Source organism: Hyla sarda, chromosome 6 (genome assembly GCF_029499605.1).
Source record: "Hyla sarda isolate aHylSar1 chromosome 6, aHylSar1.hap1, whole genome shotgun sequence".
Taxonomy (NCBI): domain Eukaryota; kingdom Metazoa; phylum Chordata; class Amphibia; order Anura; family Hylidae; genus Hyla; species Hyla sarda.
This window is the reverse complement of record NC_079194.1, coordinates 51,763,268-51,814,997: the sequence shown is the minus strand read 5'-3', so window position 1 is coordinate 51,814,997 and position 51,730 is coordinate 51,763,268. Positions and strand designations below refer to the sequence as shown.

The 51,730-nt window shown below is 42.9% G+C and overlaps 1 protein-coding gene and 1 pseudogene across 5 annotated transcripts; one reads left to right on the top strand and one right to left on the bottom strand.

Moving 5' to 3' along the window:
- Positions 1 to 884: 884 nt before the first annotated feature.
- On the top strand, positions 885 to 41,077 carry LOC130275572 (uncharacterized). Of its 5 annotated transcripts, none has more exons than XM_056523694.1 (2): positions 885 to 1,227; positions 38,881 to 41,077. In XM_056523694.1, the coding sequence occupies exon 2, from the start codon at positions 39,054 to 39,056 to the stop codon at positions 39,837 to 39,839; it is 786 nt and encodes a 261-aa protein (XP_056379669.1). In that variant the 5' UTR covers positions 885 to 1,227; positions 38,881 to 39,053; the 3' UTR covers positions 39,840 to 41,077. The 5 variants fall into 5 exon arrangements, with proteins under 5 accessions (XP_056379669.1, XP_056379673.1, XP_056379672.1 ...); XM_056523698.1 differs by lacking the exon at positions 885 to 1,227 and adding an exon at positions 1,281 to 1,321; XM_056523697.1 differs by lacking the exon at positions 885 to 1,227 and adding an exon at positions 17,359 to 17,609.
- Positions 41,078 to 43,765: 2,688 nt separating this feature from the next.
- Positions 43,766 to 43,935, bottom strand: LOC130278194 (U2 spliceosomal RNA; annotated as a pseudogene).
- Positions 43,936 to 51,730: the final 7,795 nt, after the last annotated feature.

The window sequence follows — 51,730 nt, the reverse complement described above, 5'->3', positions numbered from 1 at the left end:
GAATGGGAAAGCGGCTGCTAATTACACAAGGAACACTATATTAAAAGTTTTATTTAGTGTTACTTGCTCTTTAAACTAACCTACTGGATAACCCACTGTATTTCTGGCTCTCCCATAAAGATGCATAAAGAGGGTGTGCCAGCCACTGGTCCGTGCGGTGGTTGACACATCTCTGCTCCATGCACTTGGAGAGCCGGAACACCGGGCAGGAGATCGTGGGGGTCCCAGCAGTTGGACCTCCTGCAATCAGACACTTAACCCCTATACTGAGGATAAATTCCCTATCATAGCACATAGCATATGGACTGGAGTCGGTATGGATCCGAGCACAGAGGAGGTGAACTGGTTCACTGGAATTGTATATATGAACCCCTTGATTGTCATTGCCTGTGACTACATGATGGTGAAAGATGACACTTGAACCAATTGGGTCACGGGCAACGAGGCATAACTTGTAGCTTCTGGGCCCCACAACAAAATCTGCAACAGGGCCCCATGTGCCAATTATAATACTGGTCTCTTATGGGGCAGTTGTGCTTTGGGGCCTCCTTAGGCACTAGGGCCCTGATACGACTGCTACCTCTGCACCCTCCATAGTTATGTTCCTGGTCGCAGGTTTCCCGATGACTTAATTGGACACCGGGGAAATACTCTGCAGTCAACCCTAGGGACCTAGAAAGACCAGAGCTGTGTGTTCAGTCACCTGCTGCTAGGACAGCGAGCGCAGCCCTGACAGAAGCTGGTATCCAAGTGATGTATTAGGGTAGAGCAGTATATAATACATTATAAACATAAGATGTAGAAAGCTTTGGTGTTTAGAATGACCCCTGCACTGCTGTTTTGCAGAGATGTAGTACCATGGCTGGGCTGCACCTTCCTGCTCCCCTGATTCTGCAGCACAACACTTTCCCAGGACTGCACGCAGGGCCGCCATCCTGACTGCAGTGTAATGTGGGCTGCGTGTGAGGAGGAGGTGCGGAGGCCGCAGATGCAGCAGAACAGGCAGAAGAGAAGGAGTCTGCACTGTTTCCTTGTGAGAACCTGCTCCTGTTCTGAAGACCTGTAGACAATGGCATCAGGAGCCGCTCTCGTAGAGAAACTGTGTGTGCAGAGTCCACAGCATTTCTTCTACTGCCTGTAGCCAGCAGAGTCCATGGGAGCAGCAGCAGAGTCCCCCTCCTTACTGTGCAGCACTGACTCCCTCCCTGCTCCAGTCCTCCAGGCACAGTAAGTACTATGGGGAGAGCACTACACCAGACATCACCGATCCCTCAATGGGCAGCATTCTAGAATACCCACCTCCATCATCTCCTGTGCGGATGTGAGTGTCAGACTGTACACCATACTGCACCCCCAGCTAGGGTTGCCACCTTTCTTGCAAACAAATACCGACCATGCTAATTTGCATAATGAATTATATATACGTGACATCAAAGGATACACATATGTGGGGGGAAATGTCCTATTTTGACCCCTATAACTTTTTTATTTCTGCTTATACAGGCCTGTATGAGGGCTCATTTTTTGCATCCCGATCTGTAGTTTTTAACAGCACCATCTTTGTTTTGATGTGACTTTTTGATCGCTTTTTTTAAATTAAATTTGCGAGTTGCAGTTAGTTACTTACTAGAACTCCCAGCATGCCCGGATACAGCCTGTGGCTCAGCAGCTGCTCCAGACAAAAACTAGAAACTCCCAGCATGTTGGACTATATAGTAGTATATAGTATAGGTCAGTGTTTCCCAACCCGGGGTGCCTCCAGCTGTTGCAAAACTACAACTCCCAGCATGTTGGACTATATGGTAGTATATAGTATGGGTCAGTGTTTCCCAACCAGGGGTACCTCCAGCTGTTCCAAAACTACAACTCCCAGCATGTTGGACTATATAGTAGTATATAGTATGGGTCAGTGTTTCCCAACCAGGTGTGCCTCCAGCTGTTGCAAAACTACAACTCCCAGCATGTTGGACTATATAGTAGTATATAGTATGGGTCAGTGTTTCCCAACCAGGTGTGCCTCCAGCTGTTGCAAAACTACAACTCCCAGCATGTTGGACTATATAGTAGTATATAGTATGGGTCAGTGTTTCCCAACCAGGGGTGCCTCCAGCTGTTGCAAAGCTACAACTCCCAGCATGTTGGAATATATAGTAGTATATAGTATGGGTCAGTGTTTCCCAACCAGGTGTGCCTCCAGCTATTGCAAAACTACAACTTCCAGCATGTTGGACTATATAGTAGTATATAGCATGGGTCAGTGTTTCCCAACCAGGTATGCCTCCAGCTGTTGCAAAACCACAACTCCCAGCATGTTGGACTATATAGTAGTATATAGTAAGGGTCAGTGTTTCCCAACCAGATGTGCCTCCAGCTGTTGCAAAACTACAACTCCCAGGATGCTGGACTATATAGTAGTATATAGTATGGGTCAGTGTTTCCCAACCAGGTGTGCCTCCAGCTGTTGCAAAACTACAACTCCCAGCATGTTGGACTATATAGTAGTATATAGTATGGGTCAGTGTTTCCCAACCAGGGGTGCCTCCAGCTGTTGCAAAGCTACAACTCCCAGCATGTTGGAATATATAGTAGTATATAGTATGGGTCAGTGTTTCCCAACCAGGTGTGCCTCCAGCTATTGCAAAATTACAACTTCCAGCATGTTGGACTATATAGTAGTATATAGCATGGGTCAGTGTTTCCCAACCAGGTATGCCTCCAGCTGTTGCAAAACCACAACTCCCAGCATGTTGGACTATATAGTAGTATATAGTAAGGGTCAGTGTTTCCCAACCAGATGTGCCTCCAGCTGTTGCAAAACTACAACTCCCAGGATGCTGGACTATATAGTAGTATATAGTATGGGTCAGTGTTTCCCAACCAGGTGTGCCTCCAGCTGTTGCAAAACTACAACTCCCAGCATGTTGGACTATATAGTAGTATATAGTATGGGTCAGTGTTTCCCAACCAGGCGTGCCTCCAGCTGTTGCCAAACTACAACTCCCAGCATGTTGGACTATATAGTAGCATATAGTATGGGTCAGTGTTTCCCAACCAGATGTGCCTCCAGCTGTTGCAAAACTACAACTCCCAACATGTTGGACTAAATAGTAGTATATAGTATGGGTCAGTGTTTCCCAACCAGGTGTGCCTCCAGCTGTTGCAAAACTACAACTCCCAGCATGTTGGACTATATAGTAGTATATAGTATGGGTCAATGTTTCCCAACCAGGTGTGCCTCCAGCTGTTGCAAAACTACAACTCCCAGCATGTTGGACTATATAGTAGTAAATAGCGTGGGTCAGTGTTTCCCAGCCCGGGGTGCCTCCAGCTGTTGCAAAACTGCAACACTCAGCATGTTGGACTATATAGAAGTAAATAGTATAGGTCAGTATTTCCCGACCCGGGGTGCCTCCAGCTGTTGCAAAACTACAACTCCCGGCATGTTGGACTGTATAGTAATATATAGTATGGGTCAGTGTTTCCCAACCAGGTGTGCCTCCAGCTGTTGCAAAACTACAACTCCCAGCATGTTGGACTATATAGTAGTATATAGTGTGGGTCAGTGTTTCCCAGCCCGGGGTGCCTCCAGCTGTTGCAAAACTACAACTCCCAGCATGTTGGACTATATAGAAGTATATAGTATAGGTCAGTGTTTCCCGACCCGGGGTGCCTCCAGCTGTTGCAAAACTACAACTCCCAGCATACCCGGACAGCCGTTGGCTGTCCGGGCATGCTGGGGGTTGTAGTTTTACAACAGCTGGAGGTGCTCTGGTTGAAAAACACTAATATAAGTTATGGTGCAACATTCCGGGAGTTGGAGGATTGGTTGGATAAATATCAGCCATTGCATTGGCTGTATTTTTAATATAAAAATACTGGCAGGCTGGCCAGGTGACAACCCTACCTACAGAACTAGGTAGTGGGCATATTATTCCCTATATTCTGTATATACCCATCTCCAATAACACAAGTGCATAGTAAGTTCTATCTGTTTGTCTATCTCTCCCATGTCTGTCTCATTATCTACCCTATGTCTGTCTCTTATCTGCCTAGGAATATGATGTGTAGTCGGGGAACAACTGTAAACTTTTCTCAACTCCTGAAGCAGATCAATACAATGCAGATACTTTGGGATGTTGCTTGGATTTGGTACAGATCTTTATAATACAATGTTGGTTTTAGGAGAAGCAGAATTTGCCCACTAGTCACTGTTGATTTAGTATTGTGCATTGTTTGCAGACTACGCTTTTAGAAGATTTCTTTGGTCATTTTTCACTTGGACTTGTACTTTTGTCTATTGCAGATGTTGTAACTTTCTTGTGATGCACTTGCCTATGTCCTAATTTATTGAGTTTAGCAACAAGGATCTAGTATTTTGCAATGGAGCCCTTGAATAGCTTCTCTCCCATGCTACCCCTTGTTTTTGTGTTTCTTTCTGTAGAGTTGTGGTATCCTTGCAGCGGAAATTACTAGGCAGGTTTGAATGGATTTAAAGGGGTACATCTTATCCTGTTTCCAAAGGATAGGGGATAAGATGTCTGATCGCAGGGGACATGCCACTGGGGACCCCCGCGATCTCCGTGCTGCACCCGGTGTTTGTTTAGAGCTTCAGGTGCTCGTGACGTCATGGCCGCGCCCCGCTCGTAACATCATGGCCGCGCCCCCTCAATGCAAGTCTATGGGAGGGGGCGTGATGGCCGTCACACCTCCTCCCATAGACTTGCATTGAGGGGACATGGCCGTGATGTCACGAGCGGGGCGTGACTGTGACGTCACGATCCTCTGCCCCGCATCGCCAGTCATCCGGCATGAAGCGAACTTTGGTCCGTGCACCGGATATCTTGGGTGCTGCAGCCAAGATTGCAGGGGTCCCCAGCGTCGGGACCCCGCGATCAGACATCTTATCCCCTATCCTCAATGCAAGTCTATGGGAGTGGACGTGGCGGCCGCCACCCCCCTCCCGTAGACTTGCATTGAGGGGCGGTGGGGCTTGAGTTCACCACCCCCGCACACCACATAGAGTTCAGAACTAAATGTTCCGAACACTGGCCAGTGGAGTAACCCTTTATTCCCGCAGAATGTAGGCTTTGTTGTGCATGTAGTATACCACCTGAATAATCTGTCACTGGCTACATGTAAATGAATGCAATTCTGAGAGTAATGACAGGCCTAAAAGTGGGATGGTGAGATGGGCGCTGTTACTAGGTGGCTGTCCTATCACTAGAGAAAATATAGTCTGCAGGTCATAGATTACTGCAAACTTTCTTCAGCCGAGCAACAGCTGATGGGTAGAGTAGCAGGCAGCAGTCTCATGAATGAAAGAGACTATAATCAGTAACTGAAGTACGGACTTATTTTTGTATTATCATCTACATATCAGTTGTATATACCTTCTTTTATATTGGACAGTAAAAACTGTTATATCGTGATACAAACTCCAACAGGAAATAGCCAGTTCACCAAAAGATAGCCTCAGCATTATGGTAATCTCACAACATAGCCATTTATCTCCAAGACAAGCGCAGATCATTCCTAAGCATGTCCATTACTGTCTGGCAGGTAGGTACTAAAACCACCTCATAGTCGATAACCCCTTTAAGAATAATCGAAAAGATAAATTTAGCCAAGAGGTCTAAAATGTACTGTACACCATAGTTTGAATCAAGTACCCTTCAATATAGTAACGCATATGGAAGATATATAAATATATAAAAGAAACCATAAACTCCTCGCTATCTGATTTAATACCAGAAATGGTTTCTGCCTGACACTTGGCAAATGCACTTTAGTCAGGTTTTAACAGCCCCAAGTGGTAGTATACTACTATCTCCTATACCAGAACCAGTTTTTGTTTTTTTTAATACTATACAGCGCTAAAATAAGGGAATAAGTCATCAGGACGTAACACAACACCACTTGGAGATTTCACTGCACAAATCTAACATTGGTATGAATGGGTTTTCAGTTGACCCATTCACACTGCAAAATTTCCACCACAGAAATTCAGGATTCCAGACCCGCCAAAAGAATTAACATGTTCATTATTTTGGCGTAATTATGTGAACTGCATTGCGGTCTCCAGACAGAGAATCCGTAGTGTGAAAATACTTTAATATGGAATTAATTTCCTCTATTGCCAAAGAGAGTAAATCTAACCCCAAAATGTTCTTTAACTATATAAATAGTAAAAAGGTTGAAAATAAAAATGTTGGCCCTTTAAAAAATAAAGAGGGAGAAGTTATAGACAAGGATGAGGAAAAATCTAATATACTAAACACATTCTTCTCCACTGTATTCACAAGGAAAATAAAATGCCAGGTAAAATACAGTGAGATAAGGTAAACTCCCCAGTACAGGTCACCTGTCTAACCCAGGAAGAAGTACAGTGCCGCCTGCAAAAAATCAAAATAGAAAAAATCGCCAGGTCCAGATGGCATTCACTCCCGTGTTCTAAGGGAGTTAATTAATGTAATAGACAGACCCCTATTTTTTATATTCAGGGACTCTATAGTAACAGGGACTGTTCCCCAGGACTGTCGCATTGCAAATGTGGTGCCAATATTTAAAAAGGGGTCAAAAGGTGACCCCGGGAATTATAGACCTTTTAGTTTGACCTCTGGTGTGTGTAAATTGTTTGAGGCTTTTCTAAGAGATGCTATTTTGGAGTATCTTGATAAAAATAAATGTATGACTCCATATCAGCATGGCTTTATGAGGGATCGGTCCTGTCAAACTAACCTGATCTGAGGAGGTGAGTTCCAGACTGGACCAGGGGGGATTGCTGGATGTCGTATATCTGGATTTTTCCAAGGCATTTGATGCAATGCCACATAAAAGATTGGTGCATAAAATGAGAAGGATTGAGCTGGAGGAAAATGTGTGTAAGTGGGTGAGTAACTGGCTCAGGGATAGGAAACAGAGGGTGGTTATTAATGGTACTTATTCTGATTGGATGACTGTTACTAGTGGGGTACCAAAGGGGTCAGTTTTGGGTCCTATTCTTTTTAATATATTTATTAATGGCCTTGTAGAGGGGTTGAATAGTAAAGCAGATGACACAAAGCTCAGCAAGGTGGTTATCACAATAGAGGACAGTGCACTGTTACAAATGGATCTGGATAGGTTGGAGGTTTGGGCTGGGAAGTGCCAGATGAGGTTCAACACTTATAAATGTAAGGTAATGCACATGGGGAGGAAAAATCTGGGCTGGGATTATTTATTAACCCCTTAAGGACTCAGGGTTTTTCAGTTTTTGCACTTTTGGTTTTTCCTCCTTACCTTTTAAAAATCATAACCCTTTCAATTTTCCACCTAAAAATCCATATGATGACTTATTTTTTCGTCACCAATTCTACTTTGCAGTGACATTAGTCATTTTACCCAACATTTCACGGCGAAACGGAAAAAAAAATAATTGTGCAAGAAAATCGAAGAAAAAACGCCATTTTGAAACTTTTGGGGGCTTCCGTTTCTATGCAGTGCATATTTTGGTAAAAATTACACCTTATCATTATTCTGTAGGTCCATACGGTTAAAATGATACCCTACTTATATAGGTTTGATTTTGTCGTACTTCTGGAAAAAATCATAACTACATGCAGGAAAATGTATACGTTTAAATGTCATCTTCTGACCCCTATAACTTTTTTATTTTTCCACGTACAGGGCGGTAAGAGGGCTCATTTTTTGCGCCGTGATCTGAAGTTATCGGTACAATTTTTGTTTTGATCGGACTTTTTGATCACTTTTTATTCATTTTTTAATGGTATAAAAAGGTGACCAAAAATACGCTTTTTTGGACTTTGTAGTTGTAGTTTTGCAACAGCTGGCGGGTCCACAGCTGGGAGACCACTGTCTTACATATGTATCCATGTTACAGCAGGGTTATAGAGTTTGGGGTGACCCCACAAAGCTGCTTCACTACAGACTCCCTAAAGTTAAAGGGGCTCCCCCATTACAACACACACGATATATAATGCATTCCTGCAAACAGTGCCCATGCTGCCCCCAGTTCTGCAAAGTAACTCACTGCTCCTTGCACTGGGCACCCCAACCCCAGAGAGAAGTGCCCCCCAGGGTCCAGGCTGTGCCCCCTCCTCACCTGGCACACCTGCCCCTTCTCCCCTGCAGGGGGCTCCTCTCTCTCCCACTCACACACAACTAGTGAAAGTTTTGCTGGTGGCCGAGCATGCTGCCAGTGCCGCCCTCCCCCGGTCTGTAGTGTCACTCACCCCGGAGACTGAGGAATGATGCCCGCCGCTCTGCCCTGCTGTCACCGCCGCCTCCACTTGTGGCTCCTCCGCCGTCCTCCTCCTCCCGGACCCCGGGTCCGTGCAGCTGTAATGCCGGAGAACACACAGGCGTGCCCCCGAGACCTGAGGCTTCCGGGCCGGGCTGGGCGGATCATATACAGGGGGAGAGGGAGAGATCAGCGGCTAAAGGGAGGCACAGGGTATAGGGAGAGCAGGGGGTGCTGGACGGTGTACAGTGTATATAGTACTCGAGGAACAGTATATAGAAGTACATTCTATGTAGCGCAAGCGCAGCACTACGCAAATAGCGTAGGGCTAACGTAGGCAGCGATAGGAGCCTAGCATTAGCCCTACGCTATTTGCGTAGTACTGCGCATACGCAGAATAAATTAACTTTGGGGGAGTAGCCGACTCCGGGCTGGGAGGCCGGCACAGCCCGCAGTGACTCATGGGAGCGATGAGTCACCGGGCGAAGATGGCGGCGGATCAAGAAGAAATACAGGTCGAGCGTCATCAGAACACCCAGCTTCCGGACGGAGAGAAAAGCAAGGAGAAGACCGGGAAGAAGACCATATGGAAAACGTGAGTATATTAAAATGTTATATAACTTTGCCTCATGCTACAATTCCCCTATAAAAGGTTAGCTTCGGACTACTCCTTTAATAAAATGGGAATGGTTGGTGATATTAACTTCCTGTTTGTGACACATTAGTTTATGTGAAGGGGGAACATTTTCAAGATGGGTGGTGACCGTGGCGGCCATTTTGAAGTCGGCCATTTTGAATCCAACTTTTGTTTTTTCAATAGGAAGAGGGTCATGTGACACATCAAACTTATTGGTAATTTCACAAGAAAAACAATGATGTGCTTGGTTTTAACATAGCTTTATTCTTTCATGAGTTATTTACAAGTTTCTTACCACTTATAAAATGTGTTCAATGTGCTGCCCATTGTGTTGGATTGTCAATGCAACCCTCTTCTCCCACTCTTCACACACTGATAGCAACACCGCAGGAGAAATGCTAGCACAGGCTTCCAGTATCCGTAGTTTCAGGTGCTGCAGAATGGGCAAAACAAAAATTGGAACAGGACCCTCAGTTTACGCAGAAGATTTTGTTCAGTGATGAGGCAAACTTGTATGTGAATGGAGAAGTTAACAAACAAAACCACCGCTATTGGTCTGACACCAACCCACATTGGATAGATCCCTCCAAGACTGTTGGAACACAAAAATTTATGGTATGGTGTGGTATATGGGGTACAAAGATAGTGGGGCCATTCTTCATCAATGGAAACCTCAAGGCCACTGGATATGCGAAATTGCTACATGATGATGTGTTTCCCTCTTTATGCACTGAAGCTGGCACGTTCCCTGAGTTTTTCCAGCAAGACGAATGGAAGACTGCGTTTAATACTCGTGATGAACATTTTGAGTATCTTGTGATGCCATTCGGACTCTGTAATGCTCCAGCAATCTTCCAGGAGTTCATCAATTATATCTTTTGTGATCTTCTATACTCCTGTGTTGTTGTCTATTTGGATGACATTCTCATCTACTCGCCCAATGTTCAGACTCATCGCTCTCACCTCCGCCAAGTATTACAATGTCTCCGAGACAATCATCTCTTTGCTAAACTTGAGGAGTGTACTTTTGAAAAAAAAACAGCCTTCCAATTCTGGGGTATATCATTACCAGTCAAGGTCTTCAAATGGACCCTAACAAGTTGTCTGCAGTACTGGACTGGTCTCGACCCTCTGGCTTGAAAGCTATTCAGTGCTTTCTCGGCTTTGCCAATTACTATCGGCAATTTATCCTTCATTACTCCACCTTGGTAGCCCCCATCGTTTCTCTCACCAAGAAGACTGCTAATCCTAAGGTTTGGACTCCAGATGCTGAAGAAGCTTTCAAACAGTTAAAGCCCGCCTTCGCTTCAGCTCTGGTTTTATCTAGACCCGATCCAAGCAAGCGATGGTTCTTCCGTTGGTACCGATGCAATTTTAATGCAAAAGTCCTCTAATGGAAGAATTGTAACCTGCGGTTATTCCTCTAAGACCTTCTCTCCTGCGGAGAAAAATTATACCATTGGAGATTGTGAGCTCTTGGCAATAAAGATGGCTTTTGAAGAATGGCGTGACCTCTTGGAGGGCTCTGTACATCCAGTTACTATATATTTTGATCACAAGAACTTGCTCTATCTTCAGACTGCCCATCATCTCAACCCTAGGCAGGCTCGCTGGTCTCTGTTCTTCTCCCGGTTTGACTTTTTCATCTACTTCCGTCCAGCGGAGAAGAATTTACGAGCTGACACTCTATCCAGATCCTCAGATGTTCAAGACCAGGAAACCCACCCACAACATATTATTCCTCCTGAACATCTCATCTCTGCAGCACCAGCAAGTCTTCAGCATCTGCCCCCTGGAAAGACTTACGTATGTCCCTGTTTTAGACTCCGAGTTTTGAAGTCTCTTCTGGCCGATCATTCCGGAATTCGTAAGTCCTTGCAGCTCATCTCCAGACATTATTGGTGGCCTAGTTTAAAACAGGATGTCTTTGATTTTGTCCGTTCATGTTTGATCTGTGGCCGGAACAAGACCCTCCCGTTCCAAACCTGCAGGTCTTCTACAGCCTTTGCCAGTTCCAGAGCTTCCCTGGACCGATATTGCTATGGACTTTATTACAGACCTTCCCTCTTTTGGAAGCAATACGGTCATCTGGGTTGTCGTAGACTGATTCTCTAAAATGGCTAATTTTGTGCCTCTACCTGGAATACCATCTGCACCACAGCTTGCTAAGTCATATCTTCCGCTTACATGGATAGCCATCTCATATTGTATCCGACCATTGATTTTTCCTCAGTGTATCACCCTCAATCCAATGGACAGGTCGAAAGGGTGAACCAGGTCTTGGGAGACTATCTTTGCTATTTCGTTTCTGCTTGTCAAGACGACTGGGCCGATTTACTTCCTTGGGCAGAGTTTTCTGACAATCATAAAGATTCTGAATCCCCTGGGACTTCACCTTTCTTTGTGGTCTGTGCACTTCATCCTCGTCCTCCACTTCCCTTGTCTTCTTCCTCTGGAGTTCCTATGGTTGATGAACAAGTGCAGAATACTCTGGCAGAAGACTCATCACTCTCTGTTATATGTCATGTCTTGTATGAAGTTTCAAGCAGACAGGAAAAGGCGTTCTCCTCCCGAATTCTCTCCTGGAGACAGAGTCTGGTTGTCATCCAAATATATCTGCTTTAGGGTACACAGTTATTTGGGTCCTTATAAGATCAAGAAACGTCTAAATCCCGTGGCCTATTCTCTCCATCTGCCATCTTCTATCAGGATCCCAAATTCTTTTCATGTCTCCCTCTTGAAACCTGTTATCCATAACCACTTTTCTAAAAAAAGATATTTCTCCTACTCCCATCTCTGGTACATCTGATGTTTATATCGTCAAGGAAATTTTGGACTCCAAGTTTATCAGAGGAAAATGTTTTTTCCTTGTGGATTGGGAAGGATTTTGGCTGGAGGAATGGTCTTGGGAGCCACAGGACAACATCTTAGACCATGACCTCATTCAAAAATTCTTGTCCTCCAAGAAGAGGGGGAGACCGAAAGGGGGGGGGGTACTGTTACGGTGAGCACTCTGGTCTGGCGCTTCGAACGCGAGTGCTCACCTGCCCCCACTAAGGCCCCGTTTCCTGCTGCTGCTGCCGCTGGCAGGGCTGGGATTCACATAGCGGGACACGCCCGCATGCGAATCCCAGCCCGTCACTCACCTCATGCTCCTCCTGCCTCTCTGCTCCGGCGCGCGTGTCCCCGTCCCCTGGGGTGCGTGCACACCGGAGCTTGGAGATTTAAAGGGCCAGTACGCCCAATAATTAAGTAAACACCTGTGGCTCAGTTAGAATTTCCTCCACCTCCTACACTTCCCTGCCAAATCTTCAGTGCCCCTAGCCTGAGATTAAGCGTTCCCAATTGTCTGCTCTCCTTGCCCATGTATTTTGACCCTTCTGCTACATTATGTGACTACGCACCTTTGCCGCCTGCCTTGACCTTCTGCTAAGTCCGACTACGCCTCTGTCTCATCCTTCTGTACCTTGTCTTGCCCACTTACCTGTGTGGTCAAGTCGTATAGGGGTAGCGACCTGGGTGTCATCTTGCCGTAGCAAGCCCATCCTGCCTTGTGGCGGGCTCCGGTGAAGACCAGCGGCACCTTAGACTCTGCTCCCTGATATGGCTCATGTCATCTGCCACACAGGTTAGAGGATCCATATCCAGCAGTGTTACACCATGGGTTATAAACTTCTTGATAATGTTGCGCACTGTGGACAAAGGCAAATCTAGATCTCTGGAGATGGACTTGTAACCTTGAGTTTGTTGATATTTTTCCACAAAGTTGGTTCTCAAGTCCTCAGACACACAATGCAAAGACTAAGTGAACTTCTCTCCTTTTTATCTGCTTTCAGGTGTGATTTTTATATTGCTCACACCGGTTACTTGCCCCAGGTGAGTTTAAAGGAGCATCACATCCTTGAAAAATCTTTTTTTTCCAGAACTTTGAAAGGGTGCCAATAATTTTGTCCAGCCCATTTTTGGAGTTTGGTTTGACATTATGTCCAATTAGCTTTTTTTCCTCCCTTTTTTGGTTTAGTTCCAATATACACAAATGGAATAAACATGTGTATAGCAAAACATGTGTTACTGCGATCCTTTTCTGTGAGAAATACTTCATTTTCTTGAAAAATGTCAAGGGTGCCAACATTTACGGCCTTGGCTGTATACTATTTGCTCACCGTGAGCCTATGTTAGTCTCTAACAACCAATGCAAAGTATTCAAGACAGGGTACATGTATCATAAGCTTGTGACCATATACACTAATATCATAGTACCCAACTCATTGTATGCATAGTATCTTACCCATATTGGATCTGTGCTCTGTCGCCACACTACCCCTACAGCTGTTTCGGCTCCTTCCTCAGGGGGCATAATTACAGAAGTATTACACTTGTCTGAAACCAGCCTTATTCTGTATTTGCTCTTTGTCTGTATATACAGCGGATATTAAGTATTTAACATATCACAATTTTTTTCAATGAATATATTTCCAAAGGTGCAATAAACATAATCCATACATACAAAGAAACCAAAACAAATACACTCAGAAATTAAGTTATGTGTAATAATGTGAAATGACACCGGGAAAAAGTATTTAAAATATGAAGAAATGGAGGTGCCAAAAGGCATGGAAAGCCAAGACTACATCTAAAATCAGTAATTAAGAAAGAAATTAGCCACTTTTCAGTGCAAATTAATATCAGCTCTTTTTGTCCCAACTGATGGCTACAAAAAGGTCTCAGTCAAGGTGTCACTCAAGGCAGAAGTATTGGAGGAAAAAAGCTGCGTTGGCGCTGCCAAGGAAGTAACCCAAGTCTTGGGTATTGATGCAAAATAATTTATTTTTACAACATAAAAAATCTAAGAAAATAATAAATATAAAGCAAGACGCATTTCGGGAGTCACAGCTCCCTTTTTCAATTGCAGGTGGTTGCTGTATGGCAAGGTGACAGGTATACGTGTTTAAATAGATGAAAAAATGGCACCAAAACCAGGTGAGCTGGTGACGTCATGTGGGGTGGATGCCGGGGCCAGGTAGGGGCCGGGCATTAAAGACCTAAATAATAAAACATATTCAAAGAAGGGGCATGAAAACCACATAAAACATGTAAAAAAATCATAGGTATAGTCTTTTACAGGAGTATTTGGAAGTTCAAACTGAACCGCGAGAATTGTCCGTGGTGGCGACCAATCAGGAAGCTGCCGGCGTCCGTGGGACCAATCAGGAGGCAGTAGGAGGAGGCTGTCATCGCTGTGCAGGGTTGCCACTGTGGGGAATGAATGGAGAAGAGCCCCTTGAACCTGATTGGCCATTTGCTGCGAGAGGTGAGGAGGTGGCCAATCAGGAGCGAGCCAGACTATGCTGAGGACAGTTACGATGTCATAGGGGAACATGGGCCGTATGGGGATAAGTCCAAAGAGAGTGGGCGGGGTGCTGATTGGCTGTCCGGGATCTTAGATGAGCCAATCAGAGGGGGGACGTATAAGTCCGGGTTGTCTTTGTCAAAAAAGTTCAAAAACGTCAGCCAATCGCTGTTAGATCCGTCCGGGTGTCACTCAAGACACATCTCATGATGGGTAAAAGCAAAGAGCTGTCTCAACCTAATTGTTACAAAACATAAAGATGGTGTTGGAAAGACAATCATTTCACCATAAGTTTGCCTCAACCAGGTGCTCCTCACAATATTTCTTACAGAGGAGTTTTCCAAGAGCCAAGGACACTTGAATAAAAAGCATAGTGAAGCTTGTATAAAGTTTGCTGCACAACATCTGGAAAAGCCAGTGAAATACTGGAAGAATATAGTGCGGTCAGATAACAGCAAAATGTACCTTTTTGGATGCCGTAATACACCCCATGTCTGGAAGAGAAATGGCCCTGCACATCAACATAAAAACACCATACCAACAGTGAAGATTGGAGGGGGGAAATAATGGTGTGGGGCTAGTTTTCAGCAAATGGTACTGGCAATGGGCAAATGAATGGGCATGTTTACCGAGACATTCTTGACAAAAATCTGCTGTCATCTACCCGGATGGTGAAGACGAAACAAGGGCAGACATTTTAGCAAGATAATGATCCCAAACACACAGCCAAGGAAACTCTCAAATGGTTTCAAAGAAAGAAAATAAAGCTGCTAGAATGGCCCAGCAGATCACCTGACTTAAATCCCATTGGAAATCTAAAGAAAGAACTGAAGATCATGATTCATAGAAGAGGCCCACAGAACCTTTAGGATTTGAACACTGTGTGAAAGAATGAGGCAAAACCCCACCAGAGCAATGTGTGCCACGAGTTTCTCCATACAGGAAGTGTCTTGAAGATGTCATTACAAAGTGACCAATAAAGGCTTTTGTACAAATTATTAAATAAATATCAGTCACTGTGTTCAATACTCTTTCCCTGGGTCATTTCACTTTATTACACAAAACGTTATTCCTGAGCTTATTTGTTTTGGTTGCTTTGTATGTATAGATTACTTGGGTTGTTGTTACCAACATCTAGTGAAAATTCAATGTCAATAGCACCTGAAAATATATGTAGTGAGAAAAATGGTGACGTGTTCAATACTTATTTCGCTCGCTGGATATAGAGCTGGGAGAATCGTGCAGCTTAGTGCTTCACTCCCCATTTTGTTGCAGAAGCCGTTTCAATAGTAAGTCTATGGAGCACATCTGCTACAGCCTCAGCCGCCCACTTCTCCCAGTAAGGTTGTTGCAGGTCCCTATGGGATCCATTATCATGGATTGAGGGAAAACATCTGGGAAAAAATAGGATCCCATGGACATAAACAACCCGCTGCTTTAACCCCTTAAAGGGGTATTCCGGCCCTAAGACATCTTATCCCCTATCCAAAGGATAAGACGTCTGATCACGGGGGTCCCGCCGCTGGAAATCCCCACAATCTCACATGCAGCACCCCCTATCATAAGCCTCACAGAGCGAAGATCGCTCCATGTTTGATGACTTACGATCACGGGGCAGGAGTATCGTGATGTCACAGCTCTACCCCTTGAGATGTCAGGCCACGCCCCCTCAATGCAAGCCTATGATCCTTGCATAGACTTGCGTTGAGGGGGCGGGCCGTGACGTCATATGTGGTATCGCCACATGCGGAAATGTCTGAGCTATAAAAAATATTGTTAATTAAACCGCACGGTCAATGGCATACGCGCAAAAAAAGCGTATTTTTGGTCCCTTTTTATATCATGAAAAGATGAATAAAAAGCGATCAAAAAGTCCGATCAATACAAAAATGATAACGATAAAACTTCAGATCACGGCGCAAAAAATGAGCCCTCATACCGGCCTGTACGTGGAAAAATAAAAAAGTTATAGGGGTCAGAAAATGGCAAGACGTATACATTTTCCTGCATGTAGTTATGATTTTTTTTTTAGAAGTAATACAAAATCAAACCTATATAAGTAGGGTATCATTTTAACCGTATGGACCTACAGAATAAAGAGAAGATCATTTTTACGGAAAATGCACTGCGTAGAAACGGAAGCCCCCCAATTTTTGTCGCACAATGAATTTTTTTACGTTTCGCCGTGGATATTTTGGTATAATATCTAATGTCACTGCAAAGTAGAATTGGTGGCGCGAAAAATAAGCCATAATATGGAATTTTAGGTGCAAAATTGAAAGAGTTATGATTTTTAGAAGGTGATGAGGAAAATAATGAAAATGCTAAATCGGAAAAAGCCTGAGTCATTAAAGGGGTACTCCACCCGGAAGTCCGTGACGTCACGACTCCGCCCCTGTGTGACATCACGCCTCGTCCCCTCAATGCAAGTCTATGGGAGGGGGCGTGACGGCCGTCACGCCCCGTCCCATAGACTTGCATTGAGGGGACGGGGTGTGATGTCACACAGGGGGCGGAGTCGTGACGTCACAGACTTCCGTTCTGGTGGTCGGGACCCAGACCCTCCAGCGTTTCTGGAGCAGAAACAAGTGGGTGCCGCATGCTATATTGCAGCGGGACCCCCGCAATCAGACAACTTATCCCCTATCCTTTGGATAGGGGATAAGATGTCTAGGGGTGGAGTACCCCTTTAATGGGTTAAGGACCAATCCCATTTTGGCTGGCCTTAAAGGGAGTCACCAAATTCATTTTTTTATTATTATATTTGTAATAATATTTTAATTTAAATGTAAATACTATTTGTTATTTAATGTAATAGTTCTCTGTTTATTGTTAATAAATACTTATACTGGGGGCAGCCATATATAACAGCATCTGTGCTTGTATCACTGCACGACGCAGGCACAGATGCTTTACAGCAGACACTACACATAATGTACGAGGACCGTCTGCTGTAAATGCATTGTGAGCGCTTGTGCGCATGATCAAGAGCACAGGCAGGTCACTTACATTCTGAGCAGTAGAGGGAGTCCAGCGCCATATTTATGGAGTCCAGCGCCATATTTATGGAGTCCAGAGTAGGCACGGAGAGTCGCTCCGCCCCTGCAGCTTGAGAACGCTCCTTCATGCAGGCGGGCACTTTGAATATCTCAGCAGTCACTTCACTGGCTCCCGGGACCTGCACCACAGCCGAGCAGAGGATCGTACACGACAGTCAGTCAGTCAGTCAGTGAGAGAGTTGGGGCCGTGGAGCAGTGAACGGCAGAGCGCAGGGGGCAAAGGTCATGGAGGGAGGGAGGACGGCGGACAGGCATAAACTTCTGCTCTGTTGTGTGAGGAGATCGGGCAGGACATGGAGCTCAATCACCCACAGACTGCATGGTGTATGCACAGTATAACATGGGGAAGATAAAGGCTTTTACAGCAGCAGTAGGGCCCCCTGCCTGTCCGTGTGGTAGAAATCCAGACTTTTAACCCCTTAAGGACCAGGGGTTTTTCCGTTTTTGCATTTTCGTTTTTTCCTCCTCGCCTTTAAAAAATCATAACTCTTAATTTTCACCTAATCCATATGATGGCTTATTTTTTACACCACCAATTCTACTTTGTAATGACGTCAGTCATTTTGCCCAAAAATTGACGGCGAAAAGGAAAAAAATAAATAAATGTGAGACAAAAAAAAAAAAAAAAGCCATTTTGTAACTTTTGGGGGCTTCCGTTTCTACACAGTACATTTTTCGGTAAAAATGACACCTGATATTTATTCTGTAGGTCCATAAAATTAAAATGATACCTACTTATATAGGTTTGATTTTGTCGGACTTCTGAAAAAAAAATCATAACTACATGCAGGAAAATGTATATGTGTAAAATTGTCATCTTCTGACCCCTATAACTTTTTTATTTTTCTGCGTATAAGGCGGTATGAGTGCTCATTTTTTGCGCCATGATCTGAAGCTTTTAGCGGTACCATTTTTGCATTGATAGGACTTATTTTGGACTTTGGAATTTTTTTGCGCGTACACCATTGACCGTGAGGTTTAATTAACGATACATTTTTATAGTTCGGACATTTCCGCACACGGCAATACCACATATGTTTATTTTTATGTACACAGTTTTTTTTTTTTTTTTTTTTATGGGTAAAGGGGGGTGATTCAAACTTTTATTAGGGAAGGGGTTAAATGATTTTTATTCACTTTTTTTTCACTTTTTTTTTTCAGTGTTACAGCTCCCATAGGGACCTATAACACTGCACACACTGATCATTGTTATCCCATAGGGACCTATAACACTGCACACACTGATCTTTTACATTGATCACTGATTTCTCATAGGAAACCAGTGATCAATGATTCTGACGCTTGACTGCTCATGTCTGGATCTCAGGCACTGAGCAGTCATTGGGCGATCAGACAGCGAGGAGGCAGGAAGGGATTCTCCAGCTGTTCGGGATGCCGTGATTTTGCTGCGGCTATCCTGAACAGCTCCCTGAGCTAACCGGCAGCTTTCATTTTAGGGTTAATAGCGCGCGGCACCGCGATCAATGCCGCGCGCTATTAGCCACGGGTCACAGCCGTTGTTAGAGGCCGGGCCCGACCCGCTATGATGCGGGGCCACGCCGTGGCCCCGCGTTATAGATCGGGAGTGGACTCGGGACGTACAGGTACGCCATAGGTCCATAACAGGTTAAAGGGAAAGTGACATTTAAAAAAAAAAAAATTATAATAAGTATTATAAAGTTATTATAGTCTATGAAAGTGTCTGATTGCAGGGGTCTGGCCGCTGGGACCACCACACGATCTCCTGTACAGCGCACCGGCTCTACTCGAGTATGGAGGGTGTCCTCACAACACACCATGCATTCTCTATGGGAGTGCAGGTGATACCGGAGCGCTGTACTCGGCTTGTTCACCGTGCTCGAGGAGAGATGGGGTAGGGGGTCCCAGCAGTCAAACCCCCCTCCCTATCACCCTGTTAACGATTCAGGTGCTGTCCCCGCTTTCTCCTCTTCTTCACTCACTATTCTGCCATTACATCATGCCTTATCCTCCAGAGCTGTACTCACTATTCTGCCATTACATCTTGCCTTATCCTCCAGAGCTGCACTCACTATTCTGCCATTACATCATGTTTTATCCTCCAGCACTGCACTCACTATTCTGCCATTACATCATGTCTTATCCTCCAGAGCTGCACTCACTATTCTGCCATTACATCATGTCTTATCCTCCAGAGCTGCACTCACTATTCTGCCATTACATCATGTTTTATCCTCCAGAGCTGCACTCACTATTCTGCCATTACATCATGTCTTATTCTCCAGAGCTGCACTCACTATTCTGCCATTACATCATGCCTTATCCTCCAGAGCTGCACTCACTATTCTGCTGTTACATCTTGCCTTATCCTCCAGAGCTGCACTCACTATTCTGCCGTTACATCATGCCTTATCCTCTAGAGCTGCACTCACTATTCTGCCGTTACATCTTGCCTTATCCTCTAGAGCTGCACTCACTATTCTGCCATTACATCATGCCTTATCCTCCAGAGCTGCACTCACTATTCTGCCATTACATCATGTCTTATCCTCCAGAGCTGCACTCACTATTCTGCCATTACATCATGTCTTATCCTCCAGAGCTGCACTCACTATTCTGCCATTACATCATGTTTTATCCTCCAGAGCTGCACTCACTATTCTGCCATTACATCATGTCTTATTCTCCAGAGCTGCACTCACTATTCTGCCATTACATCATGCCTTATCCTCCAGAGCTGCACTCACTATTCTGCTGTTACATCTTGCCTTATCCTCCAGAGCTGCACTCACTATTCTGCCGTTACATCATGCCTTATCCTCTAGAGCTGCACTCACTATTCTGCCGTTACATCTTGCCTTATCCTCTAGAGCTGCACTCACTATTCTGCCATTACATCATGCCTTATCCTCCAGAGCTGCACTCACTATTCTGCCATTACATCTTGCCTTATCCTCCAGAGCTGCACTCACTATTCTGCCGTTACATCTTGCCTTATCCTCTAGAGCTGCACTCACTATTCTGCCGTTACATCTTGCCTTATCCTCTAGAGCTGCACTCACTATTCTGCCGTTACATCATGCCTTATCCTCTAGAGCTGCACTCACTATTCTGCCGTTACATCTTGCCTTATCCTCTAGAGCTGCACTCACTATTCTGCCGTTACATCATGTCTTATCCTCCAGAGCTGCACTCACTATTCTGCCATTACATCTTGCCTTATCCTCCAGAGCTGCACTCACTATTCTGCCGTTACATCTTGCCTTATCCTCTAGAGCTGCACTCACTATTCTGCCGTTACATCTTGCCTTATCCTCCAGAGCTGCACTCACTATTCTGCCGTTACATCTTGCCTTATCCTCCAGAGCTGCACTCACTATTCTGCCATTACATCATGCCTTATCCTCCAGAGCTGCACTCACTATTCTGCCATTATATCATGCCTTATCCTCCAGAGCTGCACTCACTATTCTGCCATTATATCATGTCTTATCCTCCAGAGCTGCACTCACTATTCTGCCATCTCATCATGTCTTATCCTCCAGAGCTGCACTCGCTATTTTGCTGTCACATTGTTATATCCTTTAGAGCTGCACTCACTATTCTGCCATTACATCACATATTATACTTTAGTCACCTCCAAAGCTGCACTGACCATTCTTCTGTAATGTAACACCTTATCCTCCAGTCACCTCCAAAGCTGCACTCACTATTATGCTATTATGTGTTATCTTCCAGTCACCTCAAAAGCTGCTGTAATATCATGTTTCATCCTCTTGTCACCCCTAAAGCTGCACGCACTATTCTGCTGTAATGCAAAGTCTTATCCTCTGTTGATCTCCAAAACTGCACTCACTATTTTGCTGTTACATGATGTCTTATTCTCCAAAGCTGCACTCACGATTCTGCTAGTACATCGTGTCTTATTTTTAAGTCACCTTTAAAGCTGCACTCACTATTCTTCTGTAATGTAACATCTTATACTCCAGTCACCTCCAAAGCTGCACTATTCTGCTGTTATATAACATTTTATCCTATGATGACATCCAAAGCTGCTGTCACTATTCTTCTGTTGTATCTATAGACATACATGATACTATATACTGAGAGAGTTAGCAGCAGCAGAAGAGAACCGGGGCAATAATCATATGGCGTGAAGGTGAGGAGGGGGGACACTGTGTGGAGTAGTGTTTCCCAACCAGGGTGCCTCCAGATGTTGCAAAACCACAACTCCCAGCATGCCCAGATAGCCTTTTGCTGTCCAGGCATGCTGGGAGTTATAGTTTTGCAGCAGTTGGAGGCACCCTGGTTGGGAAACACAGATATGAAGATATATATTCTCACTAATTTGTAACACAGCTGTGACTTTACAGTAGTAAAGAGTAAAGTGGGTAAGAAACTTCTGGCAGTGACAGCCAGTGAGCAAAGACCTTTGGCAGTCTGTACTTTACCACTCTTCAATCACCAACAAAATGGCTCTGCCTAGTGGAAAAGAAAAACCTACAAAACCCCCTCTCCTTTTGCACACAGTCACAAGAGGAAAGTGTAGACGAGCCAGTTTTGCAGCAAGTCCCTTGCTTTCACCAGATTCTTCATGTTGCATAGTAACATAGTTCATAAGGTTGAAAAAAGACCAGAGTCCATCAAGTTCAACCTATATCCCTAATGAGTCCCTACTGATTTGAGTTGATCCAGAGGAAGGCAAAAACCCTCATACTAGAGGTAAAAATTCCTTCCCAACTCCAAATATGGCATCAGAATAAATCCCTGTATCAACCTTCTGTCCCTATAAATCTAGTATACACAACCAGCAATGTTATTATTCTCCAAAAATGCATCCAAACCCGTTTTGAACTCTATTACATAGTTCACCATGACCACCTCCTCCGGGAGAGAATTCCAGTGTCTCACTGCTCTTACAGTAAAGAACCCCCATCTGTGCTGGTGTAGAAACCTTCTTTCCTCTAGACGTAGAGGATGCCCCTTTGTTATAAATACAGTCCTGGGTATAAATAGATCATGGGAGAGATCTCTGTACTGTCCCCTGATATATTTATACATAGTTATTAGATCTCCCCTAAGCCTTCTTTTTTCTAAACTAAATAACCCTAATTCTGATAATCTTTCTGGGTACTGTAGTCCTCCCATTCCCCGTATTACTCCGGTTGCCCGTCTTTGAACCCTCTCCAGCTCCACTGTATCTTTCTTGTACACTGGTGCCCAGTACTGTACACAGTATTCCATATGTGGTCTGACTAGTTATTTGTACAGCGGTAGAATAATTTCCTTGTCGTGGGCATCTATACCCCTATTGATGCACCCCATGATTTTATTTGCCTTGGCAGCAGCTGCCCGACACTGGTCACTACAGCTAAATTTACTGTTAACTAAGACTCCTAAGTCCTTTTCCATGTCAGTCGTCCCAAGTGTTCTCCCATTTAATACATAATCCCAGCCCGGATTTTTCTTCCCCCATGTGCATTACCTTACATTTATCAGTGTTGAACCTCATCTGCCACTTCCCAGCCCAAACCTCCAACCTATCCAGATCCATTTGTAACAGTGCACTGTCCTCTATAGTGTTTACCGCTTTACAGAGTTTAGTATCACCTGCAAAGATTGCTACTTTACTATTCAACCCTTCTACAAGATCATTAATGAATATATTAAATAGGACAGGACCCAAGATGGTCCCCTGTGGTACCCCACTAGTAACAGTGACCCAATCAGAATAAGTACCGTTAATAACCACCCTCTGTTTCCTATCACTGAGCCAGTTACTTACCCACTTGCACACATTCTCCCCCATCCCAATCCTTCTCATTTTATGCACCAACCTTTTATGTGGAACTGTATCAAATGTTTTGGAAAAATCCAGATAAATACCATCCAACGATTTCCCCTTGGTCCAGTCTGGAGATCACCTTCTCATAAATCTGATCAGGTTAGTTTGACAGGACCGATCCCTCATAAAGCCATGCTGATATGGGGTCATACATTTATTTTTATCAAGATACATCAAAATAGCATCTCTTAGAGAACCCTCAAACAATTTACATACAACGGAGGTTTAACTAACAGGACTATAATTCCCAGGGTCACCTTTTGACCCCTTCTTAAATATTGGCACCACATTTGCCATGCGCCAGTCCTGGGGAACAGTCCCTGTCACTATAGAGTCCCTGAATATAAAAAATGGGGATCTATTACATTACTTAATTCCTTTAGAACACGGGGGTGAATGCCATCTGGACCTGGTGATTTGTCTGTTTTGATTTTTTGTATGCGGCACTGTACTTCTTCCTGGCTTAGACAGGTGACCTGTACTGGGGGGGGCGGGTTCCTTATCTAGCTGTATTTCATCTGGCATTTCATTTTCCTCGGTGAATACAGTGGAGAAGAATTTGTTTAATATATTTGCTTTTTCCTGCTTTTTGCTTTTTATAATTTCTTCCTCATCATTTTTTAAAGGGCCAACACTTTCATTTTTGACCTTTTTGCTATTTATATAGTTAAATAACATTTTGGGGTTAGTTTTACTTTCTTTGTCAGTTAGTCTTTCTGTCTCTATTTTTGCGGCTTTTATCTGTTTTTTTACATACTTTACATTTTTCTCTATAGCTTTTTAATGCTTCTTCACTGCCGTCCTCTTTTAGTAGTTTAAATGCTTTATTTTTGTCATTTATTGCCATATTAACATTTTTATTCATCCAAATTGGTTTTCTTTTATTTCTGACCCTTTTATTCCCATAAGGTATATACATCTTACAGTGAAAATTTAAGATCTTTTTAAAAGTCTCCCATTTAGTGTCAGTGTTGTTCTTTTTGAGGACATTATCCCATTTTATATTGTTAACGGCTTCTCTGAGTTGATCGAACTTTACCTTCCTAAAATTCATTGTTTTTGTGGCCCCTTGAGAGATTCCCTTATTGCAGAACAAATTATAATGTATTATATTATGATCACTATTTCCTAGGTGTCCTTTTACCTGCACATTAGTTACTCTGTCAGGTATGTTGGTTAATATTAAGTCTAGTAGGGCGCCCCCTCTGGTCGGGCTCTGCACCATTTGGGACAGATAATTGTCTTTAGCTATAGTCAGAAACCTGTTTCCTTTATGAGATTCACAGGTCTTGGTCTCCCAGTTTATATCAGGATCGTTAAAGTCCCCCATTATTATCACTTCATTCTGATTTGCTGCCTCATTTGCTTCAGTAATTAATCTTCTGCCTCTTCCATTATGTTTGGTGGCTTATAACAAACCCCTATCAGAATTTATTTTTATTTTTATCTCCATATATTTCTACCCATAATGACTCCACATTATCATTTCCCTCCCGTATATCCTCCCGCAGTGCGGCCTTCAGACTGGACTTTACATAAAGACAAACTCCTCCCCCTTTCCGTTTTGTCCGATCCTTCCTGAATAGACTATAACCCTGCATGTTGACCGTCCAGTCACAGCTATCGTCCAACCAAGTCTCTGTTATACCCACTATGTCATAATCCTCCTCAGAAATTTTCAACTCCAGTTCGTCAGTTTTATTGGACAGACTTTTGGCATTAGTAAACATGCAATTCAATGGTGTATGTTTTTTTTTTCCTATGATGCCTATCCCTATTAACTATTCTAACCCCACCCTCCACTCCACCCCCAGGTACATTATTAAGTCCCGTCCCCCCCCCACTCTATCTACACTATCTTCCCCCTCTCCTGGTCAACAGTGGAAAATAGAAGTTATTTTTTAATTTTTCATATTTTGTGACGAGTAAAAATATTTCCAACAATATTTATAAAATGTAATTTGGTGACACATTCCCTTTAACTCCCTGAGGACTCGGGGTTTTTCCATTTTTGCACTTTCATTTTTTTTCTTCATCACCTTTTAAAAATCACATCCTTTCAATTTTGCACCTACAGACCCATATGAATGCTTTTTTTTGGTGGCACCAATTCTACTTTGTAATGACATCAGTTATTTTACCCAAAGATCTACGGCAAAAAAAAAAAAATCATTCTGCGACCAAAATTGAAAAAAACGCCATTTTGTAAATTTTGGGGGCTTCCATTTCCACGCAGTACAATTTTTGGTAAAAATGACACCTGATCTTTATTCTGTAGGTCCATACGGTTAAAATGATACCCTACTTATATTGGTTTGATTTTGTCGTACTTCTGGAGAAAACCATAACTACATGCACGAAAATTAATAAGTTTAAAAATGTCATATTCTGACCCCTATAACTTTTTTATTTTCCCGCACAAGGGGATGTATGCGGGCTCATTTTTTGCGCCGTGATCTGAAATTCACTCTTTTGTACTTTGGAATTTTTTTTTACATGTACGCCATTGACTGTGCAGTTTAATTAATGATATATCTTTAAAGTTTGGACATTTACGCACGTGGCGATATCACATATATTTATATTTATTTACATGTGTTTTTTATTTAAATGTGAGAAGGGGGGGGGGGGGGATTCAAACTTTTATTAGGTAAATGGTCCCTTAAGGACCAGGCCCATTTTGGCCTTAAGGACCAGACCAATTTTATTTTAGCATTTTTGTTTTTTCCTCCTCACCTTCTAAAAATCATAACTCTCTTATATTTCCATCCACAGACCCATATGAGGGCTTGTTTTTTGCGTCGCCAATTGTACTTTTGCAATGACATCACTTATTTTACCATAAAATGTACGGCACAACAAAAAATATTGTTTATGTGGGTTACATTGAAAAGAAAACCGCAATTTAGCAAATTTTGGAAGGTTTTGTTTTCACACTGTACACTTTCCGGTAAAAATGACTTGTTTTCTTTATTCTGTGGGTCAATACGATTAAAATGATACCCATGTTATATGCTTTTCTATAATTGTGCCGCTTAAAAAAAAAATCTCAAACCATTTTAACAAAATTAGTATGTTTGATATTGCCCTATTTTGACCACCTATAAAGTGCTCATTTTTCCGTATATGGGGCGAGATGAATCCCTAATGACTAAATTCCTAATTGCTTTTAATCAAAAATTTTGAAATCATACTAGAGGCAGGGCATAGGCGAGCTCGGCGCAGACAGGTGGAAGTGAGCGCTGAGCTTGTACATGAGGAGGGCGCACTCCTGTCCCACCATGTTCCTTATTCCTGCAGGGCACGGCAGCTCTGTCCTCTGAACAGAGAGGAGGAGACTCCGGAGCTGCCGTCCCTGCCTTGTGCCGGGGTTGTATACGCGCTCCCGAGAGGGATCGTAGCATACAGCGGTTGCCGGGCCTTAAGTACCTCTCATCACTTCCTCCCCTCGCACAGTGCTCTGAACTGAGCCACCGAAGAGGAGAGAAAAAAGGTAATTTTAGGAGGTTAAATGGGCACTGTCAGATACAAAAACTTTTGATACGTTTGTAAAGCATGCAATACCAATAGGTTTTGCAATTGCTTTCATTAGAAAATTTTCAGTATTTCATACTGAAGAAGCCAGTCAAACAACTGCCCCCCTGCCTGCTTGGACACATACTAGTCCTGCTGTGTCCATGCATCACCTATGTCATGGACACACTTCCTTGATTGACAGTTGTGAGCGCAGGGCTCAGAGCTGGAGGAAAAATCCTCCCACTGTCAGCTTGTGTCCCCCTTCTGTCAGTGAGGACATGCTGGGAGTTGTAGTTTTGGTAATGATAGTGGAGATGTGAGCAGACAGAATACTGAGGAGGGGGGCGGAGACCTGCACAGTGAGGCCACACCCCTCCATTTGAGAGGAATTCAGACTAGTGAGCTAAATTAAAAGTGTAATAAAAAAAATAAAAATAAAGGTGCTGGACACATAAAAATTTGTACATGGTCAGGATTAGGTACTGAGCGATTATAAAAAAAAAAAAAAGTTTTTTTGTTGGATCTGATGGGTACGCTTTAAAGGGGTACTCTGGTGAAAACCTTTTTTCTTTTAAACCAACTGGTGGCAGAAAGTTAAACATATTTGTAAATTACTTCTATTAAAAAATCTTAATCCTTCCAGTACTTATTAGCTGCTGAATGCTACAGAGGAAATTTCTTTCTTTTTGGAACACTGATGACATCACGAGCACAGTGCTCTCTGCTGACATCTCTGTCCATTTTAGCAACCATGCATAGCAGATGTATGCTAAGGGCAGCATGGTGGCTCAGTGGTTAGCACTGCTGCCTTGCAGTGCTAAGGACTTGGGTTCAAATCCCACTAAGGACAACAATAAATAAAGTGTTATTATTATTATAATGTCAACAGAGAGAACTGTGCTCGTGATGTCATCAGAAAGCATTCCAAAAAGAAAATAATTTCCTCTGTAGTATTCAGCAGCTAATAAGTACAGGAAGGATTAAGATTTTTTAATAGAAGTAATTTACAAATATGTTTAACTTTCTGCCACCAGTTGATTTAAAAGAAAAAAGGTTTTCACCGGAGTACCCCTTTAAGGATGCAGCCAATTTTATTACTGCCTTTCTCGTTTTTCCCTCTTTGCCTTCTAAAATCCATAACTCTTATATTTCCATGCACAGACCCATGTAAGGGCTTGTTTTTTGCGTGACCAATTGTACTTTGTAATGACATCACTCATTTTACCATAAAATGTATGGCGAGTCCCTAATTATTTTTTGTGTGAGGAACTTTAAATTAATCTTAATTCTGTAGGTCAATACGATTAACCCCTTAAGGACTTAGGACGTACCAGTACGTCCTAAGCCCGCTCCCGGTGTTAAAAACGGGGTCACGCCGTGACCCCGCATCACACCGGGTCGGTCCCGGCTGCTAATCATAGTCGGGACTCTGGGCTAACAGCGTGCAGGCATCGATTGTTGTGCAGCACGCTGTTAACCCTTCAGACGCGGCAATCAAAGTTGACCGCCGTGTCTGAAAGTGAAAGTAAATGCTTCCCGGCAGCTCAGTCGGGCTGATCAGGACATCGCGATAAAATCGCGATGTTCCGATCAGCTGGGACGCAGGCGGAGGTCTCCTTACCTGTGTCCGCGGCGTCCGATCGGGGTTTGATTGCTCTAAGCCTGAACTACAGGCTTGAGCAATCGAGCCCCTATCTCGCTGATCCGTGCAGAGCTATGGCTCTGCAAGGATCAGCATAGGAGATCAGTGTGTGCAGTGCTATAGCTCCCTATGGGAGCTATAGCACTGCAAAAAAAAAAAATTTGAAAACAAAGAAAGTTAACAAAGGCCATTTAACCCCTTCCCTAATAAAAGTTCAAATCACCCCCATTTTCCCATAAAAAAAATGTGTAAATAAAAATTTACATATGTGGTATCGCCGCATGCGTAAATGTCCGAACTATAAAAATATATCATTAATTAAATCGCACGGTCAATGGCGTATGCGCAAAAAAATTCCAAAGTCCAAAATAACGTATTTTTGGTCGCTTTTTATATCATGAAAAAATGAAAAAAAAGCGATCAAAAAGTCCGATCAATACAAAAATTGTACAGCTAAAAACGTCAGATCACGGCGCAAAAAATGAGCCCTCATACCGACCCATACGCAGAAAAATAAAGTTATAGGGGTCAGAAGATGACAATTTTAAACGTATACATTTCCAGCATGTAGTTATGATTTTTCCAGAAGTACGACAAAATCAAACCTATATAAGTAGGGTATCATTTTAATCGTATGGACCTACAGAATAATAAGGTGTCATTTTTACTGAAAAATTTTCTGCATAGAATTCGAAGCCCCCAAAAATTACGAAATGGCATTTTTTCTTCAATTTCATTGCACAATGATTTTTTTTTCCGTTTCGCCGTAGATTTTTGGGTAAAATGACTGATGTCACTGCAAAGTAGAATTGGTGGCGCAAAAAATAAGCCATCATATGGATTTTTAGGTGCAAAATTGAAAGGGTTATGATTTTTAAAAGGTGAGGAGGAAAAAACGAAAGTGCAGAAACCAAAAACCCCTCAGTCCTTAAGGTGTTAAAAGGATACCCATGACCACATACATTTCTATTATTGTAGTGCCTCAAATTTTCTTTTTTTTTTTTTTTACATAATCAGTATGTTTAAAATCGCCCTATTTTGACCACCTAAAACGTTCTCATTTTTCCACGGGAATGTAGGAGGACTCATTTCTTGCACCATGACCTGTAATTTTATAGTACCACTTTTATGTATATATGACTTTATAGTCGCGCTTTATAATTTTTTTTTTTTTTGGGAATGTGATGTGACAAAGCAGCAATTTTGTACTTTTTTTTTTATTTTTTATTTTTACATTTACGCCACTCACCGTACGGGATCATAACATATTTTGATAGTTCGGACATTTACGCACGTGGCGATACGAAATATGTTTATAAATTATTTTTTTTTACACTTTCTGGAGGTAAAATGGGAAAAACAGACCCAACTTTTATTGGGGGAGGGGATTTTTCCCATAGGGGACTATTTATAGGGGATAGGGGGTATTTATAGCAATTTGATTGCTAATACTGTTCAGTGCTATCCATAGGGCATAGCACTGATCATTATTATCGGCGATCTTCTGCTCTGGTCTGCTTGATGTCAGACCAGAGCAGAAGACCCGACGAGACGGACGGAGGCATGTGAGGAGACCTCTGTCCGCCATTGCAGATGATCGGATCCCAGCGGCAGCACTGCGGGCAATCCGATCATCCATATTAAGTGCTGCACCTCCGTAGATACCATGATCTGTATTTATCACGGCATCTGAGGGGTTAATGGCACACATCAGCGTGATCGTACTATGTTGTTAAGGGGTTAACATGTTATTTTTATATTATTTTTACGCTTTTTTAACCCCTCAAGGACTCACCGTTTTTGCTTTTTCATTTTTTCCTCATCACCTTTTAAAAATCAAAACGCTTTTAATTTTGCACATAAAATTCCATATGATGGCTTATTTGCACCACCAATTCTACTTTGCAGTGACATTAGTCATTTTACCCAAAAATCCACGGCGAAACGTAAAAAAAATTCATTGTGCGACAAATTTGAAGAAAAAATTTAATTTTGTAACTTTTGGGGGCTTCCGTTTCTACGCAGTGCATTTTTCATTAAAAATAACACCTTATCTTTATTCTGTAGGTCCATACTGTTAAAATGATCCCCTACTTATATAGGTTCGATATTGTCGTACTTCGGAAAAAAATCATAACTACATGCAGGAAAATGTATATGTTAAAAATTCTCATTTTCTAACCCCTATAACTTTTTTCCGCGTACGGGCCGGTTTGAGGACTAATTTTTTGCGCCATGTTCTGAAGTTTTTATCGGTACCATTTTTGTATTGATCGGACTTTTAGATCGCTTTTTATTCATTTTTATCATGATAAAAAAGTGACCAAAAATAAGCAATTTTGGACTTTGAATTTTTTTTGCGCCTACGCCATTGACCGGGCGATTTAATTAACGATATATTTTTGTAGTTTGGACATTTCCGCACGCGGCGATACCACATATGTTTATTTTTATTTACAGTTTTTTTTTATTTAAATTTTTTTATGGGAAACCCCTTTTCAAACTTTTATTAGGGAAGGCACCCCTTTTTTTTTTTTTTTTGCAGTGCTATAGCTCCTATAGGGACCTATAACCCTGCACACACTGATCTCTTATGCTGATCCCTGCAAAGCCATAGCTTTGCATGGATCAGCGAGATAGGGGCTCGATTGCTCAAGCCTGTAGTTCAGGCTTGGAGCAATCAAACCCAGATCGGACGCGACGGAGCAAGGTAAGGGGGTCTCTGCTCGCGTCCTAGCTGATCGGGACATCTCAATTTTATCGCGATGTCCCGATCAGCCTGACTGAGCTGCCGGGAAGCGTTTACTTTCACTTTCAGACACAGCGGTCAACTTTGATCGCCGCGTCTGAAGGGTTAATAGCGCGCGGCACCGATCGATGTGCCGCGCGCTATTAACCCTTCAGACGCGGCGATCCAAGTTGACCGCTGCGTCTGAAAGTAAACACTTCCCGGCAGCTCAGTCCGGCTTATCGGGACATCGCGATAAAATCAGTTAGCCCAAGGTCCCGGCTATGAATAGCAGCCAGGACGACCCGGTTTTAAACACCTGGCTCAGGGTGTACAGGTACGCCCTGAATCCTTAAGGGGTTAAGTGTGAAATGGGGGGAAAAGGGGTGATTTACATTTTTATTGGGGGAGGGGATTCTTCACTTTTTTTTTTTTACACTTTTTATGTCCCCATAGGGGACTATTTATAGCAATCATTAGATTGCCAATAGTGTTCAGTGCGTGCAAAGGCATAGCACTGATCAGTATTATCGGCGATCTTCTGCTTTTGGTCTGTCCAATGTCAGACCAGAGCAGAAGACCCTGGGAGAGCAGCGGAGGCAGGTGAGGGGACGCAGCACGGCGGGCAATCCGATCATCCAATATAACGCCCACATTGCCACAGATGCCATGATCTGTATTGATCATGGCATCTGAGGGGTTAATGGTGGACATCAGCATGATTGTGTACGTCCTGGTACGTTAAGTACCACCACGTCAGGATGTACATTTACATCCATTGTCCTTAAGGGGTTAAACAATAAGATCACCACAGGTGAAAACTCAGGTCCTCATTGTTTGAAAGTAAAATGGTACATTCAAACGGGAAATTCTACGAGGAGTGTCCTTGCTAAATTTCCTCAGGGATCTGTGCCCCCGGAATCGGTGTTTATAGTGTGGAATTTGCCAAAATTTTAAAGTCCCAAGGATTAAGGCTTTTCCATGCAGAATCCCTTTCAAATCGATGGGAAGCTGCTGAAAGCGGATTCCACTGGGAATTTCCTAAACCACTGTGGTTAAAATGAAATCTGTGCTGTGATTGGCTGTTATAAGTAACATGTCCATATTTATTGGTAGTTTTGATAAATGAAGCCCACATTATGCATGTGGTAGCTTCCTGGACATTCGATAGTATAATTGGTAGGAATTACATTCGTACATTACATGTATCCTTTCTAACCAATGCGTGCCGATCGTTGTGTCTCAAACATATTTCTACTCATGAGTCTGAATGCAGTGACTGAAGAGGAATGCCGAGGCACCATGCTGGTGTTCAGTCTATCCAGGAGAGCCAATAAGAACGTTCCTTACTGACAGTCAGTGACAGGTGGCTGCAAGTTTTCTCTGACACAAAGCCAATTGGCTAGATTGGCGTCTCTCCTTCTACAGCTTTGACAGAACTTTCCTCCTAACCGTAGTCCTCTCTTCTCTGCAGCTCGGAGGTTACTCCTAGCGTCAGGGCCCAGATTATCAGCCTAAAGGATAAGCAACTGTACTGCTGGGATTTCGGCCCAAGTCCCTCCCTCCTCCTCTGTTTACACTAAGCTTGTCTGTTCCTTCAGTGCCGACTCCTTGCAGTTCAGCACCACCAGGTCGATTCCTCTATTAACAGAAAAAGCCACTTTATTAACTTTACAAACAGCGATCAGCAAAGCTTAAGGTATGCATAATTTATCCCCCTAAAACATATCTGCTGGGATCAGCACCTCTGCACTTGGTATGGAACTGACAGGATCTGCTGCAGGTTTAATGCTGCAAATACCAATAACTAAATGACTAAAGACCGTATCAAATCTGCGGCAGATCCCTTACATGGGAATGTACTCTAAAACCATATAACCTATCCAGTGACGTAGCTAGGGTTGGTCTCATCCCTAACACAAGTTATTTTCCCCCCATATAACACTGAGGGACTGTCTGAGGGAGCCGTGGGCGCATTGAACGTTTACACGATTTTCCCACGCATGTTGTGTAGTATACATGCCAATTTTTGTTAGGCCGAACAGAGTCTAAGGCTATGAATACCAAACTTTTCTTTGGCTTATTTCTTTGCCTATTTCTTGAGTGCATACTTTTCTTCTTTTATTTTTTTTTATTTGGGGGTGGGGGGTTGTTGGATTAAAAGAATATACAGTATTTGAATTCGTGACACTTCAATAGTAGGGATCGACCGATATCGATTTTTTTTTAATTTATTTTTTTAGGGCCGATACCGATAATCGTCACCTTTCAGGCCAATATACCGATATTCTGGTATAAGTTATCGGCTAAGTTATCAGCTTTTTCAACAACCCCCCGGCGGAGCAGAAGCTGTTGCAGATCAATGATTTAAAGCAGACGCTTTAAGTTAATGAACTGCAACGGCTTTTGCCAGGCCAGAGATCGCCTCCTCCACCCACTTCTCTCCCCCTGCCTGTCCTGGGGTCCTGAGTCTAACCACCACAGTTGCCCAATCGCCTCCCCCCCCCCCCATCCTCTGCCCACATACCGCCGCCGCCCCCCCATCCTCTGCCCACATACCGCCGCCACCCCATCGCCTCCCCCCATCCCCTTTGTTATAATTACCTGTTCCTGGGGTCCGCGATACTTCTGGCTCCGTCGGCGTCCTGCACTGTCACTGGCACTGAAACAGCGCAGGAGCCAGAAGTATCGCGGACCCCAGGAACAGGTAATTATAACACCGGGGATGGGGGGAGGTGATGCGGCGGCGGTATGTGGGCAGAGGATGGGGGGGAGGCGATGGGGCAGCGGTGGTATGTGGCCAGAGGATGGGGGGAGGCAATGGAGCAGCGGTGGTATGTGGCCAGAGGATGGGGGGAGGCAATGGGGCAGCGGTGGTATGTGGCCAGAGGATGGGGGGAGGCAATGGGGCAGCGGTGGTATGTGGCCAGAGGATGGGGGGAGGCAATGGGGTAGCGGCGGCGACGGACGTCTTGGAGCGGGGCATTATCGGCAAGGTAATTCCAAAATTGTGATTATCGGCCAAACCGATAATCGGTTGATCCCTATTCAATAGTGCATGAATTCAGCTTTTATGTGTACGCAAATTTATTTTATGATTACCATGCAAGATCATTAACAAATTTTAATAGTTCGGGCATTTCCACATGCAGCAATACCAAATATGTTAGCTTTTTTTCTTTGTTACAGGGGTGAAGTTTAGACTCTTATTTTAAAAATGGGAAAAGGTGGTGATTTAAATTATGAGTTTCTTTTTTTAGCTACCCCAAGGGGACATTTATAGGCATACTACCATGTGGCAGTGGTCTGTCAAAACTGGGATCCAGGCCAGCCTGCCTGGGGCAGACTGTACAAGCCGATTTCCTTCTGGCAGACAGAGAGGCCTTCAGAAGGCCTCCAGCTGTCATTGGCTGCTTTCACACTGACGTTTGTGCCCGTCAGTGTACCGGCCGTTAGGAAGATAGCGGGAGAAAAATTTGTGCATGTCACTTTTTCTCCTGCTATCATAGCGGGACCTATAACAGACGTTAGAGGAATCCCATTCAAGTGAAGACTAAACCTTTTCTTCTCCAGACGGAGGGAGTGCCCCCTCGTCCTTTGGGGGGGGGTTAACCTGGAACAGTTTTTCTCCATATTTTTTGTATGGGCCATTTATATACTTATATACGTTTATCATATCCCCCCTTAAACGTCTCTTCTCAAGACAATTGTAACTCCTTTAATCGCTCCTCATAGCTAAGATGTTCCATGCCCCATATTAGTTTAGTCGCGCGTCTCTGCACCCTTTCCATCTCCGCAGTGTCCCTTTTATGAACAGGCGGCCAAAACTGAACAGCATATTCCAGGTGAGGCCGTACCAATGCTTTCTAAAGGGGGAGTATTATGTGCCTGTCCCTTGAGTCCATGCCTCTTTTTATACATGACAATATCCTGCCAGCTTTGGAAGCAGCAGCCTGACATTGCATGCTATTCTGTAGTCTGTGATCTACAAGTACACCCAGATCCTTCTCTACCAGTGACTCTGCCAGTTTAATCCCCCCTAAGACATACGATGCATGCAGGTTATTAGTACCCAGATGCATAACTTTACATTTATCCACATTGAACCTCATTTGCCAAGTGGATGCCCAGACACTTAGTCTATCCAAGTCATCTTGTAACTTATGCACATCCTCTCTAGACTGTACCGTGCTACAAAGCTTGGTGTAATCTGCAAAGATAGAAACAGAGCTGTTAATACCATCCTCTATATCATTGATAAATAAATTAAACAGTAGGCCCAGTACTGAACTTTGGGGTACACCACTAATTACCGGGGACCAATCAGAGTACGAATCATTGACCACCACTCTCTGGGTACGATCCATGAGCCAGTGTTCAATCCAGTTACAAACTAAGGTTTCCAAGCCCAAGGACCTTAACTTACCTGTCAGATGTCTGTGAGGGACAGTATCAAACGCTTTGGCAAAATCCAGAAACACTATATCAACAGCCATTCCTCTGTCAAGGCTTCTACTCACCTCTTCATAAAAGCAAATTAGATTGGTTTGACAACTTCTATCCTTAGTAAACCCATGCTGGTTATCACTTATAATACAATTATCCCCCTATGTATTCCTGTATGTAATCCCTTATAAGTCCTTCAAACAATTTACCCACAATGCACGTTAGACTTACCGGTCTATAATTGCCTGGCGAAGACCTAGAGCCCTTCTTGAAGATTGGTACCACATTAGCCTTGCGCCAGTCCCTTGGCACAATACCAGACACCAGAGAATCTCTAAATATCATGAACAAGGTTACAGATATTACTGAACTTACCTCTCTAAGAACTCTTGGGTGTAGTCCATCCGGTCCTGGAGATTTGCTTACATTTACTTTATTTAACTTACCTTGTACCATCTCTACATTAAGCCAGTTCAGTACATTACATGATGTGTTACCAGCACTGACCTGGCCAATGTCAGCTCCTTTTTCCATAGTATATACAGAACTAAAGAACCCATTCAGTAGCTCCGCCTTCTCTTGATCGCCCGTGACAACCTCCCCATTATCATTATTAAGGGGTCCTACATGCTCTGTCCTTGTTTTTTTTGTATTTATATATCAAAAAAAATATTTAGGATTAGTTTTGCTTTCTTTGGCCACCTGTCTCTCATTTTGAATTTTTGCTGTTTTTATTTACAGATTTTATTAAGCTCCTTGTACTGTTTAAATGTTATAGCTGACCCATCAGAGTTGAATTTTTTGAAGGCTATTTTTGTTGTTTATTGCTCTTTTAACATCATTTGTAAGCCATGTAGGATTTAGTTTTAATCGTTTATATTTGTTCCCCTTTGGTATATATTTAGCTGTATAGTTATTTAGAGTTGATTTAAAGATGTCCCATTTACCTTCTGTATCAGTATTTGAGAACACCTCCCCCCAGTCTATGTCCTGTAGTGCAGCTCTCAGCCCAGGGAAATTTGCCTTATTAAAGTTATATGTTTTTGCCTTCCCCGTCTGTCTTTGTTTTCTACATTTTAAGTCAAAAGTAACTATATTGTGGTCGCTATTACCAAGGTTTTCCCGCACAGTTACATTACCAATCAGCTCTGCGTTGTTGGAAATGATCAGATCCAACAAGGCATCACTTCTTGTTGGGTTCTCCACAAACTGGCCCATAAAATTATCCTGCAATAAATTTTAGGAATTTTCTCCCCTTTGTAGTTTTGGCCAGCCCCCGGCCCCAATCTATATCTGGATAGTTAAAATCTCCCATTATTACCACTGTACCTGCCCAGGCGGCCCTCTCTATTTGTTTATACAGCCGACCTTCTATCTCTTCAGTGATATTATGGGGTCTGTAGATTACACCAAATAATATTTTTTCAATATTTCCCTCCTTTTGTAATTCTACCCACAATGATTCCACCTCCTCAGAATCATCACACACTATGGCATCGTTCACACTGACTTTCATACCACTTCTTACATACAGACAGACTCCACCACCTTTTCTGTTCATTCTATCCTTGCGAAACAATGTAAACCCCTGCAGATTAACGGCCCAGTCATGCGAGGAGTCCAGCCATGTCTCAGTGACCCCAACTATATCAATATGTTCCTCCAGTATCAAGGCCTCAAGCTCCCCCATTTTATTTGCTAGGCTTCTGGCATTTGTGAACATACACTTTACATTTCCATTAAGTTTTACACATATAGTCTCACTAATGGGATTTTCAGAGTTATTGGGGTTAATGTTATTATTTGAGTTATAAGGGCTAATTGTACTATTTAAGTTATTGGGGCTAATGGGATTTTTTGAGTTATTGGGTCTAACGTTATTATTTAAGTTATTGGGGCTAATGGGATTTTTTGCGTTATTGGGTCTAACGTTGTTATTTAAGTTATTGGGGCTAACGGTATTTTTTGAGTTAATGGGGCTTATTGTAATTATTGAGTTATTGGGGCTAATGGAATTTTTTGAATTATTGGGATTACAATTTTTCGGGCTACATTTATTTTTACGGCTGGTTAGTAACCCATGGATCTCCTTATCCACTGTTCTTAACCTCCCCCCACAGGACTCCTCTCCACCCACCATTATGTCCTGACCCCTCTCTAACCTATCCATCCCACTGTCTGCTTTTTTTGCTTTATTATCCTCCCCCCACTCACCTAGTTTAAATACTCAGCCACCCCTTCCAGGATTCTCTCCCCCAGCACAGCGGACCCGCTTCCATTCAGGTGCAAATTATCCGTAGAATAGAGTTTGTACCCCAATGAAAAGTCAGCCCAGTGCTCAAAAAAAAAACCAAACCCTTCCCCCTCACACCACGACTTAAGCCATGCATTTAACTCCCTAAGCTCCCGCTGTCTTTCCTGCGATGCGCATGGCACAGGAAGTATTCCAGAGAACACAACCTTAGAGGTCCTTCCCTTCAGCTTGGCACCTAGTTCCTTGTAATTATTCTTCAAGGACCTTCACCTACCATGTATTCTGTCGTTGGTTCCCACATGGACCACGACAGCTGGGTCATCCCCAGCCCCCCCCTAGTAATTTGTCCACCCTTTCCACCACATGCCGAACCCTGGCACCAGGGAGACAGCAAACCATTAGGTTGAGGTGGTCTTGGCAACAAATTATTCTATCTGTCTTCCTGATTATAGAATCCCCTACCACAACTAACTGTCTTGGCCTACCTGCGTTACCATCCCCCACACTACTAGTTGAGCTGTTCCCCCGGCTGTTAGGGAGACCAGTATCCACTAGGGTTGCCATCTCTGATACTGAGGCCCTCGCATCATCGCCCAACTTGGCAATTTTACTTGGGAGATCAGAAGCAGAAGTGACCTTCCTTTTCCTTGCCCCCTTTCCAGTCCCTCTAACTACATTAACCCAGCTCCCTACTTGGGCCTCCTGGCTAGTTTCTCCAACCTCCATTTCTACCCCACTAACTGCTTGCTCTGTAAGATTGTCAATCGCCCTCAATGTTGCATTTTGCTCCTCTAGATCTCTAATACGAGCTTCCAGGTGGGCAACATGCTCACATTTGTCACAGCGGTATTCACCCTGAAGCTGCTGCTCCAGAGATGTATACACAAAGTTAGTGATTTTGGAGGAAGGGCTGGCACATTTATAACATATGTCCTTGTATAAAAAGACCCCCCCCCCCCCACCCCTGATCTCTCCACATTGTGATTGTTTTGAGTGTCAGTCATAGTGCTTCATCTCCCCCTGCCCTGATCTCTCTACCATCGTACCTCACTACCACCAAGTGGTAATGAGAGCAGCGGATGAGGAGATGGAGCGGCACCATTGTGTGTAACCTTTTGTGTTCTGTGAGACAGTACATACAGAATGACAAATAATCACTTACAGGACTTTTTCTTTCTACTACAGGAGACCCAACCACCATAGGTCCCCAGAATGGTCTTATCTGGCTGTGATGTAACACTCAGTGATTGGCACCTTATGAGTTATTGATCTTGGCTGCATGGCTTGCACACGAGAATGAATTTGTTGATGAACATCCAAAGTCCTCTGAGGCCAAAAACCTGCACTTCAATGAGAAAATGGTTTTAGCTCTACCAAGTGCTAATTGCACAACGGCACAAGGCCCTGTAAGATTATTGGATGGGCCCCAGCAATCACAGCTGTATGAGAGTACAGCATTGATGGAAAGATATCTCTCTAAACGATGGAACTTGGCCATGTTTTTGGAGGAGAGGTACAACATGCTCTTGGAAATCGAGTCATCTGATGTGGAACCAATGGAGAAGATACCATACCATACTCCACAGTTTCAGCAGCTGTATGTTTTTTGGAAGAAAGCCACCACACATTACAAACATGATGTGCCAGTGTCAGCACAAAAATCTAAAGCAAAGAAAGCTAAGAGACAAAAGGTGTCAGTACATAGAAAACGAGGAGGACATAGGACACCATCCTACCCTACCACCTGGCTAAAGCGCATTGACTGGAGACAAAATAAAATCATGGTGCATAAATTCCATCCAATGTTTAGGAGAACATCCTTGCCCAAGGTACCTTCTCTTGCGGAAGCTGAAAATGACATACATGGCAGAACGTTGTCACCCAGACATGTGGGGTTCAGTAAGTCAGTCCATGTCCGACTAATCCCTCCTCTTCACCATAATAGGAGAGCTAGGATCTCTAAAGAACATCAAGATAGAGTCTTCATCAATGACCCAGCATCTCTACAAGACCAGAACCCTGTACAGGAACATATCACTGAGAGATGTGAACAGAGAGAACAGAGTATCTTGTCGCGCACCATCAGATGCATCATAGAATGCCTGTGTTGTAGCGGATGCTGCACAACAGGTGGGGAAAACTGATGTAACAGAGGAGCTTTACTATTTTTTGTGGAGGATATTTTTACCACCAGCAGTCGTCCCCTTCATGGTATGGTGAGAACAGACAATAATATTACTGGAGATTAGTAACATCTTGCAGGTGGTGCAGTGACTAACACTGTTTCCCTCCAGCGCTTGGGTCCTAGGTTTGAAAATGGGACAAAACCTGCAAGGAGTTTGCATGTTCTCCCAGTGTTTCCCTGAGGTTCCCCCAGGTACTTTGGTCTCTTTCCAAACTACTTAACATACTGAAAGGGTTAGAATAAAAATACCAGGTGTCAATGTGTGATGTAAAAGAGGATCTGTGAATCTAAAGAGGGCAGCCCAGGCTAACAAGCTGTAGGATCTGCAATAGTTCAACACTGTGGGGTACAGCAAAAAGCGAGAAAGTGCCCAGAGTGTGTATTTATGTAGAGCAGTATCCTTGGTATAAAACTACACTATAACGTTTTTTTTGCAATTGTGGAAAACAGAATCATGTGTGCCCCAAATGGATTTAAAAATAGCATGAAATCTGAGTGTATTAAGTGCTGGGCAGCATTGTGACACCATTCTATGTGTCCTATTTGGCTTAGTATAATTTTTTTTTTTTGTTGTGCATGTAAGGCTGTTTTTACACGATAAAAATACTTCCTTTATAGACATAAAAATCATGAAAACCGGCTATAACGGAAGTATTTTTATAGTGTGAAAGCAGCTTAGAAATTTGAAATAAGTCCTGGCTAACAGGTGCAAAATGTCCAAAACCCCTCGCTGTTAAGTGGTTAGAAGGCTTTATACTGATACAAAGATACTGTCAAAAGTATTGGCAAATATGTTGGCAGGGTTAATCCCATCTATGATATCTAAAGATCAATGCAGATTTAGGCAGGGATATTCTACCTCATATAATGTGAGGAGACTATTTTCCAATATACAGGAAGAGGGACCACTCCATCCTGTCACTTGACGCAGTAAAAACGTTTGACAGGGTGGAGTGGCCCTTTTTGTGGAAGGTCCTGGAAGATTTTGGTGTGGGTAAGAGGTTTGTGAAATGGGTAAAAATATTATAGAAGGAGATAGCAAACAGAATTACCATATATGGCAGACAGAATGGCATCAAATAGCCCAATTTGGTTGGGAGAGAGTCTTTTAAGGGGTACTCTTTAAAAAAAAAAATTTTAAAGGGTAACTCTCATTAAAAAAAAATTTGCCATTGCACTCCTTTATGGTAAATAAAAATATTTCTAATATACTTTGTTTAAAAAATAAAAAAATGAAGTTTTCTATGTTTTATTTGTGCTTAAAGGGGTAGTCCAGTGCTGAAAAACTTATCACCTATCCTAAGTTACAGATCTCTGGTGGTCCGACCGCTGGGGCCCCCCACGACCTCCTGTACGGGGCCCCGGCTCGCTGGCCAGATAGCGGGTGTCGACCACCGCACAAAGCGCCCTCAATACAGCGCTATGGCAGAGCCGGAGATTGCCGAAGGCAGTGCTATGGCTCTGCCATAGAGTTGTATTGAGGGGGTGTTTCAGCTGCCGCTTCGTGCGATGGTCAACATGCCCCCTTCCCGCGGGCTGTCGGGGCTCCATACAGGAGATCGCGGGGGGCCCCAGCGGTCAGACTCCCCGCGATCTGAAACTTATGCCCTATCCTTAGGATAGGGGATACGTTTTTCAGCACTGGATATCTCCTTTAAAAAAAGCTCAAGAGCACATTTCCCCCATCTTATACACAGAATTTGGACCGAAGCCCAAACACAGGAAGTGCAGCCTGGAGTGCTGAGGGGGGGTCCAGCCTCATCCAATCATAGCTCTTCTCACACTTAACTGCCATATGCTGTTGGTTGGACACCCCCCCCCCCCTCAGCACTCCAGGCTGCACTTCCTGTGTTTGGGCTTAGGTCCAAAGTCTGTGTATGAGATGGGGGAAAATGTGCTCTTCAGCTTTTTTAAGCACAAATAAGACATAGAGAACTTAATTTTTTTTTTTTAAACAAAGTATATTAGAAATATTTTTTATTTAGCATAAGGAGTGCAATAGCAAAAATTAGTTTTAATGAGAGTTACCCTTTACAGCTTGTCCTCACTGACAGTAGCGGGCCACAAGCTGACAGAAGGGGGATTTTTCCTCCAGCTGTGAGCCCTGCGCTCACAGCTGTCAATCAAGGAAGTGTGTCCATGACATAGATGACTCATGGACACAGCAGGACTAGTATGTGTCCAAGCAGGCAGGGGGGGGGCAGTTGTTTGACTGGGTTTTTCAGTATGAAATACTGAAAATTGTCTAATGAAAGCAATTGCAAAACCTATTGGTTATACATGCTTTACAACAGATCAAGTTTTTGTATCTGACGGTGCCCATTTAAGTAATGGAAGGATTAAGATTTTTTAATAGAAGTAATTAACAAATCTGTTTAACTTTCTGGCACCAGTTGATGAGAATTTTTTTTTTCCACCGGAGTACCCCTTTAAAAAAAAAAAAAAAAAAAAAGAGAGAACCATTATTGAGGGATTTAATTTGGAAAGGAAGGAGACAAGGATAAAATTGGAGCATTTGATGAAGGATGAAAATTATAGGGAATTATTATAATTGAAATTGAGCATAATAATAAAGATTGTAAAAATTAGGGAATGGTTGGAAAGAGGTCCAATAGAAATAGTTAAGGTTAAAGGGTCGACACTTATTACGCTAGCGCACCAAGTTTGTGCATTATTAAAAGTAAAAGGGTGGCACTAAGACAAGCAACAAAGTTCACACCGTTATTCGATAATAGAAGGTATAGTGAAATAGGAAAAAGTAAATCCAAAGAATTTTGGATCAAATATGATATAGAATTAGTGACACAATTTTTTTGAGGAGGGGAGATTAAAGTTGTTTCACAGGATATGGAATGAGTATAAGGTACCAAAGAGTAAAATTTTTCGTTATTTACAAATTGAACATGTGGTGAAAGCAATAAAGGATAAAGAATTATCTTGTATAAAAGATGAACCCATAATTAATGTTTTTAGGTGATGATTCGAAAAGAAAGGTGGAGGATGTTGGAGAGTACCTGTCACCAAATAAAACGTTTAATATAGTGTTCCTTGTTTAATTAGCAGACACTTTCCCATTCATTGCCTTTAAAATTATCAACATAAATATGTTTAAAATGTAATAGAAAATTAAGCCACTAGGTGGCTTAATTCTGTTCCCTGAGGCAATTAATACAGTGAGTTTGGTCTCCTCCTGGCCTGGCAGGAGACCATATTCAGAAAGTGCCGAGGCAAGTGCTCCCTCTAACCCAAATTGCACGAAAAAGTGCAAACGTGTCACACTAAAAAAACGTGCACAAAGGATGCGGTCTATCGCTAAGCCCTTCTCCAACAGGAGAAAGGCCCCCCCCAACAAACCTACCCTTCACCTCCGGGCCAAAAGGCACCTGCAAGGATCCAGGTTCGATTCCCCTTTTCGCCGAAGCTACTAAGGGGCCGAAAATGCTCCTGGCTTCAACCTAGGCATTAACCAAGGTATCAGCCGATGAGCCATATACTGATGGCATCTTGACTGAAGCCAAGATGCCCAGGGGTTGCAGGTAGGTGAGGAACCTAATGGCCACATACACCTCCCCTAGACCGCCAGGAGGGACACCCAGAAGGGCTACCGCATCCTGAAAATCCTGTGTACAAAAACAGACACATAAAAAATAATAAATAAGTAGACGAGTGCAGATATACTTCACCGGATCTATAAAAATTTCCCTGATCCTAGCCAGAAGGCCGGGATACCAAGGGTGAGTGCCAAAGGTGACGAGTAATGGTGCAGTGCTTTCACTCAGTGAGGTATAACACCCAGTGAGTTTCGGCACCTCAGGGTTACCACTCCCCGAGGCACAGAAGTACCTCGGCTCTACACCCCTCTACCTCATGGCGAGATCCAGAGGAAACGGGTCACAATAGGACAGCCGTCAAGCTGATTCCTCAGAACCAGTACCGGAACGCCTGCCCCCTCCATGCAGCACCCATCCCCACCAGCCCCACACCAGTGGGACTTAGTATGAAACTGATAAGAACAGATACTACACTTGATCTTAGCCAAAAGGCAGAGAAGCGATACCATACTCAGGAAGTGCTTCTCTGCACTGAGCTTGATTGACAGCTTCACAGAAAGTGAAAGCTCCACAGCTTCTCACAGAAATCTGCACAGACTGACAGCTGAAGGAGAGCCTCACTGATAACAACATAGACTGAAACATGCACAGAGCCTGAGGTCTTCTATTTATCATGTATGTTATCTATATGTGAGTAAGAATAAAGATATGATACACAGCCTTTTAAAACTCTAAAAAGGGCTGGAGGGGTGTTAGTAGTAGTTAGGGAACATAGCCTGAGTTAGTTTAGAACAGTTTTATTTGGGGACAGGTACTCTTTAAGTTATATCATATTAGCAAAAGGCAATGGGATAATGATGTGAGCATGATAGGTGAAGAGGAATGGAGGAATATTTGGAGGTGGGGGAAAAAAGCAGATAATAAATAGAAATCACAGAGTGACACAGTTTATATAAATTATATGTTGTATTACACACCTAAAAAACTAACCATAAATGGCAAAGGGTAAAATATACAGTTGCCCTAAATGCGGAGAAGAGCAGACCAACTTTATCCGAATCTATTATAAATGCCCCCAGGTTCAAAAACTATGGCAACAGGTGTTTAGAGAAATAGAAGCACGACTGCAAATGAAAATAACAACCCTTAAATATGGCTGCTAGGTATGATGGAGTCAAATAAATGTAAACAGTTGATGGCTAAATTATTATTTATTTTGAGGCTGATGATAGTAAAAAAAAAAAAAAAAAAATTGGCCAAAGAAAATCCTGGTTTGAATGAATATATGGGGATGAGAAGAAGTATTATTAATCAAGAGTTTTGGCAGGCAGTAAAAAAATTTCACTCAAATTGGAATAACTGGATTACAGGAGTGTCAGCGGAGAAAAACATTGGTTTTGTGGATTTAAGATAAGGTTTTTGTAATGTCCTCAGTGTGAACCTGCTTTCATCTGTGAAGAGCACAGGGCACAAGAGCACAGGGCGCCAGTGGCCACCAATCTTGGTGTTCTCTGGCAAATGCCAAACGTCCTGCACGTTGTTGGGCTGTAAGCACAACCCCCACCTGTGGACGTCAGGCCCTCATACCACCCTCATGGAGTCTGTTTCTGACCGTTTGAGTGGACACATGCACATTTGTAGCCTGCTGGAGGTCATTTTGCAGAGCTCTGGCAGTGCTCCTCCTGCTCCTCCTTGCACAAAGGCAGAGGTAGCGGTCCTGCTGCTGGGTTGTTGGCCTCCTCCACTTCTCCTGGTAGCGCTTCCATGCTCTGGACACTACGCTGACAGACACAGCAAACCTTCTTGCCACAGCTTGCATTGATGTGCCATCCTGGATTAGCTGCACTACCTGAGCCACTTGTGTGGGCTGTAGACTCCGTCTCATGCTACCACTAAAGTGAAAGCACCGCCAGCATTCAAAAGTGACCAAAACATCAGCCAGGAAGCATAGGAACTGAGAAGTGGTCTCTAGTCACCATCTGCAGAACCACTCCTTTATTGGGGGTGTCTTGCTAATTCCCTATAATTTCCACCTGTTGTCTGTTCCATTTGCACAACATCATGTGAAATTGATTGTCAATCAGTGTTGCTTCCTGAGTGGACAGTGTGATTTCACAGAAGTGTGATTGACTTGGAGTTACATTGTGTTGTTTAAGTGTTACCTTTTAGACATGAGCGAAGTTACAGTAATTCGATTCGTCACGAACTTCTCGGCTCTGCGTTTGCTAACTTTAGCCTGCATAAATTAGTTCAGCTTTCAGGTGCTCCGGTGGGCTGGAGACTCTCTCCTAGGACTGTATCCACCTTTTCCAGCGCACAGGAGCTCCTGAAAGCTGAACTAATTTATGCAGGCTAAAGTTAGCAAACGCAGAGCCGAGAAGTTCGTGACGAATCGAATTACTGTAACTTCGCTCATCTCTATTCCCTTTTATTTTTTTGAGCAGTGTTTTGTATATAATTTTTTTTTTTTTTTGGGAGGGGGGGGGGGGTGTATTTGGTGATCTAAAACCCCAAAATAAATATATAAGTATACAAAGATGAAGCTAAGATTTTAACAGTATGGATATATCATCTAAGATATATATGGATGGTAGAATGTCGTTGTTGTTTTTTGTGTGTTTTGTTTGTATGTTTCTCTCTTCCCTTTTCTCTTCCTCGGCCCTCATCCATTCTTATAATCCTGATTAAGAGGGGTCGGTGGAAGGTACTCCTTTAGTAATAAATTGAGAAATAAATGAATGATGTTATTGAGGGGATGCAGAAAAGAAGAAAAAATATATATAAGTGGGCGTTGGTGGCTCGGAGAGGTTTTAGGTCCCGGGGAAAAAAAATTAAAGTTTAAAATGTAAAGGAGATGGGGAAAGGTAAGGTGCTAAAAATGCATAATTGATAATGGTTTTATATTGTGGATGTTAAAAATCAGAAATAAAATGTATAAATAATAAAAGCTATCCTAGCAAAGGAGAAATATGAAAAGTAGTTGGCTGCAGGATCATTACAAGAAGTAACAGCACCAATCCTACAGTGTCCCATTGTTGTGCCCAATTGTTCCTTTTAAGCGGACATCTTATGTTGGTCACAGACTACTGTACAGTTGCAATCTCACATTGCCGTGATCTATTCCAGGCTGTCGCCCTCCCAATTGGCTCCTTGGGAGCGATTCACCAACTTCTGTGCATTTCATATTGTTCTCACACTACTGAGCCTCTCACAATGGTTCCCAGTTAACAGCCCCTCATGTCTAACAATTATGTGGGAGAAACTACTAAAAAATATTACTACTAAACAGATGTTGAAGATTTTTACTTTGTACAATTCTTAGGCTGTATACTAGAATATCCCTTTAAAGTGTCCCAGTCATTTACAACCACTTTTGCCGTGTCACAGACATAATTTTGTTTGGTCAGGATCTGAGACCCCCACAGATTATTAGAATAGGGGAGAAGCATGTGGTAGCACACTTTACTCCAAGGCATGAAGCAATCTCACTCAAGCTTCAATAGACGGACCCATCACAAGTGGAACTGGAAAGAGCGTTGTACACCATGGTACCACATGCAATTTAGGATGTGTATGTATGTATATACGTACTGTATGATTTTACGTGTCCTGGTTCCAGATATCCTTTAGTAGTACATAAGGTCGCTTGCATGCTTCATGTAAGAACCAATTCCCTAAAGGGGGGGGGGGGATTTTGGCCCATTCTTGTACAGTTTTTTCTTGTCATGATCTGGTTAAATTTTATATCCTCCCAGTTCACTGCCCCATCACGATAAACCACCCCAGCCTTTATTTTTTATAAATTTTTAGTTTTCTACATTAACTCCTTAAGGACCAAGCCCATTTTGAGCTTAAGGACCAGTCCAATTTTCATTTTTGCACTTTCGTTTTTCCTCTTCTCCCTTCTAAAAATCATAACGCTTTCAATTTTTCACCAAAAATTCCATATAAGGGCTTATTTTTTGCACCACCAATTATACTTTGTAATGACATCAATCATTTAATAACAAAATCTACTGAAAAACCCAAGATATATATTTGTGCAGAGAAATAAAAAAAAATCTCCATTTTGTAAATTTTGGGGGCTTACGTTTCTACACAGTGCAATTTTTGGTAAAAATGACACCATATCTTCTGTAGGTCCATTCGGTCGCAAGGATACCCAATTTATATAGGTTTTGTTTTATATTTTACTACTGTAAAAAAAAAAAAAAAAAAAAAAACATTATAACTACATGTACCAAAATTGGTATGTTTTAAAATAGTCATCTTCTGACCCTTATAACTTTATTTTTCCCGCATGTAGTTTTTATCGGTACCATTTCTGTTTTAGTGGGACTTTTTGATCGCTTTTTATTAGTTTTCTTTTATGGTATATGAAGAGACCAAAAAAAGCTAAATTTTTGACTTTGGTATTTTTTTCCGTGTACGCCATCAACCGTGCGGTTTAGTTAACCTTATATTTTCATAGTTAGGACATTTACGCACCCGACGGAACCACATGCTTATTTTTTTTTATTACATTATGTATTTAAAAAGTGGGAAAAGGGGGGTGATTTAAACTTTTAATAGGGAAGGGGTTAATTCAATTAACTTTTTGTTTTACCCTTTTTTTTATTTTTTTAAAGCAGGGGCTGCAACATGCAATCTTTTGATTGCTTACACTGATCAATGCTATTCCATAGCATAGCATGATCAGTGTTCTTGGTGATCTGCTGCTCAGAATTGGAGCAGCAGATCGCCGAACGGATGACGACGAGGAGGCAGGTGAGGACCCTCCCATCGTGGGTCCCGATCAGCTGACTGGACGATTTCACAGCGAATGTCCCAATCAGCTCCACTGAGCTAACCGACACCGTTAACCCCACACTTTAGACACTGTGATCAACTTTGATTGCAGCGCCTAAAGGGTTAAGGTCGAACCCTGCCCCGATTGGCGGTGCCCGGCATTAGCCGTGGGTCCTGGCTGCCTGTAGCAACCGGGACCCACTGGGTTTAACCCATACTCCACTCGTGAGATCGGTTTAAACCCTGTAAAAGGGACCAGGGCGTACAGGTACCCCTTGGTCCTTAAGTACCAGGACGTCGGGTATACCTGGACGCCCTTGGTCCTGGACAGGTTAATATTGCTCTGTATTTTCTGCTCAGTCTGTCAGATTCACAGACTGGGAAGAGGCATTTTGATAACTATAGTACCTGCTAATTTCAGGGCTTTTTGATAATTCCACAAGTGGCCCTTAGCTCTTGGACAATTTCTGTATTACTTCTTTATTATGGCCCCAACAGTGCTCACTGGAACATTAGAAATGCGCCTGTAGCCATCATTGTTACGTTTTATAATTATGTTGTGAAGGTCTTGGGGCAGCTTTTTGCTTTTACCCATCATGAGGTGTCTTGTGTGACACATTGGCAATGAGACCTTTTGTAGCCGTCATTTGTGACTGAATCAGCTGATATTTATTTGCGCTGACAAGGGGCTGGATTGCTTTTTAAATTACTGATAGATTTCAGCTGTTGTCTTGGCTTTCCATGTCTTTTTGTATCCCCCCCCCCCGCCCCCCCCCCCTTTCTTGACATGTTTAATACGTCTTCCCTGTATCATTAAACAACTTAATTTCTGTGTTTGTTTGTTCTGGTTTCTTTATATGTACAGATTCTTAGAGTTGTTACGAACATCTGGTGAAAATTAAATAGCTTTTTTGGAAGCATATTTAGGGACACGTTCAATACTTATTTCACTCGCTGCATGAATAAAAAGATATTGGAAAATCAGATAAATACTCCAAACTCATACAGTGGGGGATCAACATTTTTGGCACCCCAGGTAAAAATTTGTATTAATGTGTATAAAGAAGCCAAGGAAAGATGGAAAAATCTCCAAAAGGCATCAAATTACAGATTAGACATTCTTATATGTCAACAAAAGTTAGATTTAATTTCCATCATTTACACTTTCAAAATAACACTGCGGCATTTTATATAAACAAACAAGGGGGCACCCTGTGTTTAGCACTACAGAACTTGTGTATACAAATCATGGCCTGGGCATGGCTAGTAGTGACGGATCTCCGAGCCACAATCAATTCAATTCTGAATCAACAGGGGGATTTGCTGAGCCGAGAGACTCTACTTCCAACCGAACGGTCTCTGAATACAGTTTATTTCAAAACCTTGACAGACAAATGGGGGTAGCCAGAGCTCGACCTGATGGCTACTCGGGAGAATCGGAAGCTGGAGAAATTCGGATCCCTGAGGTTTTGGGATCATCCAGATGTCCTGGACACCTTTTCAATTCCTTAGAACAGGAAATTTCTCTACATATTTCCTCCACTTCCAGTTCTGCCCAATGTCCTCAGCAAAATCATGAGGGAACATCCAACTGTGAGCATGGTTTCCTGTCATTCTACAGCTCTTGCTGTAGGAAAATTCTTCGAGTTTCCAGTTGTTCCGGATTTACTGCTTCAGAAATGATTTCTCCATCCTCATGCAGAGAAATTACATCTAACAGCCTGGTTCCTTAGAAGGAAAGATTAATTCAGCTAGGTTTTTCTAGCGAAGTTGTGGAAACTCTGCCATCTACAAATTTTGTGTACTCAAGACTATGGAAGAGGTTTCAGAGTTGGCAAACTCAGTCTAAGTTCCAGATATCTATTAAATCCATTCTTCAATTCCTCCAGGAAGGTTATGAGAAGGGATTAAAGCCCAACACGCTCAAGGTACACATGATGGCTATTAACGCCATGACTGACAGAAAAATTGCTATGGAGCCACTCGTCACGAGATTTTTTTAAGCTTTAAAGAAGTTAAGGCCTGCTGTCCGTCCCCCAGTAGCCTCTTGGGACATGGTGTTGGTCCTGAATGCCCTTTCTAAGGCTCCCTTCGAACCTATTGAAGATATTCGGGGACATTTATCATCGTTGCTTTGGTAAGCAAGTTCTGTAGTCATTTTTTCCTTGCTATTTTTTTGCTTATGCATGACATATTTACCATACTATCACAGGGGGTTGATAAATTTGGCTTACATGAGCAAAAACCAATAAATCACTTTTAAATACCATATTTTTTTTTAGCACACACAAGCAAAAACCAAATAATGACTACAGAACACCACTTTGCAGCAATATAAATATATATATATATATATATATATATACATATACACACACGCACACACACACACACACACGTGTTTGTGTGTGTATTTATTACATTTTTTTTTACCACTGATTTTTCTACCTACTCATTTATTTATTTTTTGTTACTCATTTCAGATCCGTGTATCCTGTGGACTTCTTCGGATTCGGTGGACTACTTCGATGACCAGCGTATTTCTTTGCTCGATATTAATAAAATGGTTAACGAGTGTTTTTTTGTAATAAAAATTTTTTCAAACCTGTTGTGTTTTTTTCTAACTTTACATGACAGGATTAGTAGTGGAAGCTGTCTTATAGACTATGTCCATTACTAAGCTGGGCTTAGCGTTAGCCACAAAAACAGCTAGCGCTAACCCCCAATTATTACCCCGGTACCCATGGCCACAGTGGTGCCGGGAAGAGCCGGTACACCAACAGGCCCAGAGCGTCAAAAATGGTGCTCCTGGGCCTAGGCGGTAACAGGCTGGCGTTATTTAGGCTGGGGAGGGCCAGTAACAATGGTCCTCGCCCACCCTGGTAACGTCAGGCTGTTACTGTTTGGTTGGTATTTGGCTGAGAATAAAAATAGGGGGGACCCTATGCGGTTTTTTTTTTTTATATTTAATTATTTATTTAAAAAAAAACCGCATAGGGTCCCCTATGCCAACCAAACAGCAACAGCCTGACGTTACCAGGGTGGGCGAAGACCATTGTTACTGGCCCTCCCCAGCCTAAATAACGCCAGCCTGTTACCACCTAGGCCCAGGAGTGCCATTTTTGACGCTCCGGGCCTGTTGGTACCAGCTCTTCCCGTCACCCCTGTGGCATTGGGTACCAGGGTAATAATTGGGGGTTAACGCTAGCTGTTTTTGTGGCTAACGCTAAGCCCAGCTTAGTAATGGACTCCGTCTAAAAGACAGCTTCCACTACTAAGCCTGTCAAGTAAAGTAAGGAAAAAAAACAACAGGTTTAAAAAAAAATTTATTACAAAAAACACTCCCCCACAGGCCCTCGTTAACCATTTTATTAAAATCAAACAAAGAAAAACGCTGGTCATCAAAGTAGTCCACCGAATCAGAAGGAGTCCACAGGATACACGGATCTGAAATGAGGAGGAAAAAAAATAAAAAAAACCACAAAAAATGGGTTAGTACATTTATTATCAC

Bases quoted from the DNA above. Each gene is read 5' to 3' on its own strand.
- LOC130275572 (XM_056523694.1), top strand. From the start codon at position 39,054: ATGGTTTTAGCTCTACCAAGTGCTAATTGCACAACGGCACAAGGCCCT.